Source organism: Crotalus tigris, unplaced genomic scaffold, assembly GCF_016545835.1.
Source record: "Crotalus tigris isolate CLP2741 ecotype Arizona unplaced genomic scaffold, ASM1654583v1 scf7180000019298.7629538967:1458412, whole genome shotgun sequence".
Taxonomy (NCBI): domain Eukaryota; kingdom Metazoa; phylum Chordata; class Lepidosauria; order Squamata; family Viperidae; genus Crotalus; species Crotalus tigris.
The window spans coordinates 144266-216354 of NW_024097474.1; the positions used below are offsets into that span (position 1 = coordinate 144266).

General features: G+C 41.9%; 2 protein-coding genes across 2 annotated transcripts in view; both read right to left on the minus strand.

Moving 5' to 3' along the window:
• Positions 1-10002: 10002 nt before the first annotated feature.
• LOC120316204 lies at positions 10003-59481 on the minus strand. Its single transcript, XM_039361526.1, has 3 exons — positions 59349-59481; positions 45421-47583; positions 10003-11439 (listed from the first exon to the last, which is right to left on the minus strand). Exons 1-3 carry the CDS (start codon positions 59479-59481, stop codon positions 10979-10981), a joined length of 2757 nt encoding a protein of 918 aa, XP_039217460.1. The 3' UTR covers positions 10003-10978.
• A 12461-nt stretch (positions 59482-71942) lies between these two features.
• Positions 71943-72089, minus strand: part of YIPF7 (Yip1 domain family member 7) — a 12316-nt gene continuing 12169 nt past the window's right edge. The window contains exon 6 of the mRNA XM_039361524.1: positions 71943-72089. This exon is cut by the window's right edge and continues 435 nt beyond it. The gene's annotated coding sequence lies outside the window, so the exon portion shown is untranslated.

The following is a 72089-nucleotide window of genomic DNA, read 5'->3' on the forward strand; positions in this document are numbered from 1 at the left end:
GAGGTCTTCTAGTCCAACCCCTTGCTCAGGCAGGAAATCCTATACCATTTCAGACAAATGGCTGTCCAGTCTCTTTCAGTGTTGGAGCATTCACCGCTTCTGGAGGCAGGTGGTTCCACTGGTTGATTGTCCTAACTATCAGGAAATTTCTCCTTAGTTCCAGGTTGCTTCTCTCCATCCGTTGCTTCTTGTCCTGCCTTCAGGCGCTTTGGAGAATAGCTTGACTCCCTCTTCTTTGGGGCAGCCCCTGAGATACTGGCACACTGCTATCATGTCACCCCTGATCCTTCTTTTCATTAAACTGGACATACTCAAGTCCGAAAGGTATTCTTCATTCTGAACAGCTACACGTCTATCCTAGCTTCTCCGCTTTATAAAATTAAACAAATGGTGGTTTAATAGAAGGAAGAGAAAAGATGCTGCATTTCTCATTTCTTATTTCAGTGCTTCTTACGATAGCCCCTGTCACTTAATTGCACGGTAAATACAGGCAGTGACAGTTTAATTATATGAAAATAGACATGATGATAAAACGTGAACCAAGAATTATTTTTCCCTTTTAAAAGGTAATTATCGCTGGACTTTCAATTCTTTTTGTGCCACGGTTGGGCTAAAAACTAGTAATTATTTTCTCTCTCCTTTGTGCATCTTTTTTGCAAAGGGAATTTAAATGAGCATCCCAAGGCTACAAAATTCCTCGCCCGGTCTGTTTCTTTTCTTTTCTTTTTTTTTTTCACATTTTCCAAACTCAGCTCTGTTTTCCACGTGCTTTCTTTTCTTTGCAGAGATGCCCCTGGCTTAGCGAAAACTCAGGCCAATCAACTAGTCCTCCAACTTACAACAGTTCATTTAGTGACCGTTGAAAAAAGGGACAGGACCATTTTCCACCCTCCCAACCGTGGCACCATCCCCTGTGGTCATGTGATCAAAATCCAGATCTTTGGCAACTGACTCACATGTATAACAGTTGCAGAGTTCCAGGATCCTGTGGTCCCTTTTGGTGACTTTCTGGGGAAACCCAGATTCGCTTAACAACCGTGGTACTAATTTAACCGCTACAGCGATTCGCTTAAGAACGGTAGCAGGAAACGGGGCAAAACTCACTTAAGCAATGTCTCAGTTAGGAGCAGAAATTGAGGACTGTGTACGGTCAAATCTCACCTGGATTTACCACTTGGAAATGGAGCCAGTTCTTGTGCAAGGATAAGATGATCGAATTTGTTTTCTTATTCTGGGGAAACTATGAGAAACTTAAATGTTAAATTTAAAAGGCTAAGTTAGACTTCTTTTGTTGGGTATCTATTATCTACTGGAAGAAAATTGTGTGTCTGTTTCCCGACAGTGAGAGTAGTTGTATTTCTTGGGTTGTTGTTTTTTTAAAGCTTTTAAAAAATCAGAAAACAACCACAGAATCCCATTACATCAGACTGAATTAATTTTTGTTTTCCTAGATTGATGGGAAAAGGATAGGTCACTGATGTTCTCGGCAGCAGAAGGCTGAACAACGCATGGACCTTGAATAACTGGAAGAGCTTAACTAGATAGCTCAACTGAATGCTTTTAAAACAAAGTGTTTTTTTTAAAAAAGCATCAAAACATTTTTTGCCAGCCACCTGAAAAGAGGTATATGAAATATATGTATGTGAAGTATATGAGGATAATATCCTTGACCCTTTAAACCAGCCACCTGAAAAGAGGTGGCTGCTTTAAAAGGTCAAGGATATTACCTTCATATACTTTGTGTGCTCTGAAGCATATTAACAGAACAACAAGAGTTGGAAGGGACCATTCAGATGAAGAATTGTCACCCTTCACACGTAACATGGTTTCCCCATGATGTGGGAATGCCGTACTGGTTCTCGCTTGCATTGAAACGACATCGAAGCCGAGAGCAGCAATAAAAGGAAACAATAACATATAAAAATAAGAATAAACCTCATGAAAACCCTACCAATTCAACAGTGGCAGAGTTGAAACGGCAATCTAAGAGGTCGTTTTCACGGGGTCTAACTTGCTAATCAGATAGATAAATGATATGCAGATATATTGAATTGTTTTGATCTTGTTTAACTGGGAGGGATGAGATAGCTACGCTGAGAAATATTGTTGCACGGCCCCGCTTGTTTGTTATCTAAAAATGGCTCTCTTCCTCATTGTTCCAGGTTGTTGTTTTCTCCACAGATTGGCCTATCCAGCGGATAATTTAGGCCTTAATTAATGAGCCCTGATGGCTAGTAGCTATTAGAGAAGAGCGGTATTTTGTATTTAATCTCCAAATGTTGCTTTGGAGCATCCACAAAACACTTTTACGCAGTGTTTTCAGACAGCAAAGGTGCCACTTTTCTAAGGTGTGGCTGTCAACAGAGTTTGGAGGGGGAGGAAAGGGGGGACCAGCCTAGTTAAAGCAGTATTGCAGCTCCATCAGAGGCATGCACCAAGAGGTAGAATGACAGAAAGCTCTCTCACTTGTTCTTATGTAAGGTGACCAACTTTTTTACAATGAGAAGGAGGACACAAATAAATTGAAGGGAAAAAAGTGAGTCTAATGTGTGCGTGTGTGCCGTGTCGTGCTTCAGTAAGAAGTAAACAAAGCCACTTGCATGCGGCGCACTCTTGCGCATGGCACCCTCTCTCAAAACAATTCTCCCGTTTGGAGCATATGCGTCTCATAATCGCATCTCGCACTGTACCGAGCCTTGACGAATCGTCATATCAAATACAAATACATCACATCACACGCAACGGATCGGATCAGCATCAATTGAATACGGAGATTTACAGATTAGTCTTCAAATATCAAAAAGGAGGACATGTAGGAGGACACTTTTCGAGAGAGGACAGAACTTACAAAAGAAGGACTGTCCTCCCTAAAGGAGGACGATTGGTCACCTTATCTTATGTACAAGGTTTATGAAAACTCCTGGAGGAAGGCCTGATGCATGCTATGCTGTCCCACTGACACACACACACATGTAACAATGGTTTAGTGGGTTTATTAATACTTCCCAGCAATTTCCTTCACCCAAGCCCCAGAAGTGTCCCAATTAAAGTCCAGCCACAAGGAGACTGACACTAGTCCACAGATCAATAGCCAACGAGTCCACAAGACCCTTGAAAGTTTCCTAAGCAAGAGAAATCCAGCAGGCAAAATTAAATCCACGATACAAGAGGGTTCGCGAGGCATGAAAAGTCCAGAATTCACAAGGCACGATCCAAAGCCAAGGCAGGAATCACAATGTCCAGGAAATATACAGCTAGGAAATGAACACATTGTTCCCAGCATCACCTCCATCTGTCTGTTGTGTTAAATAGCCAGCATCAAGAAGGACAAGGCTGCTTCCTCATGAGTAGTTGGGCTGACCTTCGCTGTTCCTGCCTTTTCTCTGCCCTACATGTTCTCGGATCAGGTGCAGAGGGCCTATCTATCTATCTATCTATCTATCTATCTATCTATCTATCTATCTATCTATCATCTATCATCTATCTATCTATCCACCCATCCATCTACATCTCTACTCATCTATATCTATTCCTCTCTATCTCTATCCATATCTATCTCTCTATCTATCTATCTATCTATCTATCATCTATCTATCATCTATCATCTATCAAGTATATCTATCCATCCATCCATCTATCCATCCATCCTTCCATCCATCCATCTACATCTCTATTCATCTATATCTATTCATCTCTATCTCTATCCATATCTATCTATCTATCATCTATCTATCTATCGTCTATCTATCTATCTATCTATCATCTATCTATCATTGTCTATCTGTCTATCTATCTGTCTATCTATCTATCTATCTATCTATCTATCTATCTATCTATCTATCTGTCGCATTGTAGATGGCTAATTTGCTGACATATGGACTCTCTACTACCATATATGAATATAAATAGGAATTAGGTGTCCAGATACATAGTGAGGCACAAGAAATATTTCCAAACACAGGGCTGCATGTATGGGATGGAAAGCACCCCGAATTTCATGTACCAATCCTCGCTCTAAACTTTCGGGCAGGGTTTCTTCTGGGCAAAGAGTACAGAGGGCTTAATGAACCGCTCAAGTCTTTTGGTTTGGATCATGCCCTCAGCGGATAGCTGTGGCATCTTAGTACAGTGCCAGAATATTTTTTTTTAATTTCCATCCCAATTAATTGTTTTTCTGCTCAGTTTCACTAACGAGGGCACTTGCTGAATTACACAACCAGAAGCCCTGCACAGTCCTTTGCAGCTCATTTATGTCAGTCCCCAGCTTTTTCAGTTCCTTTAAATAAGTCAAAAGGAGAAACCTATTTGCAGCCGTTTCCCTTAATGATATTATAGCCCTATCGGATAACATCCTTTTTACAAAATGTAGGGTTGCTGGTTGAAAGTCAGTTTTAGAAGGGGAAAAAAAAACACCCTGCAGAACATCAGTTATCATGTTTTAGGTTTCAAACCTAGTTATTTGCTGCATTCTTCCTTGGAGACCAGAGAAAATAACATCATGCGGACCAATGAATTTAAATACACAACCACTGATTTTTTTTTCCACTGGTAATATAATTAAGGCTATAAAACATTTCCCAAAGCAAACAGTTATTGTGCGAGCCCTAACTCGCACTTCTATCCATCATCCGAGATTAAGTTTGTCTTGATTTGGCAGGAGAACTATTTGTTTATCGAAGAATTTGGAAGGCGAGGAGGTTTACACCCGGGCAGAAATAATAAAAATCACTCAAAACAAACCATTTGCTCTCATTTGCTGAGGGTGCAACAACAGCAAAATAAATCAGTGGAGAATGACAATAAATCGGACATGTTTTTTTGTTGACCGAGATGGATAAATGTTATTTTTCAAGCGAATGAATTCAAAAAACGTGATTGCGGCAATTTTACTTTTCAATTCCACTTGGCGCATATATATATATATATGAAGTTTTTCAGACAGACCGGTCTGATTGATTACACCTTGACATTTTTTAACTGCTATACTGCAGTTATACATTTTACAATCTTTTTGTCTTTTTGTCAGAAAAAGAAATATGGAGATATATATATATATATATATGTAGGTCTTTGGTTGTTCGGGTTTTCTCCCACGTAAAATTGGAAGTGTCTTGGCGACGTTTCGACAAAGTCCCATTCGTCATCTTCAGGCTGGTGCTTTCAGCTTCGTGCTTCGAGGAGCAATGTGTGGTCTTAGCTGTTTCTTCCTTTTAACTGCCAGTGGGGGTATGAACTGATTGGGTGGGAACTTGGCTGTGTTCTGATTGGGTAGAGGTGTGTTCTGTCTGGTTAGGGGCTTGGCTGTGCTCTGATTGGCTGGGGGGTTGGCTGTGCTCTGATTGGCTGGGAGGTTGGCTGTGCTCTGATTGGCTGGGAGAGTGTTCTGTTTGGGTGGGGGCTTTGTTGTGCTCAGGTTAGTCTGAGTTGCAGGGGGATTTAAGATGGTGGGCTGCCTTGCTATTTTTTTTATTTTATTTTTTGGCTTCGCATTCTCATTGGAATAGAATGCGAAGCCAAAAAATAGTATGTCTTCAGCCAGACATACCCTTCTGAGATTCGAACCTGGGCTGTGTGCATGTTAGGCAGCTGTATTAACTCTAGGTCACAGGCTCTTTTTCACTTTGTCAGCTGTATCAGGGAGGGAAGAGACAGGGAGGGAAGAGACAGGGGAAGGAGATTTACCTTGAGTGTTTTTTGATGCACCCTGTCGGCCCAAATATGGGAGAAAGAAACATATATTTGCTCTTTGAAAGAGTGGAGACGGTTGTGATGATACTTTTGAGATTTATTAATAATGGATCTCTTTTGAAAAAAAAGGAATTGCTCCAAAGTATTTCCTCCCTTTTTCAGGCCACCAGATATTTTATTGTTAGGAGTGGAAATTATTAAGTGATGTGATTATCATCCAGTTCACCTCTCTTTGTTTTCCCAATAAAAGAAACAGAACAAAAGGGAATTGCACAATTACTTTTCCTGGGTAAAGCAGAGGGCAAAAGAAGATTTTGCATCTGGGTTTAGAATGATGTCGTCATGGTTCCGACAGATGAAATTCTTCAAAGAACTTTGAGGCATTGTTTACCTTAAAGAATCTTTATTTGAGAAGCATAGCATCGGCACTAACACAGTCGAAGCCAAAAACTGGATTCCCCTCCCCTGAACACATAATATCAAAGCACAATTCCCTCCTCCAATTAACTGTCATAAATCACATTTTCCAATTAGTTTGAAATGCAGGCTTCCCCTCCAGTTCTCCAGCCGCCAATTCTTATCATCTCTTATTTCAATAACCTTGGTTCTCACACTAGGTTCAGTATTGTTATGTCTAGCTAAACTCTCATGCAGATTCCTGCCCCCAGTATCATCTAACTCTAGCTCTAACTCCAAGAGTAAAACATAAAAAGAAAATGGTCACACCTCCATCTGTTGTCAAAGCAAAAACATCCAATGTTAGCAGGGTTGACAGATGTGTTATTGCTGGAAATAATTTTCAGTGGTATGTTAACCTGTCACGGGAGCAGTGGGGAAAAACCTACCCTACAAATGCCGGTGATACAATAAATATCTGAGTTTTTACTTTCCTGGATCGTTGCTTAAATTAAATTTCCCTTACTAAAAAAAATGGGTAATTTTCTCAATTATTCATGCTACATCTAAGAGCCTGAATTAACACCACGCCAATAAAAAGAGCAAAGTAATTTTAAACAGGAGTCTTTTAGCTATTTTAAGTCCAAGCAATTTGACTGCACTATTGCAAAAAAAAAAAAAAAGTTCTTTGGATCAGGGTTTCCAAATCCTTGAAAATAGCATTTTTTTCCCTTAAAAGGTTGGCATTGCTTCAATTTAGAGCAGCGTCCCCAACTTTGGTGATCCAGCGTGGGGGAGGAAAGGGACGGTTTTGCATGAGGGGCAGGCACGCACGTGTGCACAGCTTCATTTGTGTGAGCGGGCAGTGCCCGCCAATCACGTGAGCAGAGATGCACCCACACTCACACTCACCCACACTGGTGCTGCCTGGCTCTAAATGGGCCACAGCCCAGTGGTTGGGGGCCCCTGATTTAGAGCATTCAAGGAAGGAAGGAAGGAAGGGGGGAGGGAGGGAGGGAGGGAGGGAGGAAGATAGCAATAGCATTAGAGTTATATATCGCTTCACAGTGCTTTACAGCCCTCTCTATGCGGTTTACAGAGTCTGCATATGGGCCCTCAACAATCCAGGTCCTTATTTTATCAACCTCAGAAGGATAGAAGGCTGAGTCGACCTTAAGCTGGTCAGGATCGAACTGCTGGTGGTGGGCAGAGTCAACCTGCAATGCTGCATTCTAGTCAATTCGTGCCTGGCTGAGGACTTCTGGGAGTTGAAGTCCACAAGTCATAAAAGGGCCACGTTTGAAGACCCCTGCCTTTGATTGTCTCACTTGTGGAATAACATTTTTTTCTGATACTATTTCCCTCAAAAAAAACCTTCCCGTTTTCTCATCCTTGTGACATTTCTTGTCAGAAACTACAGCGCCCGTGCTTGTGCGGCCTACAATGTCTTTGCAAAGAACATTACCATTCATTTCTCTGTTGGAGGAAAGTGTACGCTATTTATATAAGCAAGGAAAATCAAGCTGGGTCTTTTTTATTAATAGAAATTGTAAATCAGCCAAGAAAGGATTAAGATCGGCTTTGCCGCTAAAATCTTGCGAACTTGGCAACTCTCCAACAGGAGGAAGCAAAAACTGGGAAATAAAAACAAGACAAAACAATCGCTTGGATCGGTGAATGTTGGCAGGCCGCAAATGGAGCTAGGAGGAAAGGAATTGCACGGAATTAACTGAAGCCAAAAACTACATTTCTATATATATATATATTGTCCCAAACACATCGCATTTCTCTCGTCTGCTCTTTCTTCCTCAGTTATACAGTAAGTTGTGTGCTTTGTGCGCACTGCAGTGCGGGAAGAGGCAGTACACCGATCTGACGCTGCCTTTTCAAAGACCATCTGAGCAACAATTACATTTTGAGAAATGATTAAACCCAGAAGGTAAGGGAGTGTAATCCTGTTGTAAATTCGAGGACTGCCTGTACAAGGAAAAGAAAAATGAAAGCAAAAATGAAGAGAAAGGGAGGAGATTTTGAGTGATACGTAATCATAGTTAGAATTTATCCACTGAAATCCTTGGGTTTCAATTACGTAGTTATGACTAAACCTTGTTCTGAAATGGTATAGGGTTTCCTGCCTGAGCAGGGGGTTGGATTAGATGACCTCCAAGGTTCCTTCCAATATTATTATTATTAATCATCGCATTTGGCATTTTTGTCTACCTATCAAGTCTTTCCCAAGGACCTGGGATAGGCAGATGTGGATGTTTGATGGTATTACAGGTATCGTCGCAGGATGGAAGCAATTCCTAGTTAGGCCGCCTTTTGCAATTGACTAATAGCAAATTTGTCAATGCCAATGGTGTTCAAGTGGTGCTCCAGTTGTTTTGGGATTGCACCCAAGGAGCCTATTACTATTGATACTACTACTACTACTACTACTACTTATGGATCATCGCACAGTCAGCCAGATGTTCAGACTGGATTTGGCATTTTGTCTACCTATCGAGTCCTTACCCAGGACCTGGGATAGGCAGATGTGGATGTTTGATGTTATTGCAGATATCGTCGCAGGATGGAAGCAGTTCCTAGTAAGGCCGCCTTTTGCAATTGACTAATAGCGAATTTGTCAATGCCAATGGTGTTCTATTATTATTATTATTATTATTATTATTATTATTATTATTATTATTATTATTATTATGGATCATCGCACAATCAGCCAGATGTTCAGACTGGATTTGGCTATCGAATCCTTACCAATTATTATTATTATTATGGAACATCGCACAGTCAGCTAGATGTTCAGACTGGATTTGGCATTTTGTTGTTGTTGTTATTATTATTGTTGTTGTTGTTGTTGTTCTGACATCTTTAATGAGGTGTGACTTAAGCATGAGACAATGCTGATTTGTTTATTTTCTAGGACTTGCAGGGTTCCAATTAGATGAGGGATATTTCAGATATTGATGATTTGATTCCACAACACCATGGGTTTTTTTTTTTACAACATTTACATCATTACTAGGCCAATGATTATTGAATTGGTCAAGACTGTAAAAGTGTGGTTTTAAACCTGTAAGTTGAACTCACAAAATAAGGCTACAAAATCTCAATATCCTGAAAATATTTCAACACTCATGTCACCAATAAACTCTTCCAAGTCTGATCGGCTGAACTAAATTGTTGAAGATACAACAGTGTTGCAAACAAAGGCATGAAACAATAGAATTAAGAAAAACAAACTGTATATATATTTTTTTAAAAAAAAAACCTCAATGGACAGCAATATTTCACTTGTCTCTGCAAATTCTTAATTTATAATAAAACCTGCTGCTGGATTGTTTTGTATCATTCTGATGTTCATATGTTGTGAAATGTATAATGTATGCCACTATCTTATTAAGGATAATTTAGTATCTTTACGAATTTACTATCAATTGTCAGAAATACTAGTTTCTTTGCCAGATAACAGTTGTGCACTCATGGTGAGATTTTAACACAACAATTCTGAATGTTACAAGACTCTTTTTTTCCTAATGTTGAATTTACCTTGAACATTTTAATTAAAATTCAAACTCATAATGCAAGCATTATTCATTTCGTCTATAACATGTTATTTACAATATGGTAGCAAAACAGAGTGAGTCAAATCTTCTTAAAATGTACTTGAAGGTTCAAACAGCAATCAATTAAATAATCATGAAGGTTTAATAGTAGGTCCCTTTCAACCAATACATTAAGATCATGTTTATTTTTGTTTTTCCAACATTGCTGATTAACATGAAAACAGAAGATTTTCAGATCATCAAATCAGTTTCACAATCCGCTGAGATATATGTATATGTATATATATATATATATATATATATATATATATATATATATATATATATATATATATATATATATATATGCATTTCACAGAAATAACCCTGGCAAACAGTAATTAGATGCACGTCGGGTGTGATCGTTGAACAATATCAGGCATATTTACATCATCCTTACAAAACAAACACACATCCATACACAAATCCTCCTAAGGTTCAATTCCAAAGGCATGTTACAGTTATCATCTTGGCAACGAACAAAATATTTATCCCAGCAGCACGCAACCTTTTGCTTTCTTGTGTGAGCTACTTGTTCCTATTGTGCTCATGCAAAATGGAAGCTTCCTTCATTGTGTTAACTTTTAAGAATGTGTTTGCACCAAATTCTACCCCTGTATCCTCAGACCAGAGGTGGGGAACCATGGCCATGTTGTGACTTGTGGACTTCAACTCCCAGAATTCTTGGCTGGCTCAGGAATTCTGGGAGTTGAAGTCCACAAGTCATAAGGGGGACCATAGTTCCCACCTCTGCCTTAAAACCTGAGTCTTACCTATTAAAATGGTGGGCTCAGGAATTCTGGGAGTTGAAGTCCACAAGTCATAAGGGGGGGCCATAGTTCCCCACCTCTGCCTTAAAACCTGAGTCTTACCTATTAAAATGATGGGCTCAGGAATTCTGGGAGTTGAAGTCCACAAGTCATAAAGGGGGCTGTAGTTCCCCATCCCTTCCTTAGACCCATCCTTTTGTGCTCTGGAAATTTATATCACTGCTATTATGTGTATAAAATGGTGAGCGATCTGATGATATATTTATTCCATGGATGAGAAGGCTGAAGCCCCATATGTCTTGACCATGCATTTGTTAACTATTATAAAAGGATCTAGGTTTTATTTTTAATTCATTGTTATCCTTTAAAAAAGAAAGAAAAATAGTCCACTCATGTCCTATCCAACATCCAGTTCACAGAAAGAAAGAAGCTGCAGAACTCCGAGGAGTAGACCCACAAGAAACCGGCAATGAAATAGACACCTAACGCACCACGGACAGGATACTCAATACCGAAAAACTATAGCCCGTATTTTTGTAACAATTCAGATTGCCAGGGACGTTTTCTTTCCGGAAAATCATCAGGGATGTGGATTTTTTTAAAATCCTGGATGCATTTTTCCATCTCCTCTTCAACGCTGAGCTTCTCGCAGATCTTTTTCTTGGAAAGATTTATTTCTCGGGACTTACTCATGAGAGTCTGGAAAAGTTCGCTGTTTCGACGCTTATCTGGTGGAGGCATTTTCTGAACCGGAGCCTTCTTCGATGGGCGATCCAATGTCAGAGTATTGGGCTGGTGGCCTATAGACTGCTGGGTGCTGGTAGCATTCTCTTGAGGCGTGCCAGCTTCAGAATGACTCTCGCAACTGGAGGTGGACAATTCGTTGCAAGAAGTTCCACTCTCGCTTCCTTTGTCCGTCACCTTTTCGTGTTTCCCATCTTTGTGTTCTTGTTTAGGAGACACAGTTCTCTGGGGCGGTCCTAATAAACAAAAGGGTTCGGATTAATAGGAGACACAACCAATTCGCAAACATTTTCAATATTTTTTTTAAAAAAAAACTATAAAAGGTCAGATGCTCGGAGGAAGGGCCCCCAAAGATCTTACTTTATCGCTAGGGTTCTGTAAGAGAAGGAATGGCAGAATCCGGGGGTGGAGTCAAAAGAGGGATCAGCCTAGAGCAGTGCTGGCAAACCTTTTAGACACCGAGTGCCCAAATTGCAACCCAAAACTCACTTATGTATCGCCGGGTGCCGGGTGGGCGTGGCCCACTTGGCGGGTGCAGCTACTGTGGGTGTGGCAGACTGGGTGGGCGTGGCCACTGGACGGGTGTGGCTGCAGTAGTCATGGCAGACTGGGTGGGCATGATTCGGGTGGGCGTGGCCACCTCGATGTTGCTTATGGGGAGGGACACCTGCCGGACAGGGCAGGGTTGGTGGGGATCCAGGGGGTCTCTGGCGGGTTGGATGGTGGGCTCCCCAATGGTGGCTCCAGGCTGGCTGGCCTTAGCCAGTGATGACGAACTTTTAGAGACCACATGTGCTGGGGTGATGGCGCGTGCCCACGGAGAGGGCTCCGTGTGCTGCCTCTGGCACGCGTGCCCTAGGTTCGCCACCACTGGCCTAGAGTTCCTACGTAGCCCTAAGTGGATTGTGGATTTTTTGTAATGTTATTTTATTTTTTTATTTTATTCTAATTTTATTTTACTTTATTATTTTACTTATTTTATTTTATTCTAATTTTATTTTTTATTTTATTTATTATTGTATTTATTTTATTTTATTATATTATTTTATTCTAATTTTATTTTATTTTATTTTACTTTATTATTATTTTACTTATTTTATTTTATTCTAATTTTATTTTATTTTTATTTTACTTATTATTTTATTATTTATTTTATTTTATTTTTTGTTTTATTTATTTTATTTTATTCTAATGTTATTTTATTTTTTATTTTATTCTAATTTTATTTTACTTTATTATTTTACTTATTTTATTTTATTCTAATTTTATTTTACTTTATTATTTTACTTATTTTATTTTATTCTAATTATATTTTATTTTTTATTTTATTTTTATTTTATTTTTTTATTGAAATTTTTATAAACATTTTACAGTAAAATCCCTCCCCACCTCTCTCCCTCCCCCCTCCCACTAACCCTCCCCTTCCCAGAGCTGAATAGAGCTAAAAAAAAAAAACATAAAAAATTAAATGAACATACAACTGTACATAAACCCTAAAAAGTTATTAAACCCCTTTAACTCCATTACAATAAAATCAACAAATCTAAACATAACAACTATATACAATAAGTTATTCAAAAGCTAAATAATACTTTCTAATCCCATATTTGTTCTGAACAAAATTTACCCATCTTTTCCATACAGAGTTATATCTCTCTTGTGAATGGTCTTTCAGATAAGCCGATATTTTTGCCATTTCTGATTAATAAGAAACTTTAAGAAACCATTCCTCTAAGGTAGGCAAGAAGTCTTTTCTCCAATATTGCCCAATCAATAACCTTGCTGCCGTAATAAAATTCAACATTAAAATAATCTCTTTACCATCACAATCTTCAATAATACCTAACAAAAATAATTGTGGTGTGAATTTTATCTTTCTATTAAAAATTTTTTGAATATTCCACCAAATCTTGATCCAAAAAGCCTTTATATTTATTTTTTATTTTATTTATTATTGTTTTTATTTTATTTTATTATTTTATTTTATTCTAATTTTATTTTATTGTATTATTGCATTTTTAATTATTTTTGTTTTTTATTATATTTTATTATTTTATTTTATTATTTTAATTTATTTTATTAATTTATTTTATTATTTTATTTATTTATTTATTTATTTTATTATTTTATTATTTTATTTTATTTTATTTTCCAGACTTGCCTGGGGATTCAGTCCAGGATCATTCCTAACCACAACAATATTTTATTTTCAAAAGCTGCTCCTATGTTCCAATTGATATAAACCCCTTTCTTAACTAGGATGTCTGCTCCTTACAGTTATATACATTTTTCAGACCCCAGTAACTAATGCCATATGTGACTGATTATGGAAGGGACAATGCACACTTGGTTTCTTAAACATGTGCCAGAACAGGCTGGATTGCATAGACGTTTCCCAAAATTGAACCACCAAATGTGTATTTTATTCCTCCATAGATTATAACGTTTGCATCCTTCTTGGTTCACATCCATCTACTGCCAGAAATGTTCCTATGACCACACAAAACCAACAAGCACAGTTGCTGGAATTGGATATGTCTAGCTTAATGAAAAAAGGGACTAGGAGTGACATGATAGCAGTCTTCCAATATCTCAGGGGTTGACATTAAACAGAGGGGGTCAGCCTCTTCTCCAAAGCGCCTGAAGGCAAGACAAGAAGCAATGGATGGAAATTGATCAAGGAGAGAAGCAACCTGGAACTAAGGAGAAACTTCCTGACAGTGAGAACAATTAACCAGGGGAATGGTTTGCTTCCAGAAGTAGTGAATCCTCCAACACTGGAAGTTTTCAAGAAGAGACTGGACAACCATTTGTCTGAAATGGTATAAGGTTTCCCGCCCGAGCAGGGGGCTGGACTAGAAGACCTCCAAGGTCCCTTCCAACTCTGCCATTCTGTTTTTCTGTAGAATTCTTCTGTTAATCAAAACAGATTGCACTGCGATTACTACGACTCCAACCGTGCCAGGCAAATATGCCCAAAAGATAAGAAGCAGTAACTGCCTTTATGGCAATTTTTTAAAAAAGAAAAAAGGCAGCCCTAATTCACTTTGCCTTATTTTTTCCTCCCACTTGGATAAGCACAATGAAAATCTAGCCTGCAGAAAAATAAAATTAGCTTCCCAGATCGCTACCGAGAGACCGGCAGAGCAGTATCCACCCTACTGCTCAACTGCATAATTATAAGCAGCCATTTGGACTTAATGGGATTTTCATTCAGGAAAATATTCCTTCTTCCCTTCAGAATGTTTGTTTCAAAACAGACTCTGAGTTTCCGCTTTTAGCAAGATAAGCACCATAAAACGACTGAAGGAAGACTGAAATGTCACAGACAGACATCCATCTGCTCTTCCTTTCTGTAAAACGTTCAGGGTTATTTGTATTGTTTCGAGGGGAAATCCAGAAAAAACGAAAACAATTAGAAATACTTGCCAGAAAGCAAGCGGATCACCACCCAGACTGCTCCTTTCACAAGTGCACATGGTCATGAAAGTTTCGCTGTACCAAACTAGCAATCTACAGGTATGTCCTCAACTTAAAACAGCTTGCTTAGTGACTTATGACTATTTTCCACACTTATGACCGTTGCACAATGGTGGGATTCAGCCAGTTCACACCACTTCGGCAGAACCGGTAGCTAATTTTTTTGTTGCCCAGGCCCAGAATGGACTTCCAGAAGCGGCATCCACACAGAGAACCGGTTGTTCCCCTATTTGAATCCTACCGCTGCCATTGCATCACGTGACTTACATTCGGATGCTTGACAACTGACTCACATTTACGACGGTGGCAATGTCCTGTTGCAACCTTCTGCCAAGCAAAGCCAATGGGGAAATCAGATTCAGTTAACAACCGTGTTCCGAATTCAACAACTTAACAAATGTGGCAAGAAAAGTCGTCAAACGGCGCAAAGCTCCCTGAAACAAATTTCTCACTTAGCAACATAAATTCTGGGGTCCACGGTGGTCGTAAATTCAGGACTACCTTTCGTTCTTCAAGGAACGAACCCATAGGAAGGCCAGCGTCCTGTTTTTCAAATTTGAGAAGGAAACGAAGCCTGTTCCAAGCCATTATATCTTAATCTTAGCCACTTAAAAGATGTTTGGACTTCAACTCCCAGAATTCTGTTGGCTGAGGAATTCTGGGAGTTGAAGTCCACGCGGCTTCAAGTCGTCACGGTTGAGAAAAACTGTTCTGTAACACTAATTATGTTGAGAATAAGTGAGGAGAGGTCAAGAATAGAATTTTGCTTCGGATCTCCAGAACCTAAAAGATCATTTGAAAAGATAATTAAGCATTTGGAGAAAATTAATGTGAAGGAATGGAATGGCAGATCTATGAGTGTGTCTAACAACGAAAGACAGAGCGGTGGGTGAATCTAACAAATACATCTTAATATTCTCTACAACTTTCTCTACAACTCCATAAAAAGCCTCGGTATAAACAATGACTCTACTTTTTCTTCTCGTATGTTATAATCAAGACGGTCTGCTTAGCCATTTCAAGGGGTTGTTTCATTAGATACGAAAGAATTAGTAGCCCTGCTGGACACATTTGGGGGCCCGTGCATTCACTTTAATCAAAGTTTGCGTTTTTATCCAATACAGAAAGACCTTCCTAGATTGTATTTTATTAGCTTCAGCAACAGCTGTGGCTGTCATCAGCAAAACTCAACGCAGCTTCTTTAAACTCTAATAAACAAAGACATAGCCCAGTGTTTCCCAAACTTGACAATTTTAAGGCATGAGGACTTCAACTCCCAGAATTCCACAGCCAGCAATGCTGGCTGTGGAATTCTGGGAGTTGAAGTCCACATGCCTTAAAATTGTCAAGTTTGGGAAACACTGACATAGCCTAATAAAAATCATTTTCAAGTTTCAGTTCTCAGGCCCGAGAACAACCTGTCTGTCCAAGCAGCAGATAGCTCTGAATTGTTTTGGATAGCACAATTAAATATCATAAGCAAAAGAAGCCAATTACGATTTACCAGGTTTTTACGCTGCTTAAAAGGAATTCTAGTTAGTCCTCAATGTATGAGCCCAAAATCTCTGTTAAGTGAGTTTTGTCCCATTTTACAACTTCTCTTGCCGCCGTTAAAGGAATCCTTGCATTTGTTAAGCTAGTAACCCGGTTGTTAAGTGACTCTGGGTTTCCCATTGACTTTGCTTGTCGTAAAAGGGGATCATTTGACCCCGGGATGCTGTGACCGTCATAAATGTGAGTCAGTTGCTGCAGCCTAAATGTTGGAGATGTGGATGTTTGGATGCTACTTATTATCATATCTGGTGGTCATGTAAAAATATAAAAGCTTTTTGGATTAAGATATGGTGGAATATTCAAAGAACTTTTAGAAGAAGGATAAAATTTACCCCACAATTGTTTTTGTTAGGTATTGTTTCTGATTGTGATAGTAAAGAGACTATATTGATGTTAAATTTAATCACAGCGGCCAGGTTGTTAGTAGGGCAATGTTGGAAGAAGGAATCTTTGCCTACTTTGCAAGAGTGGTTTCTTAAAGTTTCTTATTTGGCAGAAATGGCAAAGATTTCAGCTTTCTTGAAACATCAACCGCAAGAGAAGTACCTCCTGGTATGGAAAAAATGGATAGATTTTATACAATATAAGTTGGATATAAAAAATATTATTTAGTTTTTGAATAATTTATATTTAAAATTTAAGATATTTCATAGACATTTTTTTATTTTTTTTATTTTTCTTTTCTTATTTGATTTTTTTCTTTTTCTGTTTCTTTCTTTCTTCTTGTATTTTTTTATATATTGTTGTTAACTATTTTATAATTTGTTTAATGAATGTATTTAGATTTGCTTATGGTTCATATGTATTTTAAGATTTTTTTAAAAAAATTTTTTAATTAAGCCTGTATTCAGCTCTGGGAAGGTCGGGAGAGGGTAGGGGAGGGGTGGGAGGGTTTGGGGACGGGAATTTTTTTTGTAAAACTTAAAAATTTTCAATAAAAAAAAAATGTGAGTCAGTTGCCAAGCGTCTTAATTTGGATCACGTGACCATGAGGATGCTGCAATGGTCGTAAGTATGAAAAACAGTCATAAGTCACTATTTTCAGCACCGTTGTAACTTTGAACGGTCACTAAATGAGCTGTCGTGACGCCAGGACTATCTGTATAAAGAAGTAAAAGAAAAGAAAAATAATCAAGGAGAGAAGCAACCTGGAACTAAGGAGGAATTTCCTGACAGTTAGAACAATTAACCAGTGGAACCACCTGCCTCCAGAAGCGGTGAATGCTCCAACACTGGAGGTTTTTAAGAAGAGACTGGACAGCCATTTGTCCGAAATGGTGTAGGGTTACCTGCCTGAGCAGGGGGTTGGACTAGATGACCTAGGTCCAAGGTCATCTAGTCCAAGGTCCCTTCCTGTTGCAGAACAGGTAAACAGAGCAATGTGGAATTTGGGCCCCCAAAGCAACAATCAGCGCAGAGAAGGAAAGGTTGACGTAATGTGGTTCTATCAACCAGCCACGATCAGCTTTTCCGTTTTAAATTAAAACACGATGTGAACTTCATCCCATTTGCCCACATTCTCTCCCGCTTATTAAAACCAAAATTCATAGCCCATTTTATCACTCGGCGTGTTCTTCTTCGGTTTCCACCTTACTAAAAGCTTGTACATTTTCGCAATTAACACGTTCATCGTTTGTACATCATTCATTTCCAGATTCTGCCTTACATTGCTCAAGTCCCATTGTTCTTTTACCTGTATTAGATCTTTCTCTTAATTGTGCCTATGAAAATCATTGGAAAGGAAAGTTCTTCCACGGTTCTTGTTCTCTTGACTTCACCTTACGTTCTCCCCTTTCCTTTATTAATAAATCTTGATATGTTGCCCATTTCTATCTGCTGGTTTTTTTTCTCTCTGTCTCTATCCTCTGAAATCCTCTTCTGAAGGTTTAATACAAATATTAAAAAGCAGTGGAAGGTGGAAGGGAATAAAAGAGAGCCCTGAAGAACCATTGGCATAATTGCTAGGAGAGGAATAATTGACCAGGAAGAGTAGAGCATTCTATAATAACAACAACAACAACAACAATTGTCGATAAGAAAGACAAAAAAGTCTGGATAGTGGACGTGGCAGTGCCTGGAGACAGCAGAATAGAAGAGAAAGAGCTGGAGAAGATCACAAAATACAAAGACCTACAAATAGGAATAGAAAGACTGTGGCAAAAGGAAGCAAGGGTAGTACCAATAGTCATAGGCGCCTTGGGTGCAATCCCAAAACAACTGGAGCACCACTTGAACACAATCGGCATTGACAAATTTGCCATTAGTCAACTGCAAAAGGCGGCCTTACTAGGAACTGCTTCCATCCTGCGACGATACCTGTAATACCATCAAACATCCACATCTGCCTATCCCAGGTCCTGGGTAAGGACTCGATAGGTAGACAAAATGCCAAATCCAGTCTGAACATCTGGCTGACTGTGCGATGATCCATAATAATAATAATAATAAAGTTGGAAGGGACCTTGGAGGTCATCTAGTCCAACCCCCTGCTCAGGCAGGAAACCCTACACCATTTCAGACAAATGACTGTCCAGTCTCTTCTTAAAAACTTCCAGTGTTGGAGCATTCACCGCTTCTGGAGGCAGGTTGTTCCACTGGTCAATTGTTCTCACTGTCAGGAAGTTTCTCCTTAGTTCTAGGTTGCTTCTCTCCTTGATGGGTTTTCATCCGTTGCTTCTTGTCCTGCCTTCAGGGGCTTTGGAGAATAGCTTGACTCCCTCTTCTTTGGTGCAGCCCCTGCGATACTGGAAGACTGCTATCGTGTCCCCCCCTCGTCCTTCTCTTTATTAAACTAGACATACCCAATTCCAGCAACCGTTCTTTGTATGTTTTAGCCTCCAGACCTCTAATGTTCACTAAATTCCCTTACACAAAATTCAGACACCATTTGCACAACAGAGGGTGACATTATTACACAGAGTCCTTAAAAGGCAGACCGGCTAACATTTCTTATTTTACAGGGCTGTGTGTTTACCAGAAACCACGTCTCTCTCGCACACAAATACATTAAACAAACAAACAAAAAAATCTTGCCAAAGTGATTAAGAAAGCAAGGATAATGAGATGAAGAACAGAGCCTAATTGGTCATGAAATGTCAATATTTCAATAAATGTGCACCGGAAGTTTAGTAGACTTAATTAGCCTTTCTCTCCTTCCATTCCTCCTTGCAAGCTTATACATCAAGAAAAAGACAAATTGCTCACTGTTACAAAACATTCATTTTCTGATTTATCAAAAGTAAGACAAATGCAGGGAACAATATGTTTCGGGGAGATACAGAAAACATATTCAAACAGCTCGGCTTCATAGGCTAACGCCATTTAAAGACTAGCTACAGGTGATCTTTCTTATTTCAATTTGCAATCTATTCCCAGAGTTCAGCATTGTGTTGTGCATGAAATGTTGGCATTAATCTATAGTCTCACGTTAAGACACCGTTAGCAAATTGATTTGGTATTGAAACGAGATTCAAATGCAAGGAACAAATTGCTCTTATTGAACCAATGCCAGCCCACCCGTTCCTGCTAAACTGGAATTAAGAAACTGAAAAAAACATGACTATGTGAAGCATTAAAGAGAAGGAATCTTGCAATAGTGGCGAATATCTGTATCTCTAATGGCAGAAAGTGAAGAGGAACTAAAGAGCCTCTTGATGCGGGTGAAGAAGGAGAGTGCAAAAGCTGGCTTGAAACTCAACATTAAGAAAACCAAGATCGTGGCATCCGGCTCACTCAATTCCTGGCAAATAGATGGGGAAGTAATGGAGGTAGTGACAGATTTTATCTTCCTGGGCTCCAAGATCACCGCAGATGGGGACTGCAGCCAAGAAATTAAAAGACGCTTGCTCCTGGGGAGGAAAGCTATGGCAAATCTAGACAGCATACTAAAAAGCAGAGACATCACCCTGCCAACAAAAGTGCGTATAGTCAAGGCCATGGTTTTCCCAGTTGCAATGTATGGCTGTGAAAGTTGGACCATAAGAAAGGCTGAGCGCCAAAGAATGGAGGCCTTTGAACTCTGGTGCTGGAGAAGACTCCTGCGAGTCCCTTGGACTGCAAGGTGATCCAACCGGTCAGTCCTAGAGGAGATCAACCCCGACTGCTCTTTAGAAGGCCAGATCCTGAAGTTGAAACTCAAGTACTTTGGCCACCTAATGAGAAGGAAGGACTCCCTGGAGAAGAGCCTGATGCTGGGAAAGATGGAGGGCAAGAGAAGAAGGAGACGACAGAGAATGAGGTGGCTGGATGGAGTCACTGAAGCAGTAGGCATGAGCTTAGATAGACTCCAGAAGATGGTAGAGGACAGGAAGGCCTGGAGGAATGTTGTCCATGGGGTCATGATGGGTCGGACATGACTTCACAACTAACAACAACAACAATCTGTAGCTCAGGTGTAGGATGGGGGTGAAGTGTGTTCTCCGAGTTTGTGGGTTGGTTTCCGAACATTTTGCTACCAGGCTGGGTAACATCTTCAGCGAAATTTAAGGAATGGCAGTGTTGATGTTCTTCTGTTCATAAGGGCTTCAGCTGTGTTATAGACTGGCGCAACCCTCTCTCAACAGAGGGAGGGAGGGAAGGATACAAGATCATCTATCTCCAGTCTACAATACAGTCCTTCCAGCAGTTCCAAGAAGGCTCCACACCCATTTGCACAACTCAGGTGACCCTGAGGACACAGACAAGACCTCCAAGTGGCCTCAACGACTCTCTAAAAGAAGGCAAATGATCAGCTGTCTGCCAGGAGTATAAATCCTGCCACTCCCCACCCTCCAGTCAGAGCTGAAGAAGCTTCTGGGATAAGAAGCGAAAGGTCTTCAGAGAAAAAAAACAAGAAAGTGCAGTTGCCTCCTGAAAAAGCACCTTTGAGGTTCAATTTAATTATTTAAAATAATTTTAAAAAAATATTTTAATTTCTGTCATTCCCATTTCATTCTGCCCCTCCTTTGGCAGACTTTTGTTAACGATTCTATTCCACCATTTCTTCAATAGTAATGTAGCTCTTCTCCCACGATGAGTTGGCCACAACGAGTTGGCCTTTGCAAATTGGCTGTGCCCAGTTGGCCACTCAATCTACTCCAGGTTCCTCTGAGTATCAATTGTCTTCTTCTTCCTAGATTGCGAAACACTTGTCTTCAGAATATAGTTTAAGACATATTAAGAAATCTGTAGGCGGATATATGAAACTGAGTAAACTTATCAATTGATTTTAAAAAAGCATCTGAGAATGTTTACACCAAGTAATCGGCTGTAAAATACCCACTGCAAATTGCCTGGGGGATGCTTCAAATTAACAACAGTAAGCCCCATGCATTTCAAATGCTCAAAATAATACACATGTATTCATTTAATAATCCTCTTTACAATAATGTTGTAATGTTGTCTAATAATGTAGCTTAATTCTCAGATTGCAAATGAAGGGCTCCTGATTAAGACACAATGCGGGGACTGGCGTTTATATGCCTAGATATTATAAATATGGGATAATTACATCCAGGATATAAAACCACTATCAAGAAGATTAATGAGGTTTGTTGCAAACATCAGCCCATAAAAATAAGCATTATTACATTAAGTATCTAATTCTATTAGTAAATTATTTCTTGGCTTCTTGAAATGATATGAACATGTGCAGACTTACCAAAGATATTTCTTTGCAGTTTCTGTGTCTGATCATGTAAATATCATTGAATGATGTGTACAGAGGACTTTTTGAAAAGTTAACCGTTTGAAGAAAATATGATTTACAATCCTGAGTTGTAGGCATGACAAAGCAAGACAAGAAGCTGGCGTTTACTTCCAGTTTGACTGCTGAAAAATTTTGTAAAACTTTGCTTAAAAATGGCGATTAAAGTTACAACTTGTATAATAAGAGAGATAATCTGGGGGGGGGGATACATTCCCCCATTTAATCCATCCGTTTAACCATAAAAGTTCCTGAAAGTCCAAACAGCATCTGCTTCTATGACAGCCAAGTATTTTTAGCAGAACGGATCAACAGAAAAAAGGGATCTTGATTGTAGAAACAGCTGACAGACAAAAGCTCATGGACATGGACATTCCTTTACATTTCCAAAGGCAAATAGATGAATTACTGGGGGGGGGGCATGATTTCAAGATAGATTTTTTTTTAATCTATAGAAAACAACATTGATTATAGATGCTTAATTGCAAGGCAGGAAACAAGTTTTCCTGTGAACAGTGAAACTCAGCAAGAGAAGAAACAGATGGCCTGCAATGGAATATTTCATTCCTTGAAAAGAAATTAAAATATACAATCTCACAGCCTGCATTTAGGATAGGATAGGATAGGATAGGATAGGATAGGATAGGATAGGATAGGACAGGATAGGATAGGATAGGATAGGACAGGAAGATAATATAATATAGGATGGGATGGGATGGGATAGGATAGGATAGGACAGGACAGGATAGGATAGGATAGGATAGGAAGATAATATAATATAGGATAGGGTAGGGTAGGATAGGATAGGATAGGATAGGATAGGACAGGACAGGACAGGATAGGATAGGATAGGATAGGATAGGATAAGACAAGGCAAGACAGGATAAGATGAGATGGGATGGGATGGGATTGGAAGGGATGGGATGGGATGGAATGGAATGGGATGGGATAAGGTGAGACGAGACGAGACGAGACGAGACGAGAAGATAAGATAAGATAAGATAAGATAAGATAAGATAAGATAAGGTAAGGTAAGGTAAGGTAAGATAAGATGATAAGATAAGATAAGATAAGATAAGATGTTAAGTTAAGTTAAACTAAGCTAAGCTAAGCTAAGCTAAGCTAAGCTAAGCTAAGATAAGATAAGATAAGATAAGATAAGATAAGATAAGATAAGATAAGATAAGATGGGACAAGGCTGAAAGGACTGTGTTGTAGACTGGAGATAGATAGTGCTGTATCCCTCTGTCACTCCCTCCATTTCTTCCCCATCTATTTGCCAAGAATTGAGAGGACCGGATGCCATGATCTTGGTTTTCTTAATGCTGAGTTTCAAGCTAACTTTTGCACTCTCCTTCTTCACCCGCATCAAGAGGCTCTTTAGTTCCTCATCTGCACATCTTAGGTTGTTGATATTTCTCCCGGCAATCTTAATTCCAACTTTTGATTCATCTAGCCCTGCCTTTCTCATGATGTGCTCTGCATAGAAGTTAAATAGGCAGGGCGACAGTATACAGCCTTGCTGGACTCCTTTCCCAATTTTGAACCAATCAGTGCTTCCGTGTCCAGTTCTCACTGTTGCTTCTTGACCCGCATATAGGTTCCTCAAGAGACAAATAAGATGGTCTGGTACTCCCATCTCTTTAAGAACTTGCCACAATTTGTTGTGATCTACACAATCAAAGGCTTTAGCGTAGTCAATGAAGCAGAAGAAGATATTTTTCTGGAACTCCCTAGCTTTCTCCATGATCCAGCGTACGTCGGCAATTTGATCTCTACTTCCTCTGCCTCTTCAAAGTCCTAAATGATAGATTCAACAATTCTTCTGTAGAACTGTATCAGTAGATCCTTGGGCAATCTGAGCTTTCTGAATTCATGCAGGAAGATGTTTCATGCCCATTTTGTCACTAACCACCCACCCATCTACCCGTTTCAGTGCAGATGTGAAGAGGTGATATTTTCTTTCTCCCAAATGAAGAAGAAAGATCAATTGCATTTCTAAAGATAACATCAACGTCCTTAACTATGCAAGTAGCTGAAGGTTTTTTTTTGGGGGGGGGGTCTTAATTAAAAAACGTTTCATCAGTGAGAGTCGCACAAAACTCACAATATTGTATGTGTTCCATCCCCTGCCCATTTTATCTCTCCTCGGGGCTTGTTCCAATATACAGCCGAGCACATTTTGTGCTCTTAGGAAAAATGTGTCCAGTGGGAACTGGATCTTTTGAGCATTCTGGAATGAAATGATTAGTAAGAAAAAAGGGTTGCAAAAGGATAAGAGTCAAAAAGTGAGAAAAATAGAACAACATTTGCCACAGGGGAGAATATATGCAGCTCAGAGTTGAACTGTGAGAGCATTAAAGACACCACAAAAGAGTCTTTTAATCTTTATGACTTTATATTAAAAGTTTTCAGCTAGTCTTCATTTAGCGACTGTCTGGTTTATTAAAGGCAATAAAGATCATAAAATGGAAGAAAACATGCCTCTAAGAGTTAAGAATGGGGGAAAGTGATTATTTGGAAGAGATATACACACAGACGTATTTGTGTGTTTGTGTACGTGTATTAACATGCAACCAAATGGTAGGATTCTATAATCCATAGGGGTTTTTTTAATATTAAACTTTCTCTTTCTTACCAACTAATTTTTTTTACCTCTGCTTGAAAATGCCTGTGCTTTTCCAAGCAGAAAAATTCAAACTAAAAGAAAGAAAATCATAAATCACTAAAATCATAACATTCATTTCCTGGTTTATTTTGGCCGGCTTTTTCCTTCCTTCTTCGTCTCTCTTTGTTTAGAAGATCTCCTATTCCCCCCAACATAGACTCATTTAGCCCAAATGTTTGCTCGCCGTGTTATTTCTATGTTTTGGAGGTTACCAATTACGTATGTGGCTATTTTGCTTGGAAAATACAGCAAATATAACATACTCGTGGCTGGTTTTTTTATTATTATTATTATCCTTCATAATTCAGAGTTTTATATCTATGAATCACCAACGGGAACCCTTTAAGGTAGTGGTTCTCAACCTTTTTAATGCCGCGACCCCCAACCGGTCGTAAGTCAAGGACTACTCAACTGGTCGTAAGTCGAGGACTACTCAACTGGTGCAGCACCGTTTGCAGAATGGGACTTTTGGCGGGCTCAGCAGGGCAGAGACAGCCTGGACAATTCCTATTGGCTTTTGAAAGCCAATAGAATTAGACTCTATTCAAGAGAGTCTATTCTATTGGCTTTCAAAAGCCAATAGAATAAAAGGGAGTAGCACAGCTAAGGAAAAGGGGGAAAAAATGGCAGACTGTGTTGTTTGGCGACCCCCGTGAAATGGTCGTCCGACCCCAAATGGGGTCCCAACCCACAGGTTGAGAACCACTGCTTTAAGGTAAAAGTTAACAGTAAGCAGCAGAGGCGGTAAGATTTGCCAGTTCCTAAATCAATGTTTTTCCCTACGAAATTTGATAGATGGGTTATAGAACTGCCATGCTAAATTCTAAAATCAAAGTCTGCAGTAATTGTATTCCAGCAACAGTAACGACAGATAAAGCAGATTTCTTTAGCCAGTGAATGAGCTTAAGTATGTTCTCATTTGATCTCTTCTTCTAAACCACCAAGGCAATATAAATGGACTCTTTTACTCCTTTCTCATAACTGCCTTTGGGATTGAAAAAGCTCAGCTATCCCCCAGAGCCACCAATGAATTTTGCAGATGAAGGGAGCCACCCAGCCAAAGTTCAAGATCAGGGCTGTAAAGATTTCAATACACTGTCAACACGTTCTCACCATCTACCAAATTCTCCCTCCGGTAACAGAATTCAAAATAGAATTTTCGAAAGGCTAACTAACCCCTATTTGGTAAACCGTGCTAAACTGTCATTTAGAATATTGAATGTGTTCCCCCCCCCTTGCCGTGTCCTTGTGGCTTATCACAAGCCTGTCGTTGGCATATCGCATTGATATACAAGCCATCATGAACCCTGTTGGCTCAACTGAAACCTAAGATTAATCAAGGAGAGAAGCAACCTAGAACTAAGGAGAAACTTCCTGACAGTTAGAACAATTAACCAGTGGAACAACCTGCCTCCAGAAGCTGTGAATGCTCCAACACTGGAGGTTTTTAAGAACAGACTGGACAGCCACTTGTCCGAATTGGTATAGGGTTTCCTGCCTGAGCAGGGGGTTGGACTAGAAGATCTCCAAGGTCCCTTCCAACTTTATTATTATTATTATTGCAATTCCCCTTTCACTTATCTGAGAGTAAGCCCCCTTAAATTCAGTGGGCCTATCTTTGAGTGGCTAAATTCAAGGCTCCAGGATGTGATCCATACTAATTCAGCTCAATATATTAGCTGTCTATCACACTATACAAGGCTAAGGGGATTTAACAGAATAACTGAGTTGGATGGGACATTGGAGATCTTCTAGTCCACCCCCCTGCTCAGGCAGGAGCCCTTGTATCATTTCAGACAAATGCTTGTCCAATCTCTTCTTAAAAACCTCCAGTGATGGAGCATCTACAATTTCTGAAGACAAGTCGTTCCACTAATTGTTCTCACTGTGAAGAAATTTCTCCTTAGTTCTAAATTGCTTCTCTCCTTGATGAGTGTCCATCCGTTGCTTCTCATCCTGCCTTCAAGTGCTTTGGAGAATAGCTTGACTCCCTCTTCTTTGGGGCAGCCCCTGAGATATTGGAAGACTGCTATTTATTTCTTTTAAATCAATCCATCCATCCATCCATCTTTATTTACTATTTATTTATTTAAATAAAGAAATCAACATTTTACTTAAGGCCTTAAAACAGCAGCCCCCAAACCTTTGGGGGCCAGGGACTGGTTCCACAGAGAACGTGGATTGGGGGGGGGGGTTACCTGCTGCCTGCTAAGTGAATCTAACTTCCCTATTGTCGTTGCTGGTCAGAAGGTCACCAAAGGGGAGAAAAAACATGACCCTGGGACGTTGCGGTCATCATAAGTACGTACAAAATATTTTTTTTAATGAACGGATTTATTTATTTCATGGGGTCGCGATGGGTCGGACACGACCTCGCAATTAACAACAACAACGACGACATTTATTACAGGTATTTTTATGGGGCCCAGCTTGAGAGGACATCTGAAATGCATGAAAGTAAAAAAACAAAATGGGATCAAAATCTAAGACATGAAACACTGTCGGTATTTGGCAAGTGAGATGCTCGTGGCTACCCAACGTCAGAGCCCAACTCTCAAAAGTTGGAGCGTTGACTAATGGGAACCAAGAGAGATTTCTTGAGAGTCCCATCTGCGCATAAAGGGAGTGATTGGCAAGGAAATGACGATTCCAGGAGGGTATCTTAGATCAGGGGTCCCCAACCCCTGGTCTGTGGACCGGCACCGGGCCATGGCATGCCAGCAACCGGGTCGCTCAAACAAGCAAAGCCCCATCCATGGTGTTGTGTCTGGAGCTTGCAAAAGCAGGCTCGGGACGTTGCAATGGTCCTGGGCAATCCAAAAGCTGCCCGGGACCAGACAGAGCGGCGTCAGCCTTGTGCGCATGCGCAAGGCGTGAAAACGCTCTGCTACTGTTGCTTGTCATTGTATGGGTGATGGCCATAAAAAGGGGCCTGCAAGCTTTTTGTTTTTGTTCGCGTGTGTGTGGTTAAAGAATAAAGAGCTGTTAAACTTCACTGTGTTTATTCATCATTCGCAAGCAAACGGAGTCCTTAGCACACGGGATGCAGGCAACATGCAAAACCACACACCCTCCGGTCTGTGGAAAAAACTTTCTCCATGGAACAGGTCCCTGGTGCCCAAAAGGTTGATCCTATTTGATTTTTTACTTCATACATTACAGATGTCATCTCCAGCTGGACCACATAAAAATACCCGTAATAAATAAATCCATTAATTTAGAAAAAAAATATTTCGTATTTCATCAGATCAAGAAAAAGATCTTTTATTTTTCCTGAGTATAATGCTCTTTCTGGTATTATACAAAGCAGGCCATGGATCCAGAATATTTAAAAATTTTTTTAAAAAATACAGTATAATTGTCTTACACAATCCATTCCTGATTAGCTGACAAAGCTTAGCTTGTTGAAATGGGTGGGAATCCAGATCTCAGGATTCTTGTATATCAGTGGTGGTGAACCTATGGCACGGGTGTCAGAGGCAGCACTCAGAGCCCTCTCTGTGGGCACGTGCGCCATCGCCCCAGTCCTAGGCCTTCAGCTGGGTTTTTATAAAACCTTTTCGCTTTAGGCCTCCGCCCCCATCTGCAAAAAAAAAAAAAGGTTCAATCAGTCAATTTCAACTTCTCGCGGGAAAAAAAGATCTTGCAAAGTTGGAATTGATTGATTGAACTTTTTAGTCCCACCCAGTCTGCCGTTACCACTGCAGCCACGCCCACTCAATTGGCGACACCCACTCAATTGGACACACCCAGCCAATGGGCCACACCCACCAGGCACTTGATGATGCATAAGTGGGTTTTGGGTTGCTGTTTGGGCACTCAGTCTCTAAAAGGTTCGCCATCACTGTTGTATATATTGCAAAGTGAAGCTACTGTGTGATCTTCTGAAATATGCTGCCTTATCAATTTTCTGCAGAATTATTTATAGCAATGATATAACGTTACTTTGCTCCAAAAAATCTAAAGCCCAGCAAATTGTCAATTTGCTAGAAACTTTTTCATATTATCAGCAGATCATCAGCTGCTCTAATTCCAAACCCCAACGCAAGCGAACAGCTTTTTTTTAAAAAAAAAATGCATTTTACAGAACTCTCTGCAAAATTAACTTATACTATATCTCAAAACCAATATTCTTTCCTTAGCTATGAGATCAATATTTACACATCCCACCATAAACTCCATTTGCTTTTAGATTTGTGACACATATTACATTTTGATTTGCTGTTCATACCATTAAAAAGCAGGCAATTTCGACTTGTCATCTGCCATGCATTTTTAAACAGCGACCTAGGAAATAAACCTCAGTAATAAAAAAAATCTAGGGAGAATATTCTCCTTGACTTTTCTACCTGAATGGAACACTGTTCAATTTCCTAGCCAAGCTTTTTAAAAATTTATACCAGCGAGTGCAAAACACTCTTTGCCATGCAAAATGGAAGGGGTTTTTTTTTTGCTTTTCTCCTTATTTCCTTTGTATCTTAATATCCTGATCAGTCCTTTTTCTCATCGTTAAATACGTTTACATGATCTTTTAATCCAATTACTGACATTCGGCTTCGTATTTCTTTCGTGTTATTTGTGGAAAGGATCAGCAGCTGAGTGACCTTGGACCAAATGCAGAGACACAGAGCTGGAAGTGTTAAAAATGTGCAGACAATGTCACATTTCTGATGACAAGACTTGCAAGCGGGGCGTTTTCCATGCCTTAGTTCAAACCCTTTCCTCGTTTTTTCTGACGATTAATTGCTCATCAAGACTTTGTGGGCTCCTGCTTTTTACTGGATTTTAATTCATATTTATTGGAACCATCGCTGGCCCCATAAAAGTTGGCCTAGTCCACGTTTGGTGAACGGGTATTTTAAATTCTCAGTTAAGGTGATGAAAGTGGGGAAAATGAAGAAGTCAATGGAGGAGAATATTTGTAGCTCAGGGCTGAAATGAGGGGTCCTTGGTGCTCTCTGAGCTTGGCGGTTTTCTTGAAGACGTTTCATGACCCAACTAGGTAACATCATCAGAAGGGAGTGTGGTTTGTAGAGAGGAGGAGGAGGAAGAGGAGGAGGAGGAGGAGGAGGAGGAGGAGAAGGAGAAGGAGAAGGAGAAGGAGAAGGAGAAGGAGAAGGAGAAGGAGAAGAAGAACTGTGGGGTCCTTGGTGCTCTCTGAGCTTGGTGGTTTTCTTGAAGACGTTTCATGACCCAATTAGGTAACATCATCAGTGCTAGAAGGGAGGAGGAGGAGGAGGAGGAGGAAGAGGATGATTATTGTGGGGTCCTTGGTGCTCTCTAAGCTTGGTGGTTTTCTTGCAGATGTTTCATGACCCAACTAAGTAACATCATCAGTGCTACAAGGGAGTGGAGTTTGTGGAACAGAGGAGGAGGATGGGATAGGATGGGATGGGAGGGGATGGGAGGGGAGGGGAGGAGAGGAGAGGAGATAAGATAAGATGATAAGATAACATAAGATGATGAGATAAGATGAGATGAGATGAGATGAGATGAGATGAGATGAGATGAGATGAGATGTGATGTGATGAGATAAATGACTATCCTTCCACTCCCACCATCCAGTCAGAGCTGAATAAACTTCCTGGATGAGAAGCGAAACATCTTCAAAGAAAAACAAGAAAGTCCAGTTGCCTCCTGTAAAAAAACACCTTTAGGACAATCATGACCTGGATGATGGAGAATCTCCACAGACCTGTCTACAATAGATTGCCTCCACAATATATCCATGCAATCAGTTCCACATGTCCTACTCCATAATTCTATCAGGGAATTTTTTCCTTCACTGGACACAGGCAGAGAGTTGAATCCCTTTGATTGTCTCACTTGTGGAATAACTTTTTTTTCCTGATACTATTTTCCCTCAAAAAACCCTTCCCGTTTTAGATTAGATAACCTTTATTGTCATTTTTTTACTGGGGGCACAACAGCACACATTAAAAATGAAATTGAGTTGCTTGCTCCAAAGGCTACACATATAACGCACATTTAAACATGCTATGCAGAACGTATGTACTGTATAATAAACCTACACTCTTACTTGCACAATATTGCGTAATAAAAATATGTCTTTTGTGTTTCTTCTGCAGTATTGTGTCACACTAAAACCCCAGGGCTAATGAACTGTTTCACATAGACTGATGCAATATTTTATTATTTTTTTTTAAAAAAAAATTAAAAGTAACAGAAATAGCCAAAGATGCCAAAGACCTAATAATTACTGTTTGCAATGGTATGGATTTCTTCACATAGTTAGGAAATAATTGGGCCAGTGTTTTTTAAGAGAAAGCATGCCATTCAAAACTCTGTGGGACTTAACCCTGGCCTTTAGCTTGAGGGGGGAAGGGTGGAAAATCTTCAATATATTTTTCCTAATCAACACTGCAATATTAATAAGCGCAGCTGAGGGTGCATTGAAAACTCACAGCAGGTAATGAAAATGTCGTTCAACTTAGTCTGAAAATTCAGGTTTTAAAAATAAAGAAATGGACGTTGCAAAAAGACAGCGCAGAATAGCCAGAAAGCCTGAATTCCAAATTTAAAGGGCAAAACAGATACTCCTTAATTTAAATTATCTAAGATTAAAACATGACACTTTTTTGCATTATCTTTGAAGCAGAAGTGTGGGGGGGGAACCCACCAAACCATGCACTCATATAGTACAGTAGACTCCTGTTTTTAATACATCCAATTATTCTAAAAGCATTTAACTTTTATAGAAGAAGAATTATTTGGCAAAAGTATTAGGAAATAATTAAAGCCACTTCATTACAATGCAGCTGAAAGGAGCTACAGCCAGTTATTATTACAAGGGTTAGCATCTGCAGTACAGTAGCATATGCAAAATAGAAAAATGGACTTCCTTTGAAGTTAATTATGCATAAGGGAAACAGCTTCCATTTTTTACTAACATACTTCAGTGTAGGCTGCATGGAAGTCAGTAGAACTTATTCTGTATAAACATTAATGTATTCATAAAGTTTTAATCTGCTTTTCCAGGTTTAAAAAAAAACAAATCACAAACTGAGATGCAATTAGAAGCCATTTTGCAATAGATTTAAAACAATGGCGACCCTAATATTCAATTAAAAACAACATACTTAAAGCCATAAGTAGTTTAACAACTAAAATGTACACCATTCATGAACTCACACCGAAAGTAATTTCAAGTAAAGTAAAGCAGCAATTTAATCAAATTCCTGATGGATACCGTATGCTTTATGCTCGTAGCTCTTTTCTTGGGTTGGGATCTGTGATGTCTGTCATGGTTCTGACAGATGAAACTCTTCAAAGAACTTCGAGGCATTGTTTACCTTAAAGAATCTTTATTTGAGTAGCATAACATCGGCACTAACATAATCAAAGCCAAAAACTGAATTCTCCTCTCCTGGACACATAGTATTAAAGCACAATTCCCTCCTCCAATTAACTGTCATAAATCACATTCTCCAATTAGTTTGAAATGCAGGCTTTCCCTCCAATTCTCCAGCCCACCAATTCTTATCATCTCTTATTTCAATCACCTTGGTTCCCACACTAGGTCCAGTATTGTTATATCTAGCTAAACTCTCATGCACCTTCTTCCCCCAGCAACATCTAATTCTAGCTCTAACTAAGAGTAAAACCTAAGGAGAAGAAAAGGGTTGCATCTCCATCTGTTGTCAAAGCAAAAACATCCGATGTTAGCAGCATTGACAATGTGAAGATATGTACTTTATCTACATTACTATTTTCCAATATATATTTTCCGCAACGCATCATTATTATTTTTTTCATGTGCCGACAATCCTCAACTTACAAAGGTTGATTTAGTGACCGTTCAAAGTTACAACTGCACAGAAAAAAGTGAGTTACCACCATGGTTCACATTTACGACTTTTGTAGCATCCCCATGATCGTGTGATCGAAATACAGATGATTGGCAGATGGTTTGTAGAATAGAATATAGAATATAGACTATAAAATATAGAATAGAATAGAATAGAATAGAATAGAATAGAATAGACAGAGTTGGAAGGGACCTTGGAGGTCATCTAGTCCAACCCCCTACTCAGAAAGGAGACTCTACACCATTTCGGACAAATGGCTGTCCAGTCTCTTCTTAAAAACTTCCCATGTTGGAGCATTCACCACTTCTGGAGGCAGGCTGTTCCACTGGTTAATTGTTCTCACTGTCAGGAAATGTCTCCTTAGTTCTAGGTTGCTTCTCTCCTTGGTTAGTTTCCATCCGTTGCTTCTTGTCCTGTCCTCAGTAACTTCTTCCCTTAGAACAGTGGTTCTCAACCTTTCTAATGCCGCGACCCCATAATACAGTTCCCCATGTTGTGGTGACCCCCAACCACTTATACATCACCGGGTGCCAGGGGTGTGGCCAAAGAAAAGGGGGGAAAAAATGGCGGACAGCCTTGTTTGGCGACCCCCGTGAAATGGTCGTTCGACCCCAAATGGGGTCCCGACCCACAGATGGAGAACCACTGCCTTAGAACTGAAGAAGCTTCTTGGCTGAGAAGTGAAATGTTTTCAAACCAAAAAAAAAACCCCCAAGAAAGTCCAGTTGCTTGTCAGAAGTGCAAAAGTGGATCACATGACCTTGGGACACTGCAACCGTCATAAATATGAGTCAGTTGCCAAGCATCGGAATTTTGATCACGTGACCACGATGCCGCTGCAACGGTCATTAAGTGTGAAAAATCACCCGCATGTCACTTTTTCCAGTGCTGTTGTAACTTTGAACAGTCACTAAAGGAACTTACGTAGTCGTCGTAGAAGGGTTGGACTAGAAGACCTCCAAAGTCCCTTCCAACTCTCTGATATTCTGTTATTCAAAAGCACAGACAGAAGGACTTACGAACAGAGCTGGTAATAGGCTGGACTGCATATTATTGCCTTTTAAAGCAGCTTTTCAGCATCTAAAGATGCTGTCAATCCATTTCCCCATCTTGATCAACATTCTATAAAGCAGTATAAATAATTTCTTGGCCGTTATTCACTCCCGTTTCCTTGCCAAACATCCTTCTTTTCACTCCGTTTCAAGCAGCTTCTGTGTCCTCTTTCAATACAGGCATTTTCCATCCATTCCGCTGAGGGATTAATCCACCTCCTACTCATTTTTCTGGCTTTCTTTTCCTGCAATTATTCTATTTTCGTTCCTCATCCCCTTCACTTCTTTTCTTTCACAGGCAGCGTCTTCCCCAAGACCCAATTCTGACACTATCCAAAAAAAATTAAAAAAAATAAATAAAATCAAAAAGGTCCGTCCTACATTCCAGTCCTCTCATCATTCTTGGTGTCCTTCGCTAATTAGTTTAATCTTTCATCATGAATAATCAAATCAATTATGCTTTTAGATTTCTATGCACTGCTTTGAGAGGCCTCTGTAGGAATAATTTTAGGCTTATTAAATTCATTTGAAACAAAAAAAAAAACTTCTTTAAAGCAGATACTCATAAGAATAACAGAACAACGGAGTCACCTAGTCCAATAGTCAGTATTCTTGTTAATTATTGGCTCTCAATAATTTTCCATCTACTTTCATCTTCCTCCCACCTAGTTATTCTTTTGTGATAGATAGATAGATAGATAGATAGATAGATAGATAGATAGATAGATAGATAGATAGATAGATAGATAGATAGATATCTCCGTGTGTGTGTGTGTGTGTGTTTGTGTGTGTGTTTCCCCCCAGATCACATTAATTCAGAATATTACATTTTTTTCCATTTTTTTTTACTAAGGCTTTTACATAATGTGCTCTAATAATATAGAGGAGGCAGCTTTAAAACCTGTGAACTTCAACTCTCAGAAGGGAATTCTAAATTAAACAAGTCTTAAATTTGCCAAGGTTGGGAAATCTGGGTGTAGATTATGTTACCAGCCTTAGTCATAGCAACAACCCAGCCGGCATTCCACAACAACAACAACAACAACAATAATAATAATAATGTTGGAAGGGACCTTAGAGGTCATCTAGTCCAACCCCCTGTTCAGGCAAGAAACCCTATACCATTTCAGACAAATGGCTGTCCAGTCTCTTCTTAAAAACTTCCAGCGTTGGAGCATTCACCGCTTCTGGAAGCAGGTTGTTCCACTGGTTAATTCTTCTGTCAGGAAGTTTCTCCTTAGTTCTACGTTGCTTCTCTCCTTGATCAGTTTCCATCCCTTGCTTCTTGTCCTGCCTTCAGCCGCTTTGGAAAATAGCTTGACTCCCTCTTCTTTGGGGCAGCCCCTGAGATACTGGGAGACTGCTATCATGTCCCCCCTCGTTCTTCTCTTTGTTAAACTAGACATACCCAATTCCAGCAACCGTTCCTTATTATCTTTTAGCCTCTAGCCCCCTAATTATCTTTGTTGCTCTTCTCTATACTCTTTCTAGAGTCTCAACATCTTTTTGACATCGTGGTGACCAAAACTGGATGCAGTATTCCAAGTGTGGCCTTACCAAGGCCTTGTAAAGTGGTATTAATACTTCACGTGATCTTGATTCTGTTCCTCTGTTAATGCAGCCTAACACTGTTTTGGCTTTTTTGGCAGCTGCAGCTGCAGGATGGAAGAGAGGCACATATTTTGGTTACTATGCCAAAGAACGATCAGAGCTCAGATCATTCTGGGCAAATGAGGACCTCACCTGCAAAAACCATCCTGCAACGTACTGTGGCCTTAGATCTCTTTGATACGCAATTCAGAATTGCAAACGTACATAGTTCAGTTTGAAAGTTTAGGAATGCAGAATGAATCAATCAATTTGGAAGTGAGTTCAGCAAGAAAAGAAGATCAATACAGCAAGAAAAACCAAATGCACAGATATAGTCTAGGTCAGCGGCCCCCAAACCTTTGGACACCAGGGACTGGTTCTGTAGAAGGAGGTTTTTCCGCAAACCGGAAGGCGCCTGGATTCGCATGCTGCCTGCATCCCACGAATGGGGCTTGCTTGTTTGTGTTGCCCAGTTTCTGGAATGCTGAGGCCCTGTGCCAGTCCATGAACCAGGGGTTGGAGACCCTTGTTCTAGCTGATATCTGGCTCAACAGCAGTTAACTGCGAGAGGGATCTTGGAGTCCTAGTGGACAATCACTTAAACATGAGCCAGCCATGTGCTGCAGCTGCCAAAAAGGCCAACACAATGCTGGGCTGCATGAACAGAGGGACAGAATCAAGATCACGTGTAAGGTCAATACCGCTTTATAATGCCTTGGCAAGGCCACACCTGGAATATTGCATCCAATTTTGGTCACCACAATGTAAAAAAGATGTTGAGACTCCAGAAAGAGTGCAGAGAAGAGCAACAAAGATGATCAGGGGCCTGGAGGCTAAAACATATGAAGAACAGTTGCAGGAATTGAGTATGTCTAGTTTAATGGAAGGAAGGACTAGGGGTGACATGATAGCAGTCTTCCAGTATCTGAGGGGCTGCCCCAAAGAAGAGGGAGTCAAGCTATTCTCCAAAGCACCTGAAGGCAGGACGAGAAGCCACGGATGGAAACTAACCAAGGAGAGAATCAACCTGGAACTAAGACAACTTAGAAGAATTAACCAGTGGAACAACCTGCCTCCAGAAGCTGTGAATGCTGCAACGTTGGCGGTTTTTAAGAAGAGACTGGACAGCCATTTGTCCGAAATGCTATAGGGTTTCCTGCCTGAGCAGGGGGTTGGACTAGATGACCTCCAAGGTCCCATCCACATCCGTTATTCTGTTAAAGAATGCGGAATAAACAAAATCAATATACTGCAGCCATTTATCAGTATATTCGATATTCTTTTCGCACCTGATCAGCTGGGACATATTCCGGTTTATGCCAGGCAAAAGATTAAAAATGCCATCCAAGAAATCTGGTCACCAATTGCCAGCACAGCCTGGGATGCGTGCCAGTGTTTAAAAAGATAGTTGCCAACGCAGATGGTCAGGTGTCTATAGCCTGAATTAAAAGTAAACTCGGGGTCTATATGCTCACTAATGCTGTCATTTTGCCGTGGAAAGCAACTCAGGAAACTGAAGACAAAGGGGCATTTAAAGTCACGTTCGCCAACATCAGCCAACTTTTTTTGCTTCCAGTTTTTGGCGTAAGGTGACTTTCACCGACGCAGGAAGGTATATATGAATATGTATTGAGTGATGAGGGAAATATAACATTTCAACAGCCCTTCATGAGCTGTTTGCGCCCTAACTGCACCCTTTCCACGCTTTAAGTTTGACATTTTAACATATCTAAGCCATGTTTTGCTAAGGGTTAAGAATCCGAACCTTTTAATCAAGAATAAGAGGGGGGAAAAGCCAACACAGTTCTAGGCTGCATTAACCGAGGGATAGAATCAAGATCACGTGAAGTGTGAATACTTTACAAGGCCTTGATAAGGCCACACTTGGAATACTACATCCAGTTTTGGTCACCGTGATATAAAAAAGATGTTGAGACTCTGGAAAGAGTGCAGAGAAGAGCAACAAAGATGATCAGGGGACTGGAGGCTAAAACATATAAGGAACGGTTGCTGGAATTGGGTAGGTCTAGTTTAATGAAGAGAAGGACGAGGGGGGACATGACAGCAGTCTTCCAATATCTCAGGGGCTGCCCCAAAGAAGAGGGAGTCAAGCTATTCTCCAACGCGCCTGAAGGCAAGACAAGAAGCAACGGATGGAAACTAATCAAGGAGAGAAGCAATCTAGAACTAAGGAGAAACTTCCTGACAGTGAGAACAATTAACCAGTGGAAGAATTTGCCTTCAGAAGCTGTGGGTGCTCCAACATTGGAAGTTTTTAAGAAGAGACTAGACACCCATTTGTCTGAAATGGTATAGGGCTTCCTACCTGAGCAGGGGGGTTGGACTAGAAGATCTCCAAAGTCCCTTCCAACTGTGTTATTCTATTCTATTCTATTCTATTCTGTTCTGTTCTATTCTATTCTATTCTACTCTACTCTACTCTGCTCTGCTCTGCTCTGCTCTGCTCTGCTCTACTCTACTCTACTGTATTCTATTCTATTCTATTTGATTTCTGGGATAAGCATAGCAAACACAACTAGCCTTCCTATGACAATTAAAAGTGCATCAAGCCAAGGAAATCTCTCAATCTTTCTGTCCCAGAGAGCTGAACACTATATCAGATTTAAAAAATTAGCATTCTGGCCTTTCTTGGTTTGTAATTTCTAGTCTGATTTTATAAGCATGGAACAACTTAAGAAGCTTATTTTTTAAAGAAAAAAAACGTTCTTTTTCCATTTTCATGCTTTGTAAAGAAAGTAATGGTTTAGTTAGAAAGGCATTATTCTGAATATTAAAAAGGAGCTGTTTTTGACTAGGAGAATCAATGGCTGTTATTTTGCTCTATGCTCAGAATAACCACGTCTAGAGAAATCATTTACATATGTTTTTTTTTCTCATAAGATTACATTAAAATACATATCCACTAAATCTTGAAAAAGGGGTACCTCCCTAAGGGATATCAACAGACAGTGATGATTACAAGTACTTTTATCTCTCAAAAATTATGCCTTAGTATCACTATTTTTTTAAAAAAAAAAAAAGTTATGTTAACCCAAATTATATTCTCTTGACTTTAAAGTCGGATAGATCCCAATGAAATAATATTAAAAGGTTTACATCTGACTGGATTTTATCTACTTTTAGTACTGGCAAAATATTAGCTCCTCTCAATTCTCTCTTATTCATGTCAATAGCATTTGTTACTTAATCTGGAACAGAGCCAAATCTGTAATTTTGCTGAAATAAATTATTGGTGCTGTCACTGTTCTTTTCAAATCAGTTCTGGAAGCCAAAATTATTAGTGTAGAATTCACATGTCTTAAAGAGAAGAATTTGTATTTCAATGCAGAATTCATGTTCATTTTTGTAAAATGACTGGCTGGGATTGTTAACAATCGGATGAGAAAAGCATTTCTCTGAAGATGTTCAGAAATAACCATAGTTCAGAAACGAAAGTTTTCCTTCTTGACAACTAGTATCTTAAATATTCTATGAATTTTTAGAAAAAGAAAATGTGAAAGTAAGGAAGGAGACCCATAGATCAATAATGTAGAGAATTAGCACTATTTTTACTTTATTTAGTCATAGTGATATATATTATGAATGTTATTTTCTTTTTTTCTTTTTTTTATTAAAAGTTTTACAAATTACAATATAAATGTTATTTTCTCATGAATGTTATTTTCTGATGTAGTTCAAACCCAAGTGTGTGTGTGTGTGTGTGTGTGTGTGTGTGTTCATTCATTAGATGCATGTATTTGAATTGATTTTTTTTCTTTTTCTGAGAATTGCTAACTTTTGGGATCTTAAAAATTCTAATTAGAAATTGGATCTTGAGAGATAAAAGTACTTGTAATTATCACTGTCTGTTGATATCCCTTAGGATATGTATCCTCCTAAATATTGCAAATATTCTTGCAATCCCAAGAACGACAACACAGTCTAGATACAAGGAATTTTAAGTAAAACTTTTAAACCAAGTTTACTAATTAATTACTAAGTTGTGAACACTGAAGCCTGCAATGAAGGCAGAAACCATCCGAATAGGAAAATAGACTTCGCTATTGGAAAAAGTAGAATTTCCACGAATAGTGAACACGCTTTTAAAAAGCGCAAGTTGAGCTCCCCAGAGATTTATTTAACTCAATCTCTTTAAAAGGCACTTTGTTTTTTTAAGTTACCTTGAAAACAACAGGCAACTGTTTTAATCTGTCTGTCTGTTGACAGATTGATGTTCCAGAAGCACGGGGACTTGTGACAGAATGCATTTCCATAAATATTGTGTGGCTGCCGGAGACGTTAAATGTTGTTGGGGCTGTTTGTTGTCAAAATTTCAGGTTTTCGTGGCTTGTTCTCCCACTTGGAGCAGAGGGGAATGGCAATGCTAACGAATAAATCAACGAAAATACGAGACAAAGCAGAATAGGACTGATGGAAGAAGCCAAGAATGGGCTGATGGAATTTGGAAGGGGAAGAACTTGAGTTGCAAAGGATATGTTTAAAAAGCAACTCAACACTTTCAGCGGGGTAGGGGAATCCAAACTACAGGTGGTCCTCTACGTATGAGCACGTCTGAGCTGAACATTTAGGTTGCTAAGTGAGACAGTTGTTAAGTGGGTTTTGCCCCATTTTTCCAACTTTCACGCCACATCAGTTCCGTGGTTAAGTGAACCACTCCAAGGGGTTAAGTTAGTAACCTGGTTGTTAAATGAATTTGGCTTGCCCCGTGGACTTTGTGCATCAGAAAGACGCAAAACGGGATCACAGGACTCCTGGGGACACTGCAACTGTCATAAATATGAGCCCATCGTCTGAATCTGGATCACGTGACCGCGGGGATGCCGTAAGGGCCATAGGGGTGGAAAATGGCCGTCAGTCACTCTTTTTCAATGCCGTTGTTAAGGGGATCGCGGGACAGCGGGACCCGGCAACCGTCATAAATATGAAACGGTTGCCAAGCGTCTGAATTCTGATCATGTGACCACGGGGGAATGCTGTCGGGACTTCGAACAGTGACTCAGTGAACTGTTGTAAGTTGAGTACCACCTTGATGTCCAGGGGAGAAAATCAGATGACAATACAAGGAGGACAAAACAGCCCATGAAGAATCGCACCGGGACGGAGCAGTGAGCAAGACTGCGAGCCTATAAGAGGAAAGATGGTAGAAGGCAGGGGATAGAGAAAAGGAATCAAAAACCCATCCTCTAAAAAAAAAAAAGGAATGAAGAAGGGGAGACAACTCTAAAGATAATAATAATAATAATAATAATAATAATAATAATAATAATAATAATAATAATAATAATAATAAAGTTGGAAGGGATCTTGGAGGTCATCTAGTCCAGCCCTCTGCTCAAGCAGGAAACCCTATACCATTTCAGACAAATGGCTGTCCAGTCTCTTCTTAAACACTTCCAGTGTTGGATGTGCCTAGCTGTTTTGGCAAGCAATACCCTATAGCAGGGATGGCGAACCTTTTAGAGACCGAGTGCCCAAACTGCAACCCAAAACCCACTTATGCATCGTCAAGTGCTGGGTGGGTGTGGCCCATTAGGTGGGTGTGGCCCATTGGCTGGGTGTGGCCCATTGGCTGGGTGTGGCCCACTGGCTGGGCGTGGCTGTGGTGATAATGGCAGACTGGGTGGGACTAAAAAATTCAATCAATCAATTCCAACTTTGCAAGATCTTTTTTTTTCCGTGAGAAGTTGAAATTGGCTGATTGATTGAACCTTTTTTTTTTTCACACGGTGGCAGAGGCCTAAAGCGAAAAGGTTTTATAAAACCCAGCTGAACGCCTAGGACTGGGGCAATGGCGCACATGCCCACAGAGAGGGCTCTGAGTGCCGCCTCTGGCACCCAGGCTATAGGTTCGGCACCACTGCCCTATAGCTATGTGCTCAATACATAATGCGCTATAGCTGTATAACTAAGGCTCTAAACATACATCAGATATGTGCAGGGGGAACCCCTTCAGATGTGTCCACACATCTGGGGGCAGAAGCTATCTGTCATGGTTCCGACAGATGAAACTCTTCAAATAACTTTGAGGCATTGTTTACCTTAAAGAATCTTTATTTGAGTAGCATAGCATCGGCACGTACATAGGCCAAGCCAAAATCTGAATTCCTCTCCCCTGAGCACATAGTATCAAAGCACAATTCCCCCCTCCAATTAACAGTCATAAATCACATTCTCCAATTAGTTTGAAATGCAGGCTTTCCCTCCAGTTCTTCAACCCACCATTTCTTATCATCTCTTATTTCAAAAAACCTTGGTTCTCACCCTAGTTACAGTATTGTTATGTCTAACTAAACTCCCATGCACATTCCTCCTCCTCCTCCCCCCCCCAGCATCATCTAATTCTAACTCTAAGAGTAAAACATAAAATAAAGGAAAATGGCTGCATCTCCATATGTCGTCAAAGCAAGAACATCCAATGTTAGCAGCGCTGACACTATCTTCAGTTGCAGTTTCGTCCGTAAAAAATCCAAAAATGACTTCTAAGGAGTGGAGAATATATACATACATACATACATACATACATATATCTGCCAAATAAAACCTTCCATTTGAATCCACCTGTATTTTCACCGGCCAAACTACTTGGACTCAGAGCGAGGCCGAAGGACGAACTTCATGAAAAAATTAGCAAAGTCATTTAGAGTTTGTTCCTCTGTTTCTGAAAAGGGATTGCTGCTTGTGTGAAGTAGTTGAAGAAGACCCAAAGGTTCTTTTTTTCAGGAGGAGACCGCTGGACTTTCTGGTTTTTCCTACAAAAACGTTTTGCTTCTCATCCCAGAAGCTTCTTCAGCTCTGACTGGATGGTGGGGAAATGGAAGGATTTATACTCCTTGCAGACCGCTGGTCGTTTGCATTCATGCTGCAGGCTACAACACAGTCCTTTCAGCAGTTCCAAGAAGGCTCCACACCCATTTGCACCACTCGGGTGACTCAGAAGACACAGGTAAACCTCCAAGTGGCCTCAATGACTCTCTAAGAGAAGGCAAATGACCAGCAGTCTGCAAGCAGTATAAATCCTTCTGTTTCTCCACCATCCAGTCAGAGCTGAAGGAGCTTCTTGGACGAGAAGCAAAACATCTTCAAAGAAAAAACAAGAAAGTCCAGTTGCCTCTTGAAAAAGCCCCTTTGGGACAACTGAAGACACAAGTAGACCTCCAAGTGGCCTCAATGACTCTTTAAAAGGATGCAAATGACCAGCTGTCTGCAAGGAGTATAAATCTTTCCATTCCCCACCGCCTAGACAGAGCTGAAGAAGCTTCTGGGATGAGAAGCGAAACGTCCTCAAAGAAAAACATGAAAGTCCAGTTGCCTCCAGAAAAAGCACCTTTGGGACAATCAAGACCTAGATGACGGAGAATCTCCCCAGACATTAATTGAAGAAGAAAAAGGCTACTGCCAAACTTCCTCTCTCCTCCTCTTCCTCTTATTAATTCTTGAGCTAAAGCTAAGATCTTTTCCAACCATCTATTGGACAGTGATATTTCTCTCTCTCTCTCTCTCTCCACTGAAATAAGCCCAGGTGGAGTCTGTTTACTTTGTAATTAATGAGAAAGGAAGGAGCTGATAAAATATTAACAATCTTTCCATACTTCTAGCCTCACCAGCTTTAATCTTCAGCAAAGCCTCCATTCAACCGTCAAGGATCAAACAACTGCCTCTCTCTAAGCCAGGGGTCTTCAAACGGCCCTTTGATGACTGGTGGACTTCAACACCCAGAATTCCTCAGCCAGCCTCCATTTTGTTTGTTAGATTTAAGACAGGGGTCTTCAAACTTGGCCCATTGATGACTTGTGGACTCCAACTCCCAGAATTCCTCAGCCAGCCTCCATTTTGTTTGTTAGATTTAAGACAGGGGTCTTCAAACTTGGCCCTTGGATGACTTGTGGACTTCAACTCCCAGAATCCCTCAGCCAGCCTCCATTTTGTTTGTTAGATTTAAGACAGGGGTCTTCAAATTTGGCCCTTGGATGACTTGTGGACTTCAACTCCCAGAATCCCTCAGCCAGCCTCCATTTTGTTTGTTGGATTTAAGACAGGGGTCTTCAAACTTGGCCCTTGGATGACTTGTGGACTTCAACTCCCAGAATCCCTCAGCCAGTGTGCCTGGCTGAGGAATTCTGGGAGTTGAAGTCCACAAGTCATCCAAGAGCCACGTTTGAAGACCTCTGCTCTAAGCCCTGCAAGAGACTCTTTTTGGAAAGCAGAGGTTATTCGCATTAGCAGCGGCCAAAATTAAAGATCAAATCAATTCGTCGATATCTTACGTTTTACCACCACATGCCATAAAAGCTGGAAAGAAGCTAACTATGGTCTTCCCGTCACCACTAGGCCTTTTTCCTTCCATTCACGCTCCCGGTGCAAAATGAAAGCCAGCAAGTTCACTCCTGCGTCTTTACACACTCCTTAACTGTAGCAGAACCGAGTTCATAATCTATACAGCCATCGGTGGAAGCTGTATATCAACCCAGATGAAGTCAACATTTCAGCCATGGGAAGAGCTCTTAATTTAGACTTGAAAAGTCTTCCGTAGAGTAACCTCACTGAATACAGTATGCACATGGATCAGCTCCCAAAAATAAGAATATGAGAAGAAGGAGAAGAACTCCACCAGAAACAAGAGAAAAGTCCAGCCATCATTCAACGTGGATTGATATTTCATCTCTCAAATTTCAAGGACATTCATGCATTTATCTAGGACTTTGTCCCCCTAATCTTTAAAAAAGAAAGAAAGAAAGAAAAGAAACGGTGTTTGCATTGATTCATTTCAACAACAAATTTTTTTTAAAAAACAACAACAACAACAATCACACTAACAAAGGATGGTCTGGACTGGAGGAACCTGTCATTGGTTGCCACCCACACTGAGCCAAACAAGATGTGTGTTAGGCAGAGCGCTAACCGGTTATAACGGATTAAACCCTTTTCTACGCACGTAAATTACCAAATTGGATTGTCTGAAAAGGAAGCCCAGAGGAAAGCAATAACCAAGTCAAAAGCGTAAATTGAAAATTACGGCTGGAACGTAACGCTTCAAATCTTCACTCTCTAGCCTGGATTTCATGAATTTCTTGAGACTGTGACGGTCCCCTGGTCTAAGAAATGCTGCTTTTCATTACTTGGAAGAAAGCTGTTCGTGTTAATGTCGCAAGGATCCACCCTAAGGCTGGATTCTAATTAACAAAGTTCCCGAAGGTTTTCTCCTAAGAAAGCTGGCATTGTGGCGGGCCTTAAAAACCTGGCTTTTTGCCCAGGATTTGGTGTTTGAAGCCCCTTCTGAGTGGGGGGTGGGGGGTGGGGGGGGAGGTTTTGGTCTTTTGGCTCCTTTGTCTCTGCTGTTACGTTCTTTTGTTATTTTTTGTTTTTCTCTGTCTTTTTGCTTTGGGAACTGTCCAGCGTGGGTGGCAGTGAGGCTCTGCACAAGTCGAATAAATAATAATAAGCTTTGGTGTTCAAAAGCCTGCAAGGAACTTTTTTACTAACCAGGGGAGTGAAGCAAAACACCCTGTTTTAAGAAGCACTTCCTATTTGACTTTCCCCAACTCCTGGGACATCCTTTAAGAACCAAAGGAGCAGATTCCTGTCATAAAGCAAGCCCTGTGCACCTGTCAGGAAAGGGAAGGGAAAGGTAGAAGGAAGGAAAAGAAAAAAAAGGAAGGAAGGAAGGAAGGAAGGAAGGAAGGAAGGAAGGAAGGAAGGAAGGAGGGGAGGGAGGGAGGGAGGAAGGGAGGGAGGAAGGGAGGAAGAGAGAAAGGAAAGGAAGGAAGGAACAAAGGAAGGAAGGGAGGGAGGGAGGGAAGGAAGGAAGGAGGGAAGGAAGGAAGGAGAAAAGGAAGAGAGGGAAGGAAGGAAAAAAGAAGGAAGGGAGGGAGGGAGGGAGAGAAGGAAGGAAGGAAGGAGAAAAGGAAGAGAAGGAAGGAAGGAAAAAAAGAAGGAAGGGAGGAAGGAAGGAAGGAAGGAAGGAAGGAAGGAAGGAAGGAAAAAAGAAGGAAGGAAGGAAGGAAGGAAGGAAGGAAGGAAGGAAGGAAGGAAAAAAGGAGGGAGGGAGGGAAGGGAGGGAAGGAAGGAAGAAAGGAAGGGAAAAAAAGAAGGAAAGAAAAAAGAAGGAAGGAAGGAAGGATGGAAGGAAGGAGGGGAGGGAGGGAAGGAAGGAGAAAAGGAAGAGAGGGAAGGAAGAAAAAAAGAAGGGAGGGAGGGAAGGAAGGAAGGGAAGGAAGGAAAGAAAGAAAAAGAAGGATGGAAGGAAGGAGAAAAGAAGGAAGGAAGGAAGGAAGGAAGGGGAAGGGAAGAGGAAGGGGAAGGGGAAGAGGAAGAGAAGAGGAAGGCAGGCAGTCCCTACTCACGGTAGAAGATATACTCGGTGTAGCTGCTCCAGATCTTGTCCTCCCTGTACTGGTTGACGAAGGCGGCGGCGCCGGTGGAGTTGCAGGCCACCAGGTGGAAGCCGGCCTCGGCCAGGCGGTCGAAGGCCTGCTCCAGGTAGGTGTACTTCAGGTAGAAGCGGGAGGTGTACTTCTCCGGCGGCCGGTCCGGGTCGCGGCTCTCGTTCAGCGTCTCGCCGAAGATCTCCTTGGCCAGGGCGATGCGGCCGCAGACCAGGATGCGGGCCACGCGGCGGAACTTGGCGTCCGCCTGGCCGTCCCGCACCGCCGCCCCCGCCGAGCCCCGGTAGCCCAGGGTCAAGAAACCGGAGCGCCTCTCGCCGGCCCGCGCGGACGGCAGCGCCGCCGGCAGCTCCACACCGCCGGGCGAGCTGCCGTCCTCCGGGTCGCTCGGGCAGCCCTCGTCGTTCAGCGAGCCGCGCGGGGCACCGCGGGCCGCCAGCAGCTGGGCCAGACCGGCCAGCTGGAAGTGCTCGGCCTCCCGCAGGAGCCGCTCCTTCTCCGGGAAGTGCTCGGGCAGCGCCAGCTGCTTGTCGCGCAGGTAATCCAGCACGTACCTGAAGAGGAAGCCGTCGCGGTCGAGGAAGAAGCGGGCGCGGCTGTCGCGGGGCAGCTCGCGGGGCCCCCGGGAGAACATCTGGGCCAGGCTGCTGTCCGGCACGCTCAGCAGGGTGGAGTGGCGGGTCACGTAGACCTGGCCGCCCACGTTCAGCTCCACCACCTCGGGGAAGGCCGGGCCCGACGGCGCCCCCGACGCCGGGACGGCAGCCGAGCAGCCGGAGACCATCTCGCTGATGGGGAGGATGGTGGTGGTGGGGGGGACGGTGGAGGCGCCGGGGCCGCCGCCCTCCTTCAGGGCCATGCCGGGGGCTGCGGCCGCCGCTTGGCCTCGGCCGGCCGTCGGAAGCGGCCCCGACGGCGGAGGACACGCCGCAGTCCACGCGCGACCCTCTCTCGGCTCCTCCGTCCGCGGGTCTAGGTCCGCGGCTCCACGAGGGTCTCCCTGGACCCGCCGCTGTCCACGCGCGACCCTCCCTCGGCTCCTCCGTCCGCGGCTCCCGGTCTGCACTTCCAGGAGGGTCTCCGGAGCCGCCGCTGTCCACGCGCGACCCTCTCTCGGCTCCTCCGTCCGCAGGTCTAGGTCCGCGGCTCCACGAGGGTCTCCGGAGCCGCCGCTGTCCACGCGCGACCCTCCCTCGGCTCCTCTGTCCGCGGCTCCCGCTTCGCAGTCCCACGAGGGTCTCCCTGGACCCGCCGCTGTCCACGCGCGACCTTCCCTCGGCTCCTCCGTCCGCGGCTCCCGCTTCGCAGTCCCACGAGGGTCTCCCTGGACCCGCCGCTGTCCACGCGAGACCTTCCTTCGGCTCCTCCGTCCGCGGCTCCCGGTCTGCTCTTCCAGGAGGGTCTCCGGAGCCGCCGCTGTCCACGCGCGACCTTCCCTCAGCTCCTCCGTCCGCCGCTCCCGCTCCGCAGCTCCACTACGGTCTCCGGACGCTGCTGTCCACGCACGACCCTCCCTCGGCTCCTCCGTCCGCGGGTCTCTGTCTGCAGCTCCACCAGGGTCTCCGGACTCGCTGCTGTCCACGCGTGACCTTCCCTCGGCTCCTCCGTCCGCGGCTCCCGGTCTGCACTTCCAGGAGGGTCTCCGGAGCCGCCGCTGTCCACGCGCGACCCTGCCTCGGCTCCTCCGTCCGCGGCTCCCGCTCCGCAGCTCCACCGGGGTCTCGGGACTCGCTGCTGTCCACGCGCGACCCTCCCTCGGCTCCTCCGTCCGCGGGTCTCTGTCTGCAGCTCCACCAGGGTCTCCGGAGCGGCCGCTGTCCACGCGCGACCGTCCGCCGGCTCGACTCCCCGTTCCTTCGGCGGCTGGGACTCTGGCCGTCCGGGACCCCCCCAGGGAAGCCTCCGCCCTGCCCTCCGGGCTTGGAGGAGGGGGTCTCCCTGCAGGAAGCGCCCCTCGGGGCTTCTCCTTCTCCTGCCGGGCGCGTAAGAGCCGCCGTCGCCTTTCGGCAGACCCCGCTAGAGGAGTGGGGGGGGGTCTCTCCCTTGCCCGGGACCACCACCACCCCGGCTTGCGCTTCAGCCCCCGGGGGACCCTCGGTGGCTGCTGGCCCGCCCTGCGCGCTCAGCCCGGGGGCGCAGCGGCAGGGCAGGAGCCGCGCCCGGGAAGCCGGGCTGGATCCAGGGCGGAGGCGGAGGGTGGGTGGCTCTGCCTGGGTCGCTCTGCCAGCTCGACCCGCCGCAGCAGTCCGGGGAAGCCGAGCTGACGTCAAGCGCGGGCAGCGAAAGGGAAGCCGAGCCGCGGGGACCTTGCGCAGAGCCCGTCAGGAAAGGCGCGGGGGGGGGGGAAGGGGAGGGGGAGGCAGAGGAGGGGGAAGGGACTTTCGGAGGCGCAAAGCCGGAGGATCGCAACGGCTGCCGATTGGGCGCTTCGTCGGGGAGGCCAGAGGCAGGAGCTGGGGAGAGGCAGGGGGAGGGGGAGGGGAGGGGGTCTGCCTCCAAAGCAGGCGCGGGTGGAGCGGGGGTCCTGGGGGGGGCAACTTTGGAACTAGCGATGCTAGAACTTCCATGCGCCTAGTCAAAAAGAATCCGACCCCGGGAGGGCCGTTAGGATGGATTTGCTGTCTGCTCCCATCCGGCTAATCTTGAATCTCTCTTGCCTTCGGTTGGGTTGGGTTGGGTTGGGTTGGGTTGGGTTGGGATGGGATGGGATGGGATGGGATGGGTTGGGATGGGATGGGATGGGATGGGATGGGATGGGTTGGGTTGGGTTGGGTTGGATTGGGATGGGATGGGATGGGATGGGATAGGTTGGGTTGCATTGGGATGGGATGGGATGGGATGGGATGGGATGGGGTTGGGTTGGGATGGGATGGGATGGGATGGGTTGGGTTGGGATGGGATGGGTTGGGATGGGATGGGATGGGATGGGATGGGTTGGGTTGGGTTGGGATGGGATGGGATGGGATGCGATGGGATGGGATGGGTTGGGTTGGGTTGGGATGGGTTGGGATGGGGGGTGGGTGGGGGGAAGGGGGAAGGGAATCCATGGGCCAGACTTGGACTGGATTAGACAGGCTCTTTGCCTTTCTGACAAGGTCCTGGACTCCGGCAGCACTGGAGAAGGGGAGGGGGAAAAAAAACCCAGCCAAGAGCTGTGCAAAAAGATGCTGAGATCCTCCAGGTGGAGCAAAAGGCCATACGAAGCAATCATCCTGCTGAGTCCAGATGCGGTTCTTTCAGTGCCTTTTCTGAGGAGGAGGAGGACCCCATTTGGGGTCAAACGGCCATTTCACGGGGGTCGCCAAACAACGCAGTCCGCCATTTTTTCCCCCTTTTCCTTAGCTGTGCTACTCCCTTTTATTCTAATGGCTTTTGAAAGCCAATCAAATAGATTCTCTTGAATAGAGTCTAATTCTATTGGCTTTCAAAAGCCAATAGGAATTGTCCAGGCTGTCTCTGCCCTGCTGAGCCCGCCAAAAGTCCCATTCTGCAAACGGTGCTGCACCAGTTGAGTAGTCCTTGACTTACAACCGGTTGAGTAGTCCTCGACTTATGACCGGTTGGAGGTCGCGGCATTAAAAAGGTTGAGAACCACTGCTCTACACCAAAGGCATCCAACCTTGGCAACTTTTGACTGGTGGTCTTCAACTCCCAGAATTCTTGAAAATCCACGCTGGCTGAGAAAGTCTGGGAATTGAAGTCCACCAGTCCTAAAGTCGGCCTGTTCTACACTACATAGCATTACATCATGGTTACGAATCTAAATGTTCAGGCACAAATGCCACATTCCCAATACAGGCAGTCCTCAACGTACGGCCACAATTGAGCCCGGCGTTGTTAACTGAGACATTTGTTCAGTGAGTTTTGCCCCACTTTGTGACCTTTCTTGCCACAGTTGTTAAATGAGTCACCCAGCCGTTAAGTGAATCTGGTTTTCCCATTGACTTTGCTCGTCGGAAGGTCGCAAATGGGGATCCCATGACCCCGGGCATGTTGCGACCGTCATAAATATGAGTCAGTGGCCAAGCCTCCAATTCTAATCCCATGACCGCTAGGATGTTGCGACCGTCATAAATATGAGTCAGTGGCCAAGCCTCCAATTCTGATCCCATGACCGCTAGGATGTTGCAACCGTCATAAATATGAGTCAGTAGCCAAACCTCCAATTCTGATCCCATGGCCATGGGGATGTTGCAACCGTCATAAATATGAGTCAGTGGCCAAGCCTCCAATTCTGATCCCATGGCCATGGGGATGTTGCAACCGTCATAAATATGAGTCAGTAGCCAAACCTCCAATTCTGATCCCATGGCCATGGGGATGTTGCAACCGTCATAAATATGAGTCAGTGGCCAAGCCTCCAATTCTGATCCCATGGCCATGGGGATGTTGCAACTGTCATAAATATGAGTCAGTGGCCAAGCCTCCAATTCTAATCCCATGACCGCTAGGATGTTGCGACCGTCATAAATATGAGTCAGTGGCCAAGCCTCCAATTCTGATCCCATGACCGCTAGGATGTTGCAACCGTCATAAATATGAGTCAGTGGCCAAGCCTCCAATTCTGATCCCATGGCCATGGGGATGTTGCAACTGTCATAAATATGAGTCAGTGGCCAAGCCTCCAATTCTGATCCCATGGCCATGGGGATGTTGCAACCGTCATAAATATGAGTCAGTTGCCAACTGTCTGAATTTTGATCTCCTCATCATGGGGATGCTACAAAGGTTGTAACTGCGAAAAACAGTCACACAGGTTATATTTTTTTCAGTGCCGTTGTAACTTTGAACAGTCACTAAATGAACTGTTGCAAGCCTGTATTATTAAGAAGACAGGATTGTCCGTAATGGCAACAAGGTTCTGCCCAGATAGATTTTTGGAGAGGTGTAGCAAAAAGCAGTGACTTTCCCCCACCCAGCAGGATTCTGCAGCGAAGCGATGCAGTCCAAATGAAAGACTGATCTATCTCCAACTTGCATTCAGTTGTGGTGCGTTTAAAGCGGAAGCCTCCCCAATGCATCATAAGGATAAATTAAAAATAGTACGGCGATACACTGAGAAAGGTTAAAGAGGACGGGCTGTGCAGAACAATCTAATGAGCCCCAGGCATAAATGCAGCATTCCGTGATGTCGTCTCCCATGATGATGTAAATCATAACTTATTACCCAGCATATGGTGAGCGGTGACAAAATTGTGCTTTAAGAAAATATGCAAGAAGGGGGAGGGAGGAAGAGCAGCAAGATTTTGTGGGGATGGATTTGCCTTAGAATCCCGTGACGGAACAACTTGCCTCCAGAAGTTGCGGGTGCTCCAACACTGGAAGATTTTAAGAAGAGACTGGACAACCATTTGTCTGAAAGGGTATAAGGTTTCCTGCCTGAGCAGGGGGTTGGACTAGAAGACCTCCAAGGTCCCTGCTGAGTCTGTTATTCTGTTCTGTTCTGTCCTGTTCTGTTCTAGTCTATTCTATTCCTGTATTCTATTCCTATATTCTATTCTACTCCATTCCATTCCATTCCACTCTACTCTACTCCTATTCTATTCTAATAGTCTACTCTACTCTACTCTACTCTACTCTGTTCTATTCTATTCCTATATTCTATTCCTATATATTCTATTCCATTCCACTCCATTCCACTCCTATTCTACTACTCTACTCTACTCTACTCTACTCTACTCTACTCTACTCTACTCTACTCTACTCTACTCTACTCTACTCTACTCTATTCTATTCTATTCTATTCTATTCTATTCTATTCTATTCTATTCCTATACTCTATTCTACTCCATTCCATTCCACTCTACTCTACTCCTATTCTACTACTCTACTCTACTCTACTCTACTCTACTCTACTCTACTCTACTCTACTCTACTCTATTCTGTTCTATTCTATTCCTATATTCTATTCCTATATATTCTATTCCATTCCACTCCATTCCACTCCTATTCTACTACTCTACTCTACTCTACTCTACTCTACTCTATTCTATTCTATTCTATTCTATTCTATTCTATTCTATTCCTATACTCTATTCTACTCCATTCCATTCCACTCTACTCTACTCCTATTCTACTACTCTACTCTACTCTACTCTATTCTATTCCTATATTCTATTCCTATACTCTATTCTATTCCATTCGATTCAACTCTATTCTACTCCTATTCTACTACTCTACTCTACTCTACTCTACTCTACTCTACTCTACTCTACTCTAAGGTTCCTAAACCTTATTGGAAGTTGTTGGAAGACTCACTCAAGGAAGAATCATTGTAGGAGAATCATTGAAGTTAGTCTTGAGAAAAAGGAGGAGATGTTTTTTTTTTCATCTCAGGTTCATACAGTCATGTATTCATAAATCCATAAATCCAAAACCCATCACTCAATCACGGAACACTGATGGGTTGTAGATCCATTCCTATTAGAGCTGGGTTCTGGTATGATATCTAAAAGTTGCTTTGGAGCATAGAGGAGGATTTGCGTGCTCTGCTTTTCATAAGATTGCCCAGTTGCTTTCAGGTGCTCCATCCAAGAGCTGTGTTCAAATTCCTGTGGCCTCAGAACAGAGCAGAATAGAATAACGGAGTTAGAAGGGACTTTGGAGGTCTTCTAGTCCAACCACCCACCCAAGCAGGAGGCCATATACCCTTTCAGACAAATGGTTATCCAATCTCTTCTTGAAAACTTACAGTGTTGGAGCATTCACAGCTTCTGGAGGCAGGCTGTTCCACTGATTAATTGTTCTGTTAGGAAATTTCTACTTAGTTCTAGATTGCTTCTGTCCTTGATTAGTTTTCATCCCTTGCTTCTTGTCCTGCCTTCAGGTGCTTTGGAGAATAGCTTGACTCCCTTTCCTTTGGGGCAGCCCCTGAGATATTGGAAGACTGCTATCATGTCACCCCTGGTCCTTCTCTTCATTAAACTAGACATACCCAATTCCAGCAACCGTTCTTTACATGTTTTAGCCTCCCAACCTCCAAAGTGCCTTTCTGAGGTGGTTCCACCTGTCTGCACTGTTCTTTTTCTTAGCATCTCCTGGTGGCAACAGACAGAAAGCAGTTCTTCCTGAGATACAGGAAAATCACATAACAGATGTAATATGTAGTGGGTAATGAAATATTTGCAAGAAAAATACCAAGGTCAGAGAACACCAAGGAACCCTCAAAGTTAAAAGATCTAGCAAGAAGGAGGGGGTGTGTGATGGTCCTTCGGTCGCACTTGCAGTATTCACTTCCTGTTCTCACTGAGGTCTACGTGAATTCTAGGACTCAGAAAGCTGTTATACGAAAATTATTATTATTTTTTTGATCCTGCAGATTTTAGAGCTTGTGAATCAATCAAGAGGTTAACAGCCAAATCCCAGAGATTTAGCTCTACTTTCAAAGAAAAGCCAGCCCCAGTTGTCATTAACTTTTAATAATTATGTGATCATTTTGCATAAAAAAATAATAAATTGTGGGCAACCAGTCATAAATGAGAATAACAAGTAGACTGAAATAATAAATATTGCCGGTCCTCTGTGGTGTGGAGGTTTGTGTGTGCATGCCTAAGAGAGTTGTTTGATTTTTTTTGTCAAATCTTTCAAGATTTGACGTATTTGGGGGGAGGGTGCAAGGATATAATTTAGGATCTACATCAATCAGCAAGCTACTCTGTATTGTTTTGCACTGTAGATCACTTTCCTTGGAGAAAGCTAACCCTCTTTCATGATAAATAATAGATTTTACTTATGTACTTCCTTTCATGGATCCTAGAACTTTATGGTATAAGGTCTCTTTCTCTCTCTTGTCGAGAGAAAAGAATTCTTCATGGTTCAGTCGAAGCCGGGAATAAACAACATGGCGACTGCTTTAGAAAGAAGGTTGCAGTTTATTGAAGAGGAGAGCCAGACAGGAAGATGGCTCTGGAAGAAAAGAGAGAGAGAGCACATGTAGGGAGTGGGTTTTTATACCCTCTGGAGCCTTTTGTTTGGAGTTGTTCCTGTGGCTTTGACCTGAATCGCTTTGGCATCTGTGGGTTAATCCTATTATGTCCTGTCTTAGAGTTTGGCTGGGGTATGTAGATTTTAGGTGTCTTTGTCTTCTTAATCTTCTAGCTGGGGGCCTCCAACCTTCCTGGATTATTTCCATCTGCATTTCTACAGAGCTGGTTTCTGCTTGGGGGAGGGAGACTTGGGACTATTAAGAAAAACTGGGCATGCTTTTCTGCCTCTTTAAGATCCTTTGAGGATCTTGGCTGTGGAATTCTGGGAGTTAAAGTCCACAAGTCATAAACGGGCCAAGTTTGAAGACGCCTGTCTTAAATCTAACAAACAAAATGGAGGCTGGCTGAGGAATTCTGGGAGTTGAAGCCCTATCTAAACTTGGCGATTTTAAGTCCTGTGGACCTCAACTCCCAGGCTGCCCCTGCCTGCATGAAAGTGAGCAAAACTCTCTTGGCACAGATGGCTGGGGAATTCTGGGAGTTGCAGTCCACAGGTCTTAAAATCGCCAAGGTTAGATAGCCCTAATCTTGGACCTCGTGAGGGGAATGGACAGCGGTTGGCTTGCTCTCTACTAAGAAAAATGGCGGACCAAGAAGGCGCAGAGGGCTACGTCTGTAGGGAAGTAAATTTGAAAGCAACTGCATAGCCCAAAACTGTTATCCGGAGAGGGAGGCGTCATTATTCCTTCAAAAAGAGCAGCTGAGCTGTGAAATGAGTGCATAAATAAATAATTTTAAAAAGGCATCTGAAAAGGTCAGTGGTGCCACCACAGTTAATGGGAGCACTCTTTAACCCTGTGATGGATGAGTCAGTAACAGTGCTAGGAAAACAGCTGGCTGTGTGCAGCTGCACACCGATATAGCCTCCCAGCTAAAAATTTCATTTTCATAATGATCCGCACAAGAAGAATTGTCCAGAGAGTAACCAATCCCACTGGCAAAAACCTAAGTACGGAGGGCGTTAGTTTGGCAGAAGACTTGGAAAAGCAAATAAATAAATAAATACAGGCCCCGATGAAAGATTTATGACTAAAAGGCAAGCCGGTAGGCCTCCTATTCTTCAGGGCTGGTCAAAAGGGGAAAAACCAGATTGAATAGGACACGATTCTGATCAGTTATGAAGGTGAGTGGTTTAAAAAAAAAAAAAAAAGACATCTGCACCATCAGAATAAGAACAAAAGAAAGGCTGGCCGGGAGCCAACGTACAATTTTGTGGTGGCCATCTATGCTGAAACGCATTCAGTCTTAGCTCCACAAAGCTGTCTAGAAACAGCGAGGAACCAGGAGAACCTTGAGCAGCAGCCTAGAGGAAGTGGGGCTGGGCTTGGTGCCGTGAGTGCTCAAGGGTCAGGATGGGCATTTGACCTCTGCTACCCAGGGCCTGGGCAGCCCGCACCACCATCCAGCCTGCCCCCCCCCCCCCGCATGGCCTGAGAGGAACAATGAAGCTCTTCCAGTGGACCATGCCTTGGCATTTGCCCTGGTCCCACGCCCTTCTGCCAGAGACCCTCAGATCTGTCCCACTCCTGCCCAGGCCCCCACAGGCACCCTTGACACGAATGATGTAGAGCTGGCCACCCCCACCCATTAGGCCACACCCACCCGGCCCCCTGAGGGCAGCCACAATGCTGATGCGGTCCTCAATGAAATTGAGTTTGACACCCCTAGTATAGGGCCTCCTGTTTGAGCAAGGGGTTAGACTAGAAGACCTCCAGGGTCCCTTCCAACTTTGTTATTCTCTAAGTTTATGTTTCCTTTTGTTGTAATTGTTATTTTAAAAAACTGATATGGCCTTGAGCCAAATGATTTGGCCCTTCTATTCCAGCTGCCCTCAATTATCTCTGAACTTAAGAGTGATGTGGAATACAGAATAGCAGAGTTTGAAGGATCCTTGGCCATTCTGGATATACTGTATGGCTGTCCAGTCTCTTCCTAAAAATCTTTAGTGGTGACCAAGAAGTTGGGACCTCTTTCCTTTTAGTCTACTGTTGAACGAAAAATCATCAGGTCCAGTCCAAGCCGGGAATAAACAAAATGGAGGCTGCATAGGAAAGAAGGTTCTGTTTATTGAAGAACAGAGCCAACAGCATGGGGTTCTGGGGCAGCTGACAATATGGAGTTGGGATAGGCGGGCTTTTATCCCTTCTTTGGACTTTGTATTTGAGGTTCTTCCTGTCCCTATGCCATGTACTTTGACTTTTGCTTGAGTGTGCCCTTTTGGAATTCTAATGGTGGTGGGTTAATCCTATTATGTCTTCAAGGCATTGGTGGGATTCAAATAGGTGAACAATCGGTTCTTTGTGCGGATGCCACTTCCAGAAGTCCATTCTGGGCCTGGGCAACAAAAAATTATCTATTGGTTCTGCTGAAGTAGTGCGAACCAGCTGAATCCCACCACTGGATCATATTCCTGTCCTTGGGAGTCTTTGTTTTTCTAATCCCATCAGCTCAAATCTTCTCTGTGGCTGTGGCTGAAGGCATTTTGCTTACGACTAGACTAAAAGCTGGCCTCTGCCTGGAGGAAGAAGATTCGGGGGCTGGTTTCTGCCTAAGATTTTTCTCCATCATTCCTTTGAGGAAATGTAATATTCTGTCTTTTTTTAATATCCCCCAAAATATTTCCTTCTCGGGGAGGGAAGGGGTGCTGACTTCCTACACTACTTACGATGTATAATAATAATAATGATAATAATAACAACAACAATAACAACAGCAACAACAACAACTGGAGCACCACTTAAACATCATTGGCATTGACAAATTCGCTATTAGTCAATTGCAAAAGGCGGCCTTACTAGGAACTGCTTCCATCCTGCGACGATACCTGTAATACCATCAAACATCCACATCTGCCTATCCCAGGTCCTGGGTAAGGACTCGATAGGTAGACAAAATGCCAAATCCAGTCTGAACATCTGGCTGACTGTGCGATGATCCATAATAATATAAATAAAAATAATAAAAATAAAAATAATAATAGTAAAGTTGGAAGGGACCTTGGAGGTCATTTGGTCCAACCCCCTGCTCAGGCAGGAAACCCTATACCATTTCAGACAAATGGCTGTCCAGTCTCTTCTTAAAAGCTTCCAGTGTTGGAGCATTCACCGTTTCTGGAGGCAGGTTGTTCCACTGATTAATTGTTCTAACTGTCAGGAAGTTTCTCCTTAGTTCCAAGTTGCTTCTCTCCTTGATGAGTTTCCATCCGTTGCTTCTTGTCCTGCCTTCAGGCGCCTTGGAGAATAGCTTGACTCCCTCTTCTTTGGGGCAGCCCCTGAGATATTAGAAAAACTGCTATCATGTCCCCCCTCGTCCTTCTCTTCGTTAAACTAGACATACGTACCCAGTTCCAGCAACCATTCCTTATATGTTTTAGCCTCCAGTCCCCTAATCATTTTTGTTGCTCTTCTCTGTAGTCTTTCTAGAGTCTCACCATCTTTTTTACATCGTGGTGACCAAAACTGGATGCAGTATTCCAAGTGTGGCCTTACCAAGGCCTTGTAATTCTTAATCATTCTTATAAATCTGCTTTAAAGCCACTTATTGGATTGCAAGAGGATGTTCTTTTCTTTCTTGCTGGTTTTTTTGAAGTCCTATAATCATAATTGTTTCCCAGCACTGTAACTTACCTCACGTTTATCGGGGCAAATTGAAGCCTCCACAAGGCCGCAGCTCCATTGTTGAGGCAAAGATTGCTTTGATCTCCTTCATGCCTCCGGATTGCTCTCAGTTACGCCCATCATTTTTTAATTTTTATTTTTTTTCTGCGCTGAAAAGGCAATCTACTTAAAGTTGGGGGGAGGGAAAGCCGCTCAGCCTCCGGCAAACTGCTGGCAGGCAACCTGCTTCTTTTCAAAAAATATTATGCATGTTACTGAGTCACTGATTGCAAATTTTAAAAGGGTTTTTTAAACAAACAAACAAAACAAAAACAAAAATTGAAAAGCTGTTGGTTTCCGGCAAGTAGGCCTGTGCTTTTCCTTGTTCTACCAATAGCAAATCCTTTCTAACACCTTATAGTTCGTCCTTGACTTACAACAGTAAGTCCATTCAAAGTTACAATGGCACTTTGGGCTCCATTGTGCTCATAAATGGAGGACTATCTGTATGCTGTGAAATTGCTAGGGAGGGTCCGACCTGAATGGAATGGAATGGAATAGAACAGAACAGAATAGAATAGAATAAGGAGTGGAGTGGAGTGGAGTAGAGTAGAGTAGAGTAGAAAGTATGGAATAGAATAGAATAGAATAGAATAGAATAGAATAGAATAGAATAGAATAGAATAGAATAGAATAGAATAGAATAAGGAATGGAATGGAATGGAACGGAGTGGAGTAGAGTAGAGTACAGTACAGTAGAGTAGAAAGTATAGAATAGAATAGAATAGAATAGAATAGAATAGGGAATGGAATGGAATGGAACGGAGTAGAGTAGAGTAGAGTAGAAAGTATAGAATAGAATAGAATAGAATAGAATAGAATAGAATAGAATAGAATAGAATAGAATAGGGAATGGAATGGAATGGAGTAGAGTAGAGTAGAGTAGAGTGGAGTGGAGTGGAGTGGAGTGGAGTGGAGTGGAGTGGAGTGGAGTGGAGTGGAGTGGAGTGGAGTGGAGCGGAGCAGAGCAGAGCAGAGCAGAATAGAGTAGAGTAGAGTAGAGTAGAATAGAATAGAATAGAGTAGAGTAGAAAGTATGGAATAGAATAGAATAGAATAGAATAGAATAGAATAGAATAGAATAGAATAGAATAGAATAGAATAGAATAGAATAAGGAATGGAATGGAGTAGAGTAGAGTAGAGCGGAGCGGAGCAGAGCAGAGCAGAACAGAACAGAACAGAACAGAACAGAACAGAACAGAACAGAACAGAATAGAATAGAATAGAATAGAATAGAATAGAATAGAATAGAATAGAGCTGGAAGGGACCTTGGAGGTCTTCTACTCCAGCCCCCTGCTCAAGCAGGAGGACCTATACTATCTCAGACAAGTGACTGTCTAGCCTCTTGTTAAAAATCTCCAGTGATGGAGCGCCCACAATTTCTGAAGCTGTTCCACTGGTTGATTGTCCTCACTGTCAGGAAGTTTCTCCTTAATTCCAGGTTGCTTCTCTCCTTGATCAGTTTCCAACCATTGTTTCTTGTCCTGCCCTGTGGGATTTTGGAGAATAACATGACCCCCTCTTCTTCGTGGCAGCCCCTCAGATACTGGAACACTGCTATCATGTCTCCCCATTTCTTATTTTCTTTAGAATAGCCAAACCCAAATTCCACAGCCGTTCTTCATATGTTTTAGCCTCCAGGCCTTGGATCATCTTAGTTGCTCTTCTCTGAATTTTTTCCAAACACTCAACATCTTTTTTGTGATATGGTGACCAAAATTGGCTGCCGTATTCCAGGTGTGATCTCCCTAGGGTTTTATAAAGCGGTATTAATACCTCGCGTGATCTTGATTCTATGCCTCTGTTTATACAACCCAGGATTATATTAGCTTTTTTGGTTGCTACTTGCACAGTGCTGGCTCATGGTTAAGTGATTGTCCATCAGGACTCCAAGGTCCCTCTCACAGTTACTGTTTTTGAGCCAGGTCTTACCCTGGTTCCTTTGGTTTTTCCTGCCCAAGTATAAAACCTGCTCTCTTCCTACTCACCAGATATTCCAAGCTTCGCTGTGTCTTTGCCCTCTGGGATTCTGGACTTCATAAGTTAGCCCAGAAAGATTGACGCCAGTACACTTGCATAACAAGACCGTTTTGTTGTCCAGGCACCACAATCAATAAGGCCCAAGACCCTCTCAAATTATACGGGAGTTTGAAAATCGGGATATGTTGCTTCCAGTGGGACGCGCTTTCTTCGAACCATCTCCAAAGATATTCACTTGACATTTGGACGGCCTGCCAATTTACCTGGATACAATTCATCAATGAACAAGGAGGCAAACAATTCAATAAAATTATTTTGATCCATGGAGATATTTTGGCTCCAGATACCTTGTGCCAATTGGCAGAAGGACTTCTCTTCGTTCTTTTTCCCTTCCATTGTGTCTGATTTTCAGAGACTTGCCTGGATAAGTGTCCCTGCGGTTTTCTGTTTTTTTATTATTATAATATTTTATTAATTTTCCAATTTTACATTTGAATATTTAAAAAGCAACATGGTGACAGGGTTAATCAATAGCTCAATAACAGAATCTTAGTGCAAATCTCAGGCTACAACATCAAATATTTCTTCTCTTTTTCCCTTAACAATTACTGTCTCATGTTCAGGTTGGTACATTTCTAATTACATCAGCTCAATAAGAACATCATTATTACATTTATCAATACATTTTTAGCTGATACATTTCTTAATTACATTCAATCTTCATAAACAACCCATCTCCTGTTATTGATTTTTACTCAGTTTTTAATTTCTTATCAATATTCCAATTTAACCTTTGATATTTATAATTTTCAGACTTTGGGTAACCAAAATTTCCCTTTTCTCTCTTCATAACAAACTATAATATCCAAAATACATATTTGGGGAGATATTGTGTTATTAAGTAGATGATTTAATATCGTCCCTGCGGTTTTCTTAGTGAGAGTTTTTTTCCCTCTCTCAGAAGTGGTTTGCCCTTGACTCCTTCCCGGGGCCAAGAGCCAGTGACTGGCTCAAGGGTCACCCAGCTAAGTGACTTAAGATGAGACTCACAGTCTCCCAGTTGGGATCTTAACCACTGCACCAAACTGGGTCTCACAAAATTTCTCAATTTTGTGCACTGGTAACTGTATGATCCAATTTCACGTTACTAGCTCATGCCATTCCTAAATGTATCTTTGCTGCAATTCTCTTTTCGAACCAAATAAAAATGCAATCATTTGGATTTGTTAGAGTATTCAGCATTCCGTTTGTGCTTAAGCCACACTTATATATTATGGGAAGTTGTTATGGCCATAGACGTGAAAAGTCTTTTAATTTCCCTTCCTCAGCTATTTTTAGCAGTCAGGCTTTGACTCCATCCGCAGATCTCTGCCTTCAGATTTCCATAATCAGGAAATCCTAAATTATACTAATATGCATAGATAGGGAAGTATATATATATATATACTCAGCGCAATAAGGATTAACACAATCAATGGGCCGATGACGCGCTCAAGGAACCGGGCGCAGAGGCAGGAGGCTATATGCCTTCCCAATCTCCTGCTATTCTAACTCTGATGACGCCGGCAGTTTTTTGGCCGGACGAAAGCTTAGTGACTCTTCTTAACCACAGGCTTGTTTATATTAAACAGGCTGGTTTATTATATCCTGGTGTTCGTTTTTCTTTTATTTGTTAGCATAATGGCCAGGATTCGCATTTTTAGTATTTTAGAACACACACACACACACACACACACACACACACACACACGTGTGTGTGTGTGTGTGTGTGTGTGTGTGTGTGTGTGTGTGTAGGTCTTTGGTTATTCGGGTTTTCTCCCGCGTCAAATTGGAAGTGTCTTGGCGACGTTTCGACGAAGTCTCATTTGTCATCTTCAGGCTGGTGTTTTCGGCTTCGTGCTTCTAAGAGCAATGTGTGATCATAGCTGTTTCTTCCTTTTAACTGCCAGTGGGGGATGAACTGATTGGATGAGAGCTTGGCTGTGTTCTGATTGGATGGAGGTGTGTTCCAACCAAAGACCTACATACAAACACCCGCGAAAACCTCAGAAAACATATATACACACATACATACATACATACATACATACATACATACATACACACCGGCTTTTCAAATCCATTGCAAAGGTATAAAGAGAATATTGTTTACCCACACAAAACAATCATTATTATCTATTTACCTCATTCAGTCAAAAAGAAGACTATCTAAATCAGTGGTTCTCAACCTGTGGGTCGGGACCCCATTTGGGGTCGAACGACCATTTCACGGGGGTCGCCAAACAAGACTGTCCGCCATTTTTTCCCCTTTTCTTTGGCCATGCCCCTGGCACCCGGTGATGTATAAGTGGTTGGGTGTCACCACAACATGGGGAACTGTATTATGGGGTCGCAGTATTAGAAAGGTTGAGAACCACTGATCTAAATGTATGAGACTCTTGTTCTACCAAGAATAAGTAGATAGGGTGGGGAAAGAATCCCACTGTTGAAAATAAATTATTGCACTATAATGTACCTTTTATCAAATTTGTAGATTGCCCACCTGTATATACCAATCATTCTCTCGCAGAAAAGACACAAATGCAAAGAAGGAAGGAAGGAAGGAAGGAAGGAAGGAAGGAAGGAAGGAAGGAAGGAAGGAAGGAAGGAAGGAGATGGAAGGGAAGGGAAAGTGGAGAAGAAAAGGGAGGGAGGGAGGGATAGGAAGAAAGGAAGGAAGGAGAGGGAAGGGGAGAAGAAAAGGAAGGGAGGGAGGGATAGGAAGGGAAGGGGGAGAAGACAGGAAGGAAGGATGGGAGGCAGGGAGGGATATGAAGGGAGGGCGGGAAGGAGGGAGGGAGGGAGGGAGGAAGGAAGGAAGGAAGGAAGGAAGGAAGGAAGGAAGGAAGGAAGGAAGGAAGGAAGGAAGGAAGGAAGGAAGGAAGGATCCTGTTAAGCATTTAAAGGGTTAAATTCACTAGGCAAAAAGTGTCTCTCAAATAGGAGCTAATTTTCAGACACTCTGCTTTTCAGCAAGTGTTTATAATTATTAGCACCTCCAGATCATTTTTTTCCCCTGTGGCTTCTTTTATCATCTGTGAATGCCTATTTACAGGTCAGTTACAAAGTATGTACGCTGTCTGTTCAGTAGAATAGAATTAGAAACAAACTTCACAATCCCAACAGCTGCAAAGCAAGAAATATCAACCCAGGGTCAACACAAATATGAGTATGTGCTGAGCAAAAACAACAGAAAGAAAGAAAGACTCTTTTCTCCGCAAACAGCCTTTCAAACAGAACTGTGGGACTGTTTTCCTATTCTCGCTGCCCCCAAACAAACAAACCAAAATTGGTTCCCCGCTACATGTCTTTTGCACTAAGAAACTTATTGAAAAAGAAGAAGATACTTTAAATGATGGATTTGCTGAGAATTATCAAGAATACCGTGGACTGTCAGAGAACCAACATGGAAGCAGAAACTCAAACACTTGCACATAAGATTGAGATAAAGGATGAGCTTGAAAAAAAATCTCTGCCTAGCAAGATTGAGGCAAGTAGGAAAAAAGAAAAGAGAAGAGATTAGATGGACCGATGAGATTCAAAAGATTACGAGATTGCCCTTGGATAAACTACAATTTATTACTGGACCATTATGGAAAACATTTATCCAAGCCTCTATTAAGATGTGTATTTGATTCAATCAACCAGAGCTATTCATGATGATGATGATGATGATGATAATAATAATAATAATAATAATAATAATAATAATAATAATAATAATAATAGGACCTCGGAGTCATCTAGTCCAACCCCCTGCTCAGGCAGGAGACCCTCTACCATTTCAGACAAGTGGCTGTCCAGTCTCTTCTTAAAAACCTCCAGTGTTGGAGAACCCACAACTTCTGGAGGCAAATTGTTCCACTGATTAATTGTTCTAACTCACAGGAAGTTTCTCCTTAGTTCTAGGTTGCTTCTCTCCTTGGTGAGTTTTCGTCCGTTGCTTCTTGTCCTGCCTTTGGGTGCTTTGGAGAATAGCTTGACTCCCTCTTCTTTGTGGCAACCCATGAGATATTGAAGCACTGCTATCATGTCCCCCCTCGTCCTTCTCTTCATTAAATTAGACATACCTAATTCCAGCAACCGTTCCTTATATGCTTTAACCTCCAGTCCCCTAATCAACTTTGTTGCTCTTCTCCGTACTCTTTCTAAAGTCTCAGCATCTCACCATCATGAATAACAAATGTCAGTAACTTTATTTTCTACCGCCTATATTACAAGAATCTGCCCAGATTGCTTTGCCTTCCCTTGAGAATGACCAGACAAAGGCTTCATGGATCTTGAGGCACATCAAGCTTATGCCGCTTATGGCTGTGCAAGGATTCCAAGCTACAGCCTCTCTTGACGCCTCCTTCCAGCCTATCTGGCACTTTCTTAGTAGCTACTTAACTAAGAATGATTCATCTGGGACAGTAAAAGGGAGAGTGCCCAAGTCTAGCTTAGAACTGGAGAAAATAGGAAGCAACTTCAATTTTGTAAAATAATAATAATAATCATGCGATACGTGTGCATTTATGAATTTAATACATTTATAATTTCATTTTTTTATTTTATTTGTTTATAGTATAAGATACAAAAAAATACAAAAACAAAGAGTAGGAAAAACAGGGGAGGTAGAGGGGAAGGGAAGAGTGCAGAAAAGAAGGGAAAAAGAAAAAAAAGAGAGTTGACTTCCTGCTCCCTTTGGTGCAGTCAAATAAGAGAGTAACATCTAACCTCAACTTTTTACTTTTACATAGTAGTATAAACCAGCCATTTCTCTACCAACTAATCTATCTAATCCAGACATGTCAAACACAAGGCCCGGGGGCCGGATGCGGCCCGCAAAGTGGTTTCATGTGGCCTGCGAAGCCATCCTGGAAACAGTGAGGGAACGGCCCCTGCTGCCTTGACCCTGGCCCAGGCTGGCTGGGAGCCAACGTACAATTTTGTGGTGGCCATCTATGCTGAAACGCATTCAGTCTTAGCTCCACAAGGCCGTCTGGAAACAGCAAGGGACCGGCCCCTGTTGTGTTGGCCCCGCCCGCTGGGTGCATGCTGGGGAAGTGTCCCCCTTTATGAGGAATGAAGAAATGGACCATGCCTTGGCGCTTGCCCCGGTCCCACCCCCTTCTGCCAGAGACCCTCAGATCTGTCCCACTCCTGCCCAGGCCCCCACAGGAACCCTTGACGCGAACGATGTAGAGCTGGCCATGCCCACCCAGTAGGCCACACCCACTCCATCCACGCCCACCCAGTAGGCCACACCCACCCTGGCCACACACACCCCCCCCGTGGGCAACCACAATGCTGATGCGGCCCTCAATGAAATTGAGTTTGACACCCCTGATCTAATCGGTAAAACCAAAAATCAAAGAAGCGGTTTCCAAGTAGACACAAACATACTTATGTGGTTTTTTTTCTTTATCAAAACAATGCATTTATATTTGCATTGCACAGTTTATTAAACTTATACATTTAACACATTATTATTGTTGCTATTGTTGTTGTTGTTATTATTATTATTATTTACAAAAGGTGTGCAACGCTATTTTATAAGGATTGCAGGGTAGGCCAATGAGTCATAGTAAACCCCCACTTATTACTTCTGTTAGAAAAATAGCTGATCTTCTAATCTATCCATAACTTCCAGGAAAGACCTAGGAAGAATTTGGCTTCAGGCCATCACACATTATTGCCATCTGGCTGTTTTGAATTTTTGTGAGATCTAAACACGAATCATGAAGCAGCTGATAACTATATTGGCCCTTGGGGAAAGCAAAGGGGCAGGCCAACTGCCTAGTCATCCTGGCACTAGTTAAAGCAAGTGCACTCAGATACTACCAAAGTGGGCCATTATTTATGCTGAAAGAACTGCACATACAAACAGGCGGGGTGTGTGTGTGTGGAAAAGGACAACAAGAAGGTAACTAACCACTAGAGCAGGCAGAATCTTAAGAAAGCACTCAGACTAGTCAAGGACTAGAAAGTTCTTAAAAAAATTCACAAAGAACTACAACTACTGTTCCTCACTTGCTATGAGGGGAAATTCCCCCCATCCTTTGCTGAATAGAATAGAATAGAATAGAATAGAATAGAATAGAATAGAATAGAATAGAATAGAATAGAATAGAATAGAATAGAATAGGGAATGGATAAGGAATAGAATAGAATAGAATAGAATAGAATAGAATAGAATAGAATAGAATAGAATAGAATAGAATAGAATATACAATTAGAAATAGAAATAGAATTGAATGGAATGGAATAGAATGGAATATAGAAATAGAATAGAATAGAGCAGAGTAGAGTAGAGTAGAATATAGAAATAATAGAATAGAGTAGAGTAGAGTAGAGTAGAGTAGAATAGAATAGAATAGAATAGAATAGAATAGAATATAGAAATAGAATAGAGTAAAGTAGAGTAGAGTAGAATATAGAAATAGAAATAGAATAGAATAGAATAGAATAGAATAGAATAGAATAGAATAGAATAGAATAGAATATACAATTAGAAATAGAAATAGAAATAGAATGGAATGGAATGGAATAGAATGGAATATAGAAATAATAGAATAGAATAGAATAGAATAGAATAGAATAGAATAGAATAGAATAGAATAGAATAGAATAGAATAGAATAGAATAGAAATAGAAATAGAAATAGAAATAGAATTGAATGGAATGGAATAGAATGGAATGTAGAAATAGAATAGAATAGAGCAGAGTAGAGTAGAGTAGCATATAGATATAATAGAATAGAGTAGAGTAGAGTAGAATAGAATAGAATAGAATAGAATAGAATAGAATAGAATAGAATATACAATTAGAAATAGAATAGAATAGAATAGAATAGAATAGAATAGAATAGAATAGAATAGAATAGAATAGAATAGAGCAGAACACAACAGAACACAACAGAACAGAATAACAGAGCTGGAAGGGACCTTGGAGGTCTTCTAGTCCAGCCCCCTACTCAAGCAGGAGAACCTACCATTATCAGTTAAGGATTCCTTCCAAGTTTTACTATTCTTCTCCCTTTGGGAGGGGGGGGGCTTATCTTTTTTCCTTTGTGGCTTAATTATCCCTTTTTTTTATTTGTTTCTGCATAAGGTTTATACGCAACCAGAATTTTTTTTCTTATGTGGATTGTGCAGGCTCGCGAGGTTATTAAAAAACCCTAAAAGATAAAAGCCAGGAAAAGAGTCTAGAACAATAAAAAATAATAAAAAAGCAGCCCTGAAAAGTGCACAGAATTAAAACGGGGCGATAAAAGTAGCATTATGAAAACCAGCAACGGAACAGCACAAAAGTCAAGGCCTTTAGTAAAGGCCTTTTATGACAATCAATCAGAATAGAGCCGGAAGGGGACCTCGGTGGTCTTCTAGTCCAACCCCCTGCTCATGCAGAGAACCTATACCACTTCAGAAAAATGGTTGTCCAGTCTCTTCTTTAAAAACCTCCAGTGATGGAGCATCCACAACTTCTGGAGGCCAGTCGTTCCGCTGGTTACTTGTTCTCACGGTCGTCCTTTTCCGACGAGTGAAAAATGCGGTTAACTTTTTCTGCAGCGGCTTCCGTGCCATTTTTGAGAATAGGAACTCTCCTTGGACAGAGGTACAGATGAAAAACTAAGCATGAGGTTGCAGGATGAACGGATGGAATGCTGCGATAAAAGTGTAATCTGTTCGCTTTCCAATATTTCGTTCTACCCATGGAGTCTCGTATTTTATGGCGCTCATTATCCCTAGTAGTCGTTTTTGTATTCTGCAGGAGGATGTGTGTTGCTGGGGATGTATCGTTGATTGCAAATTCCTTCCCCGTATGTGTGTGTGTGTGTGTAACGCGGCGTGTGCCAATTCAATCCTGCCTTCCCAAAGATATATTTAGGAATAACCTATGCTCGGCAAAGCACGCTTTTGCCTTGGCAGCAGGTGGCAGGTTAGTGGCAATTTTAGAATCAAACGTCGCTGCGAATTATGTAGAGCACGACGGAATTTTACAAAGCTATTTCTCTCCTTTTAAAATAAAATAAATAAAATAAAATAAAAGAGAAACAGCTTCCCAGTGGATTGAAATGCATCGCTTGCTCATGTCAGGCTGCAATAAAATGTCCTTGCGCCCCTGTCCTATTGGGCTAATTCTTCGCCATCACGGTAATTTCTTTTTAAATACATTTTCCATACTTGAATAAACTGATCTCATAAAGGACCAAGGTGAACTCGTGTGTGCTCTGTTGAAAACACAGGAGGCGGAAGCTCTTGGAAGATTCGTTTCTAACCAATTGGGTTAAATTCAGTGATTATGTGTAGGAGCCCTTTGCTCAATTCCTCTCTTGTTAGCCTTGCTTCCTTCTTCGGTGACTCTTCAGCTATCCTTATTAGTTTTTCTTTTTAGTCTCTGCATCCTTCCGGCAGATAGCTAGCTGCTGGGGTGAGATTTGACCCTCAGCAGTCTCCATCACAAAATAAGGCAGCCAGTGTTATTTGTCTCTGGTGGAGAAGCTCTCTGAGTGCACGCAAAGCAACAAAGGAATAGAATAGAATAGAATAGAATAGAATAGAATAGAATAGAATAGAATAGAATAGAATAGAATAGAATGGAATGGAATGGAATGGAATGGAATGGAATGGAATGGAATGGAATGGAATGGAATGGAATGGAGGAATAGAATAGAATAAAGAATAGAATAGAATAGAATAGAATAGAATAGAATAGAATAGAATAGAATAGAATAGAATAGAATGGAATGGAATGGAGTGGAGTGGAGTGGAGTGGAGTGGAGTGGAGTGGAGTGGAGTGGAGTGGAATAGAATAGAATAGAATAGAATGGAATGGAATGGAATGGAATGGAATGGAATGGAATGGAGTGGAGTGGAGTGGAGTGGAGTGGAGTGGAGTGGAGTGGAGTGGAGTGGAGGAATAGAATAGAATAAAGAATAGAATAGAATAGAATAGAATAGAATAGAATAGAATAGAATAGAATAGAATAGAATAGAATAGAATAGAATAGAATAGAATGGAGTGGAGTGGAGTGGAGTGGAATGGAATGGAATAGAATGGAATGGAGTGGAGTGGAGTGGAGTGGAGTGGAGTGGAGTGGAGTGATAGAATAGAATAGAATAGAATAGAATAGAATAGAATAGAATAGAATAGAATAGAATAGAATAGAATAGAATGGAGTGGAGTGGAGTGGAGTGGAATGGAATGGAATGGAATGGAATGGAATAGAATAGAATAGAATAGAATAGAATAGCTCTCCGTTGCAAATTTATTTTATTTATTTATTAAATTTATATGTCGCCCCTCTCACCAATAGGGTGACTCTGGTACTGATGCACTTGGACCATGTCCCAAACTCACCACCACCCCAGTCTCCCCATGAAGGAAACCTAATGCATCCTGCTGGTAAAAATGCATTAACTGAGCATTAGGGCTGTGGGGTCTTGTGAGCTTGGTGGTTTTCTTGCAGATGTTTCATTACCCAACCATGTAACTTCATCAGTGCTGGAAGGGAGTGGGTTTTTGTTCTCTTTTTACGTACTGCTCTGTCAGTATTGGTGGCAATGTTCTTGATGGTTTCCTGATGCGGCTGATGTATCCAGATAAGCAGAGAATAACACCTAGATTAATCAATCCATTGTTTACTTCTTGACCAGCAATCAAAAAGTAAACAATACCCCAATCAAGGAATTACCAACTCAGACAAAGAATCAAACCGTAAATAACAGCCCAATCAAGGAATTACCAAGAAGAAAACAACACTTCCACCAACACAGACAGGACCAGCCACTAGTATATACTGTAAACAGAGAGCACTGATGATGTTAGCTAGTTTGGTAATGAAATGTCTGCAAGGAAACCACCAAGCTCAGAGAGCACCAAGGACCCCACAGTTATCCTCCTCCTCCTCTTCCTCCTCCTCCTCCTTTCTGCAAACCCCCCTCCCTTCTAACACTGATGATGTTACCTAGTTGGGTAGTGAAATGTCTGCAAGGAAACCACCAAGCTCAGAGAGCACCAAGGACCCCACAGTTCAACCCTAGCTGAATATTCTCTTTTATTAGTGTTAAGAGTTATTTAAAACCAGTTCTGCAGGTTGGGATAAACTGCATGGATTCAGTCAGATGCTGCACCAGTCATGCTAATAATTTGCTTACTAATGTTTATTGAATAGATCAAACTGATTTACCTGGCACAATTAGTTACTTCCACGGCTTCGAAGAAATTCAGGCTCAACCTGTGACTTGGGGAATTTTACAATCAGGTTAAGTTTCATTGATTAAGTAAGTCTAATAGATTAACATACGGTAAACACGATGGTGAAATTCTATTGCATTATCTTTCCATTTATTTTGTTCATTGTAGCAATATGAATAAACCATGCCTTCTGAAGGGAATCAGAATTAGCATGGCAGCATGTGAAGAATATTTATTTATTCAGAGGTGACATACCGTCGCATTGTTCAGCTACTTTATTTACTCTGTTGTAAAATGGGTCCTTCATACTGATGTAACTGTGACACATTATAATAACAATTATTATAAGAATGACAACGAGAATCTCAAAGGAATGCATTTCAGAGCAATGCGTGGTTTCAATATGTTTTTTTTTAAATGCTACCATGTATAGATTGTACAACTTTTTTTCTTCTTTTTACGACCCTGTAATTCCTTAATTTGGGATAATAATAATAATAGTAACAACAACAATATCATTTGCCTGTAAGCAAGAACTGGTGGTATCATAAAATAAAAAAAGTCATAGAAAATGATAAAGTCAAACTGCTCTGGGACTTCAGAATTCAAACAGACAAGCACCTGCAACATAATACCCCGGACTTAACAATTGTCAATAAGAAAGACAAAAAAGTCTGGATAGTGGACGTGGCAGTGCCTGGAGACAGCAGAAGAGACGAGAAAGAACTGGAGAAGATAACAAAATACAAAGACCTACAAATAGAAATAGAAAGACTGTGGCAAAAGCAAGCAAGGGTAGTACCAATAGTAATCCCAAAACAACTGGAGCACCACTTGAACACCATTGACACTGACAAATTTGCCATTAGTCAATTGCAAAAGGCGGCCTTACTAGGAACCGCCTCCATCCGGTGACAAGATCTGTAATACCATCAAACATCCACATCTGCCTATCCCAGGTCCTGGGTAAGGACTCGATAGATAGATAAAATGCCAAATCCAGTCTGAACATCTGGCTGACTGTGTGATGATCCTCAATAATAACAATAGAGATCTTGGAGGTCATCTAGTCCAACCCCTTGCTCAGGCAGGAAACCCTATACCATTTCAGATAAATGGCTGTCCAGTCTCTTCTTAAAAACTTCCAGTGTTGGAGCATTCACAGCTTCTGAAGGCAAGTTGTTCCACGGGTTAATTGTTCTAACAATTGTCAGGAAATTTCTCCTTAGTTCTAGATTGTTTCTCTCTTTGGTCCATTGCTTCTTATCCTGACTTCAGGGGCTTTGGAGGGGGGCCTCTCTTCTTTGTGGCCACCCCTGAGATTTTGGAACCCTGCTATCAAGTCATCCCTCATCCTTCTCTTCATTAGACTAGACATACCCAATTCCAGCAACCGTTCCTTGGAGGTTTGTCTGTGTCCTCAGGGTCCAAGTGGTCTCAATGACCTCTAAAAGAAGGCAAATGACCAGCTGTCTGCAAGGAGTATAAATCCTTCCATTCCCCACCACCCAGTCATAAATCCTTCCATTCCCCACCACCCAGTCAGAGCTGAAGAAGCTTCAGTTCTGGGGTGGGAACTGCAACTTGTGACATTGTATCAGGGGGGAGGGAACTTTAGTCTTGGGTTCAACCATGTAAGTGCCGATATTTTGTTTCCTGAATCAAATTAAGGAAGACATCTTTGCCTTGAAGTTCTTTTAATTGGTTTCATCTATCGGAACCATGACACACAACTGCTTTCTGCAGGCAATTCTCCTGCATGGCCTGGCCAAAGTAAATGAGACACAGTTTTGTCATTTTGACTTCCAGTGACATGTCTGGGTTTATGCATGCCAGGACTTGCTTGTTGTTCACCGTAAACATATGTGTAATACTTTGATACTACAGGGTCTTTCCCCCACCCCACCCCAAATACCGTCCCAACAGCAAACTGTTTTTAGATCCGTATTATTTCCCCTGCACTTTATAAAATGTTTATATGCGCTTTAAAAAAAACAGCAACAACAACAAGAACAATCCGTTCAGCTTTTAATGCTTTTAAAACAAAACATTTACAGCTTAAAGCTTCCACTCTGCAATTACAAACATTCTCTTCCCGGTTATATTTCATTTTCATCCATTAGGGGAAATAAAATGTAAATTGTATAATCTTGTATTGTTGATGAAGTTTAATGCATATCGGGGGCAGAGAGAAGAGAACACACCATTAAAGAGAACAAATGGATGGCTATGGGAATTGATACCGGTTTCTTTGTTTGTTTGTTTGTTTTCTCTTTTGCACGCAAGACTCTTTTGTGATCGTTGATAGGCTTCAGGTTTGTTACGTTCAGGTTATACTGACATACACTAAGTGCAGCCCATTCTCAGGCTAGACTTAGATACAAGCATTTAGACCAGGGTTGTCCAACCTTTATTTGAATACTTCATTTGGCCAAGTGCTGTTAGAACCACAAGGAATTTGTCTCTAGTGCAGAAGCTCTCTATGTGCATGCAAAGCAACAAAGGGATGGGATAGGATAGGATAGGATAGGATAGGATAGGATAGGATAGGATAGGATAGGATAGGATAGGATAGAATAGAATAGAATAGAATAGAATATAGAATGGGAATGAAATAGAATAGAATATAGAATGGGAATAGAATAGAATAGAATAGAATAGAATAGAATAGAATAGAATAGAATAGAATAGAATAGAATTAAGGAATAGAATAGAATACTTTATTGACCAAGTGTTATCGGACATCCAAGGAATTTGTCTCTGGTGCCAAAGCTCTCTGTGTGCAT

What these genes read in the sequence shown, in the direction of transcription:
- LOC120316204 (XM_039361526.1), bottom strand. Translation starts at nt 59,481, where the DNA reads ATGGAAGGGAAAAAGAACGAAGAGAAGTCCTTCTGCCAATTGGCACAA. An exon ending in CATTGATGAATTGTATCCAG is followed by an intron (nt 47,584 to 59,348) that starts GTAAATTGGCAG and finishes CCCCGGGCTGAG; the next exon opens with CGCGCAGGGCGGGCCAGCAG. An exon ending in CACCGAGTATATCTTCTACC is followed by an intron (nt 11,440 to 45,420) that starts GTGAGTAGGGAC and finishes TTTGTTTATTAG; the next exon opens with GACCGCCCCAGAGAACTGTG.